At 31.3% G+C, this 72,089-nt stretch overlaps 2 protein-coding genes across 2 annotated transcripts; one reads left to right on the forward strand and one right to left on the reverse strand.

Moving 5' to 3' along the window:
* The first annotated feature begins 8,652 nt into the window (after positions 1-8,652).
* On the forward strand, positions 8,653-27,698 carry Osi6 (DUF1676 domain-containing protein Osi6). Its single transcript, XM_075375665.1, has 4 exons — positions 8,653-9,137; positions 17,821-18,029; positions 19,795-19,971; positions 26,400-27,698. Exons 1-3 carry the CDS (start codon positions 8,696-8,698, stop codon positions 19,948-19,950), a joined length of 807 nt encoding a protein of 268 aa, XP_075231780.1. The 5' UTR covers positions 8,653-8,695; the 3' UTR covers positions 19,951-19,971; positions 26,400-27,698.
* Positions 27,699-33,452: 5,754 nt separating this feature from the next.
* LOC142317804 (uncharacterized) lies at positions 33,453-34,127 on the reverse strand. Its single transcript, XM_075354353.1, has one exon. It carries the CDS (start codon positions 34,125-34,127, stop codon positions 33,453-33,455), a length of 675 nt encoding a protein of 224 aa, XP_075210468.1.
* Positions 34,128-72,089: the final 37,962 nt, after the last annotated feature.

The raw sequence follows: 72,089 nt of genomic DNA on the forward strand, positions 1-72,089 counted from the left end.
TAAAGAAGAAGAAATACTTTGTTACAAAAAAAATAAGTAAGAAAACTTCAATTCTGAATTTAGAAAATATTATAACTGAATAAATTCAGTTAACATGATCTTAGGTACATTTAACTTTTTCACAGCGGTAGTCTCGCTGAAGCAATGATAAGTTACATCTTCAGTGATCCAGGGAATTCTTCTTACCATTTTACTGTTACGATTACAGAAGCATGATGGAATCTTAAAATATAATTTATTCAAAGTTTTAATTTTTTATCGTCATTAGTAAGTAAAAGGATTTTCCAAAGAAAATTATTTGCGACATTTAGATCGGTAACATCTAAACATAGTTAATACTCTTGAAATCATTATAATATCGGTTTTAGCCTAGGTTTGGGTTGATTTAATAAGCTAAAACTTTGAGCCAGGACTGAAACGCTAAAATAATTTTCTTAATTCGCGAAGGGAGGAAGGAATCTAACAATTAATATGACAGAATAAAATCCTACTTTTAAGAAATATGGATAGGTATTATCTGAATTTATAAAATATATAAATTTATTTATTTATTTGTACAATTAATAAAATGTTTCTTATGAGTTGAAATTTAATTGTTAAATGAGTTTATTTAAAATTTTTCTTCATTATAAACATGTTGTTAGTCGAGGTGTTAGAGATGTTATAAGATGCTTTTGGTTTTCAGTTTGTACAGATGACTAAGAAAGTCTTTATTTTACGATAAGAGTAACAAAACTAAAATAGAAACTATTTTTCCGACACACAAAGGAATCGACCCCACCCAAGGTCACACCGAAGGTTAATTTTGCTATCATTTAATTTTTTCATCCTCCTAATGAAAATATTGTGCAGTATATACGAGGTTATAGTAATAAAACAAAAAAGATTAAATTAGGGAACGAATTACTACGGTTTATTTATTTAAGTTCATGATATAAAACAAGATATTTGTAGATATTAGATATTTAAGATATTTTGAGTAAGTAATTTATATTAAATAGTGTGTATGAAAGCGTAGTAAGTAGTCGAATTTATTTTTTCTGAAAAAAATTTTATCAAATATGGTTTTCGTTTACATAGGTGAGGTTACAAACTTCGGCGTTTAAAGATTCTTACCGATACAAATTTGAGTGAGGAATACCAGGCGATCGGGTGACATGTGTGTCCTATACTACACAGGTTTCTCTTATGAAATTTTTACATAAATATTTTTCAGTACTGCGTAACTTTTATAAGCAATTTTTAAAATGTTTATTTAACTTTTAATATGATCAGTAAAGCGTTAAAACGTTAGTCCAGAATTATAAATGATATTTTTTTAGAAATGATTTACTATTTGAAATTGAAATAAATAAACTAATTGAAAACAAAAGTTAATTATAATTAATAGTTATTATCATTATTTATTAATTGCATTACTAAATAAAATAGCAAATTATTCTATCGCGAAAAGAGAAATATACTCTTACAGTAAAATTAGAAGTTCAATAAGCAAAATTTATAAGAATTTTTTATTACTGGAGTTACAACTGAATGGTGAAAATTATTGCAGTGTCTCCAAGTTCAACAATTCGAGTAAAGAAACAAACAATTTTGTGAGTACTGGTACAAAAAGGATTTGGCCAACTAGGTAAAAAATTAATCACGAATTAAAATGGCTCTTCATAATAAAATTAAAAATGGAAAAATTTCATAGAAAAAAAAATAAGCTTAGGTTCGTATATGGGCTAGTTTTATAAAAACAACATTTTCGTATTTTTTTTATTTATTTAGCAAATAAGTTAGTAAGGTAATCAAATTCGTCTTTCTAATTGTGCTTTTTATGAAAATATGGTATATAGTCTGTTATGTCTGTTAAGTCTGTATAGTATATATGGTATATAGTCTGTTAAATCTGATAATATTTTTTTTTCAATCATAAGAAACACTTGAAAATTTAGTAGAAAAAATCATAGAAGCCATTTCTCCTCAAAATGACTTGTCGCTCTCTGTTATTAGTATGAAAGATATGTAACGCATTCCTACTAAAATTTAAAGCTATAAAATTATATCAAAACAAAAAAAAAATTAATTTATCTCATTTCTAGTTAGTAAGAATGCCTTAAGTAAATCATTGTTTGATGAGAATAAACATTGTCTTTCCTATATAGTAGTCTTGCTCGATATTTTCTAATTCTAGTGGCAAAAATTTTTCATTGTCGACGATTGTAATTTAGCCATGTGAGAAAATTTTTCTGATTTGAGAACTTCTTTTCAGATAATAAATTCAATCTTTTACTACTTTTGATACACAGTATTTGTGAAGAAGTTGCTTACGTTCGAAAAATCCTTTGTGATGCAACACTTTTGTGTCGGTCTGAATATAAATCAGAACTCTGTGAAAGAAATCCCTCTCACTTCAATCGCATAAATAATAGCCTAGTAGTATGTTTCGTATTCTATCATCTCCCATGGTATGTTACATATGTGTCAAGAAATTTCACCGCTTTCTGATGGCTAGTTTAATTTTAATAAGGTGGTTTAATTTTGTTGAAAATAGAAAGAATTAAATTTTTTTTTTTTTGAAACTGGTAGATTTACGGAAAAATATTACTCAACAAAACGGATGAATAAGTATTTTCTATAAGTTCCGATTTTCAAGTGATTTTAAATAATTTAAAAAATTAACCATCTAAAAAAATTATAGCTCGTTTTTTTCCTTATGTGAAGTTCCTTCTTTCCTTTGACAAATGGTACGTATAATTTTCTACGTAATAATTATATGGAATATAGTAACACTATCTAGGCAATTAAAATAGTTACCAGCATAATTAGCTACACTGAAGTCTCCCTGACAATGCTGACTTGCTAACACTTACAGACATCTATACAAGCGATTGCACGCAAATTCTTACCGTGCGTGCTTAGCGGTTAACGACATGATTGCTATACTTATCATGGTTATTTTTTTCTATTTAGGTTTATTTTCAATAGAAATTAGAATTTTTGTGATTGTATTTTCAATCTCATTTACGCACCACTTATTATCACACTGAAAAAGAAAAGACCTAATTAAACGATAAACTAAAAATGATAACATAAAACATTAGCAGATACCAAGCAACAATCAGTAGATATCTCGTTAGTACTATTTAATTTAAATAAAATATTACTTAGGCGATAATCTAGGAGAAAAATACTGAGATTTTTTTATTTATTTTTTTTGTATTATGGAAACCATAATACAATATAAATTACATTAAAAATTAGTTCACTCGTATTCATTTTCACTCTTTTTATGCCTGAAACAAGAACACTTTTATTTAGAAAAAATGTTACAAATTCGTAATTTTTAATTTCTTTCTTGTTTCCTTTTGAACAATTTCCTGAACCCAGGATCTCCACGCTAGCTACGTTCCTGCATCAAGGGTACGTGTAGAACAGACGTAAATGTTCCTAATATTCTCTCGAAATAAATTACGACGTATTAATAAACTTGGTTTAAAATAAATGAGAAATCCGTAATCTCTTTACAGCGTCTTAAGGACATAAAGTCCTAACAGACAAATTTGAATATAATCTACTTATTACACCTTAGAATGAGCACAACAAACAAAAGCATGAGTATAACAACTTCGAACATAATCCTGTAATTGCAATTACACAGGTAACAAAGACTATAATGCCTTTGCCTTGCCTTGCATAAGTGTGCGTACATAATTACTGTTACGCTAACTACAAGCACGTACAGGCACATACACACACACACACACACACGCACACACACACACACACACACACACACACACATATATATATATATTGTGTCTGTGTATGTTTGTTCATACGTACAAGATATAATATTTATCCTAAACAAAAACATGTGTTATCGGCGTGAATCATTTAATTATAATATTTAAATTAGTGGGTAATTTTCTTCAGTGCACAAAAACATAGAGCATTTCACAGTACAACAGAACAAATTCATGCAATAAAAGGCCTAGTGGTTTACTTCCATTAAATTAACAAATTTCTGGCCACTTAGATTGTTTAAAGTAATATTAACATCTAGTTACATAATTAACAACTACATCAAAATTTCTTCGTTAATTTTAAGGTGGCTAAACAGTCACATCCAACAACTAAATATATATCCCAAATAACAATTTATATATATATAAATACATTTAAGCGACCCAAGCAAATTAAGGTAATTTTTTAACTGCAACATAGCGTTTCCGAAAAGAATTCATCTGGCCCTCGACAGGTAAATTTAATTTAAAAAAATTCTATACCGTGAGCTCACCTGTTCAGAAGCAAGTTGTAGTCCTCTAAGTAAACTAATCTAAAATCCATCTGAGTAATAAAAATTCCAGCAATACATCGGAGTCATAATTCCACAGTTTTTCCTACAATCTCCCAAAATTTCAACGTGTCTAGCCAATGACAGACATCAATAACTGTGACCAATGCAGATGAAATTGGTTTTACGTACATACGGTCCACACAAAGTTTTTAACTGCCATTTTTAGGAAATTATAGATTTGAATGAAAGTTTGTTTCCCAAGAAAACTTTAAATCGAAGATAAACATCAGTACAATAATCTTTCCTAAGAAGGCGATAATATTTTTAAAAACGTTCAAACCATATAATCGATACTTTGAAATCGTTTTCAGAGACACTACTATATCGACAATATTACTTAGTCAGCTTACACCGGTATTATTTAAATTATCTATCTCACTTAATAAACTCTCCTATACTTTGTTAAAGTAGTGTTTTCAAAAAGAGTTCTTCAGTAACGTTTTCTTGACATTTTATTAAGTCAGCATCTTCGTTAAACACCAATGGAATTCTGTTGATGAAGTCAAAAATCGTTTCAATCGACTTCTTTCGCTCTCCACGTAAAAAAGATTTTTATCTACAGACGTATATGTCATTTTTCAGATCTGTTATAATGATGTTATATCCCTTTCAAACCCAATTAATGTCGTACCGATTTCTCCTTTGGTAGCAAATATTCCATCAACTCCCTCTCCGTACAGCCAATCAGAAATGAGAAAAAGTTGTTAATTATGCACATTTACTTATCAACTGAGATACACTTTCACCAAAGTATCAAATAGATGCGCATGGATCAGTATAGAACCCGAATCCTACATGTTCATGCTGGCCAATATATAAACATAAAGTACATGATTTTGGGGCTTTTGAGCTTATTTTGTCGTCTTTTATTGGCCTATGCTAATCGTATTTATTAAAATTATCAAAATATTTATTTACCTACCGTTCCTTTACGGTCAGGAAAGCCGTGTAGGGGTTGTGTAAGGTCTATTGTCCAGGGCCTTTATTCGGAATAGAATTAAGAAATGATTATGTTACAACTTTTTTTGAAGTCTATTTAAAAAGATTCTTTAGAGAAAATTTTAATAATCCCATCTTAATTTTAGTTATCTTTTCCCCGTAGGTTTCAAATAGGTCACATACACATTTATTTTTAATCAAATCATGCACTCATATTACTTAATTACAGTCGGTTAATTGAATTATCATTTTACTATTTGCTCTTTTAAAACAAAAATGATACCACTCATTGCGACATTTTCTGAATTGGAATGAGCCGTGTTATAGTAATTACAAATACGTAAAGAGAAATAGTATGAGGATTAAAACAATAGATATTGTTTTCCCGTTGCGTTGTATTGCAAGATTATATTTAATAGACAAATAATAATATAAACTTTGACTATATTTTTCTCCCATACTTCACTTTACTATTATGAGAAAATAAAGTACATCAAATGTTAATTTAATATTACTTGTTCAATAGTAGGAAACTATTAAACAAGGTTAATATCAAGATAAAAATCTGATCTCCGTGGTAGAGTGGCAGCGTTTCGGCCTTTTATTCGAGAATCCTGGGTCCAAATCCCAGTCAGACATGGAAATTGTCATACGCTACAAAATTCCGTTTACAAAATGGAATTTTGGAAATAAAGAACAGAAAAAAATAAACTATAGAAGTTGTCTTTTCTGTAAGAAAATAAGTTTAAATCGTACCATGACGGTTTTTTTCCAAACGTAATAAAATTTGTTCAGTATACTACTTTCTTATGTTGATACGGAATTATAGCTAACTCTAATGCTTTGTAACGCATATGTGTGTTTTAGTTTTTGTATTTTTTTTTCTCGTCTTAGAATCCTTTTCTTATTATGTTTTAAATTTAATAAGATTTTTTGTTGTTTTTGTAACATAATAAAATGTTTTTTACTTTGAAGCTTTACTTTTCAAAAAAACGGGCACATTTCAATTTTTCAGCGTTATTCTGCAAAAATTTGTTCGATAGTACTATTGTACAATTTTTTTACTTAAGCTGTAGAATTTTTAACAAAATAAAGCAATATCTAGTAAGAAGATGGTATTTTCCTTTTTTTGTCATAATCAATGTTTAATATTGGGACAATTATAGCATAATCATATTCAGCCTGTTGTTATTCTTAAGTTCAACGTATTTTCAAGCGAAAATTTAAACAAGATTTGTTTGAGATTTATTACATATACCTCTTTATTCAAAAGAGGTTTAGTCCTCGTTCATCTATTGTCTCATTACGTCTTGTCTCTGCATTTTTTCTCCTTTTTTAGCAAAGACATTGTTCGTCACCTTTAGGTTTCTTAAGAACGGAATTTTTTTTATCGGGCTGCTTTTTGCAGGAGCAAAAGATAATATAAAAAAAAAAAAAAAATGTTAAAAGTAGAAGTAAATCGACTTTAACAATGCACTAAGAAATGAATAATTAATACCGTGTCCGAAAAAGATTGTAACCTTTCCTTTATATTTTTTATTAGCTGCTCACTGTGTGAAGAGAGAAGTTATACTGATTGCTATTTATTTCGGTCCGATGGTTGAAATAACTTGACAGCACTTCTAGTTCATTTCGTGTACACTTACGCTTCTGCATCTGAAGCAGAGCAGAGGACCACCATAAGTTGTGAATGCTCCGGATATATCCAGAAAAATCCCTAATACATATTTACATGGAGTAGCGAAAACTAGTCCAGTGGTGAAACATTGATTGCTGTTGGATACTTCAAGATTTGATTGTAATACTCGCTGTTCTCATGAGTACAAATATCTAAAGATGGCACCCACCAAACAACAGAAGGAATTTTGTGTTGTGGAATACGCAAAGACAATGTCTGTTATCACAGTTCAACGCAACTTTCGATCTACCAGACAAGAACTCCAATAAGTGTTGGCATACAAAACTCATGGACACAGGTTACCTATGCAAAGGCAAAGCACTGGCCGTCCTTTCCATTCAGAGGAGACAGTGGATAGAGTTCGGCAATCCTTTCAATGCAGCCCCATCAAGTCAGCTCGGAAAGCTAATCCTGAGTTGGCATTGCCCCGCTCAACAGTCTCGGATGTTCTTTGTAAGCGTTTGAAATTCACGGCTTACAAGCTGAAAACGTTTGCAGGGACTCACTGAAGATGACAGACAACTTCGCACTGTCTTCAGTGTAAACATGTTGGGATTCCTAAAAAATGATGATTTTGGGGACAAGATAATCTTCAGTGATGAGGTGACCTTCCATATCAACGGCAAAGGCCAACAGACATATTGTTCGACTCTGGGGTTCAAAACATCCTGGACGAATCATTGAGCATATCAGAAATTCTCCAAAGTCTTTGCTGCCATAACCAGAATGAAGCTTTAAGGGCCATTTTTACAGTTGTAAAGGTACACTCGTAACTTGACATGCTCCAGATTTGGTGGATGCCACAACTTGAAGAAGACTCCCAAGATTTCATTTTCTAACAGGATGGAGCTCCACCCTGCTTTCATAATGATGCGAGAGGGTATCTAAATGAACATCTCCCATAGCGTTGGATAGGTCGCACTGGTGCTGATGATGAAGCGTTCTTGTGATGGCCCCCAAGGTCTCCAGATATGACACCATGCGGTTTCTTTTTGTGAAGCTTTGTCAAAGACAGAGTCTTTGTCCCACTATTCCCTGGAGCTTTAATTCTTCTTCATTAGAACAGAGCAAACATTAATTCATGAAAACAATCAATAAGGGTACAGAAATATCAATTTAGAAAAAAAAAAGATATATTTTATTATTAATCCGTTCTTACTGGCTTTTAACTAATATTCCGTTCTTCATTAGTGATAAGTTTTTTTAGATTAATGCATTCAAATTTAAAACTAAGATACTAAATTAAATATATCACAATCTGTTGTAGTAGAATTTAATCAATATTTTTCACGATATATTTTTTAAAAGATATTTAATGTTCTTTCTTTAAAAAAAGAATTATTATTAAATGTATAAGATAATTTTGGAATAAGAAATTTGTATAAATTATTGATTTTATAGAAAAAAAAATGATCTAAATAATCATTTTTTTGCGATTTCTTCTCTTTTTTAATAAATATTGATTATCGAAGAAATTTTAGTTGAATTTAATTATAGTAATTTTGTAAGAATGCAATAGCATTAGGTTAAAAATAATATTGCTAGTATATCACAAATACCATTAAGAGAATCCCATTCTTGCAGGGATCTATTGGGTGTGAGATGGGATAGAGGAGAGAGGAGTAACAGGTTTCAAATGGAGCAGGCAGGAGTGGAGGCGAAGCTTTAAATGAGCTAGTACTCGTCGAGCGGCAGTCACTTATTCTTTACTTATTAAAGTGAAACTTCACATCATGAAGAACGTATTTTTATTTCTGTTACTTCTTGCCACTGGCTTTGGAGAAGATAAATTTAAATCATGTTTCGAGAAAGATTCTATTTCATGCGTTCAAATAGAAATGTTTCGAAGTATGAAATATTTTTTCGATCAAGAAAACTTACCGATTTTTGGAGGCTTATCACTAGTTAAAAATCAATTAAGTCCTGAAGCATCAACAAGGTCATTATCAATGGATACGATGTCAGAAAATAAAATTATCTCTGCAGCAGATGTTGAAAAAAGAGAAGAAATTTTAGAATCTTTCACTATAGATAAAATTTTTAATTTCTTTCAAGAAAGAAGCCTATCGTGGAATCTCTCCCCTTTGATGCAAGAAGTCGGTGCAACTGCAAGAGGATTGATGGAAAATATTCCAGATGATGTAAAGCAAAAGATATCCGAACTTGTGACAGAAGGTAGGTGCACTCGTTTTTTTTTTGTTTTTTTTTAATAATTCATAAATATATTCCAAAATTTTTTTTTCGAGTTAAGTGTAACTCAGAATGTACTAAATTTAAATTTAAGTCATTATAAATTCTAACTAATTACAATAGATAGTATTTATTATTATTTTCCTTTTTTAAAAGAGAGCACAAAAATAAATAGAACAAAACCAGAAAATGTAACAAGTCTTATTCCTAAAAATAAATCCTACTTTAAAACCTTATTAAAATATTAATAAATTCTCAATATATAAATGTTTTTTTTTGGTTGTTATATTTTGATAAAAATATAAATAAAATACTGGAACTCGAACATTTACTCAGTAAATTGTAAATTAAGTGTATACAATTTTTACTATATTTATGAACAACAATTTAGGGCAGTTTTGTATTATTTTTTCAAAGTTCAATTTTTTTTTTAATTTTATAAAAAATTTAGTTACAAAAAACAACAATTTAGTTATTAAAAAAGATCTATTCACATTTATGTATAACCACTTTTTCACTAAATCTACATTAATCGATATTATCAGGCATTCTTATGCTAATATTGTGACTTCAAATCTAAGAAAAAAAAAGAGCGGCTGTTACACGATTAATTTATTCTTATTAAATGGTATTGTAACTTATGTTACATCTAAATTCCATTCTAAGTTTATTATTTTACGTCCGCAGAAATTATCTTTGTAATTTCTATTTAGTAGTACATAAACTGTGAACATTACGGAAAACATATTTTCCAACGATTTATTAGCTCGTAATTGAAATTCTTCTTACGGTTAGTCCTTAATAAATAGAGCAAAGTACATAATTTTTCTTGTAAGAAAGGGTATCAGAATACTTGTCTGTACCCTAAAACACGGATAGCATTAGAGTTTCTCTGTTTAAGATGAATGATATTTACCATTTTTCTCTTCCTGCGATGAATACCCATCCCCCTATTTGCATATCCCTCATTTTTAAGGCTGAATATCAATATCACCTGACGATTAATAACCTTCACAAGACGCTGTGCAACATTAATATGTTTGGCTCACTGAGGAAGACGACGAACGAGAAACTACAATTTCTAATTTTTCTTAGTAATCCTGACAAGTCACACTTTTTATTCTTGGATAATTATGTTATTTTTAAAACTGACTGTTGTCGTATATCAGATCTCCTGAAACATTTTAGGATATAGCAGCCGACATCATTATTAAGTCTATCGAACATTTCAGCTCAAAATATATTTAAAAATTTGCTTTTCAGTTACTGAAATTTAGTTGCAAAATGAGAAAAATATTTTTAAATCGGTTATTTTTCTGAATTTGGCAGATGTAATAGACTAATTTTTATTTTACCTACATTATCATTTGTTTGTATTTCATTTTTGACACTTTCATTAGTCCTCTGCTCGTAATTAAATAAAGCTAATAAGTAACCTTAAAGAAAACTATTATTTTTTTCATTCTTCTTTTTTTTAAGATAAAGATAAATATCTAATATATGAAAAGTTATTTATCTGATTTTGAATTAAAAGAGGAATAATGACTATGTTGAAAATCATGAGAATAGACAATAACTATAACAAAAACAAAAGTCTATTATTTCCGTTCGGATTATTTTATGCTGAAATTTTATTTTATTTTATAAAATCCATATTTATGAGATAATTATTTCTTTATAATCATGGTTTGTCTTTTAAATATTAGTTACAGTTTAACCAGTAGTATATTTAGTACGACATTGCTATCCAAAAATTATTTTTCCGGTAAAATTTCTTTTCTAAATTTAAAAAAATCTTTACTTCAATAATTCTAGAATAATAACACTAAAAATCATTATTATTATTATTACTATTACTACTACTACTACTACTACTACTACTACTACTACTACTACTACTACTACTACTACTACTACTACTACTATTACTACTACTACCACGTTTTTAATTAATTTATATAATTTTTCATCCACTTTCTGATACAATGTTCCGCCTCAGTTAATACGGTTACACAGACGCTTAAGGGTATTTATTGACATACTTTTTATAAAAAGTGCTATCAAGCACTTTAAAAAAGCTATCAACTGTAGTAAACAACAAATTCAGCTACAATAATACTCTTAATATTTATCTTATAAATATAATATCTAGACTACTGCCGGCTCTAGCTAAAAAAACTGAATTATTTATTATCCAAATAAACAAACTCTAGAACAATTTCTCTCATTGAATTTTATGTATAAGAAAGTGTTCGAAGCAATTAAGTGAAAATAATATTTTATAATAATTTAATAGGATTTTAACGTATAAATAAATATTATCGAAGTAACAAATTTCTAAATTTCGCTTCATTCACTTAGTAAAACATTTAATTCTATAAATTTTAGTGAAAAACTTTTACATCAGAATCCTCCTGACAGAAATAATTAATTAATAAAAATATCTGTCTCTTGCGAAGCTAATTTTTTCTTACTTTGATAAAACAACCTCACATCGAGTATGTATAAAATTATGAATAAAAGCTGTATAAAATTAAAATTATAATTTCATATCACTTTTTTTTGTGTTTAAATTTTTCCCTTACTGTACAAAAATGGAATTCAAAACTTTATTTTCATAATTTTAAATCATCATTTATCTGAGTTACTCATTTATTTGGGTTACTTAGTATTAAATATTGTGGCAGGATCAATTATAAAATTACAGACGTATTTCGAACAGAATAGAGTTACAGTATTTCTTTTACTTTTATCTACTCAAGAAATTGATTCTAGAATAATCGCGGTTGGGTTATTAAATGTAGCGGATGAAAAAAACTAAAAACATTGTTTGATGCAAAGTTTATTACAATATTTACAATATAGAACTAATTAAGAATTATTAAATTCAAAAAGAATTAACAAAGATTTTATAATGACCTATGTAAATTTTAGTAAACCTATTAAATTTAGTAAACCTATGTAAATTTATTAAACCTATGTAAATTTATAACTAAATTTACATAGGTTTGTTTAATTTACTGTATTTATTTTACCATTAAGTAAAATATTTTTTTATACTTCATTTTTTTGTGAGTAGTTTCAAAAACTTTATATCTTACTACAGTTTTAATGTACTCCTCAACCCTAATCATTTACTCTAAAAGTCGATTATTCCGGTTTTATAACAGTCGTTTTTCCTTCTTTTCTCTCTCTTCCTCTTCCTCTTAGCTCAAACTGCGTAAAAATAATGAAATTATCGAGAGAGTGATCTTATAACATATAACTCAGAACCTCTCGCAGCAGTAGTACGTGCGTGACCAAAAATGATTATTAACTATAAGAGACTGAGATCATAGGTTGTCTTCTTTTTTTTACAAAACATTGCACAGCAAGATGCATGTGAGTGAATATTACGAAAAATATGTAGCTGTAGTTGTGAATATTATGTTACCTATAAACCTTAACGTTACTCTTTAGTCGAAGTTTCGTATCTGTCTGCATATTAAAAACTTGTCTTGTATTTTATAATTATTTATCGTCATTATATGCTTTGTCTCTCTTTAGAAAGAGATATATTAATCAGTTTTTTGGCATCACCTGTCCCGTTGTTTATTACAGCTGTGATACAAGTAAAGCGGCTTAGGTTCAAGATGTGCCTGTATGAGTCGCTTTATCTGAGACGTTTGTGATATTTGCTACACAACCATCACAACGGTGAACAGAGTGAATCACTCGCGTATAAAAGTGTCACCTGTATTTCGATGGATTTAGTGTCGATGTCAAACAATGTATTCGGTTTTCTGAAGAAGGCAACGGAAAGCTACATCGTTCCTCTAAGTCATCGGATGTTCAAAGTTCTTGGGGAGATTATGATATTTTCAGGAATAACTTTTTCCTATGTGATGTCACCTCCAACTAATCATTTATTGGACTTTGTATACTACGAGCATATATACTAATTGTTTAATAACATGTAACTTCTTTCAATATAGTTTTTCTCAGTCTATTCTGGTTTCAATTATTTATTTCGATTTCTTCATATTAACTTAAAGATGATCTCTGGCTTCTAATAAGTCTTGGAAAATAATGATATTTATTGCTGATATAAATTGTTTCATCCAAACATGAGTTTCAAAAAAAAAATTATGAGGAAGTGCCTAACTTCATAAAATTTGAATACTAAACTAGATTTATCATAATTTTTTTAATTTTACAGCGAGGCTACGCCATTCTCCCTGTCACTGTCACGTGGCAAACAATCTTTTTTTTCTGTTATCTAAAGAATACTTTTTTAAATTATTTTTTTTTTATCAGCAAATATTTATACACAGATTATACAAAAACGTTTAAAACAATTTTTACCCAAGGCACGATGACAAATGTTGAAAGAATGTTCACATCAAAGTAAGTTTAAAGCAACAAAAGTAAAGCTAATCGGTGCTTTAATTCAGCTTAAAACGAAATGTAATCAGTTTTGCTGAAAACACTTTTAAAATATATTACTCTTTCTTTTGGCGAGAAATGTTTTGGCATTCAGTGTTGAAATTTATTCCCAAAAGATGTGTATGCACAACAAAAGTATTTAAAAGGGTAGTTATTATTAACTTTGACATAAAACGATTGTTTAAAATTAAGTTATGAAATAAAAATATTTGAAAATTAGATATAACACGAAGAATTCCAGATACAAATTATTTTACATATTGATAATACCTTAAACTTTAGGATTAATGTTTTTTGGGGTAGATCTAATAGGGATAGTTACGAATATGAGCATTTATATGAGATGTAGTTTACGGTAGATATTAATTTTATTGTTATATATATTTTTAACTATGAATTTGCATCATAGGATTCTGGGATCGCCAAAAATTAGCAACTTCTTTGTAATTTATTAACAGTTGTTTCAGATTACCCAGAACCTCTTTCGGTTACACCATGAAAAGGGCGTATATGTCAGTGCGTGTGAACTGAATTTACTGTTTTTTAATATCTTATTAAATTACGTTAACACATTTATTTACATTAATTTTCAGAAAATTAAATATTTTCAGATGTTAATGATATATACTGAACGGTAATATTCTCTTGATATATTCTCATAATTTTTATGAAAAATTTAAATATCATTTTTTAACTTTTCAGTAATAAATTAAGAAAAACCCGTTTTATTTACCTAAAAAAAGCCAACGCCCAATATTATTGACTTATGAATTTTGTAGCTATGAAAAATGCGAACCCAACCGGATTCCAACAAGGAACCTCGGATAAGACAAGAATAACGGTAAAAGACGTGTTCCTGTAATAGTGGGATTGAATAAAAATTACTTTTTTGCAAAATAATCATATTTTCAACAAAAAAGTTATTTAAATAAATATTTATAATTAATATATTTGTGTATGTATTTATAAATATATATGTAAAATTGAAAATACTAAAACAGTAGATGTACCTCTAAATTAAGCAACTACCATATTCTAAAGTGATAGTAGTAATGCGTTTTTGCTTCGCCTTAGGTAAATTGTAAAAGTAAGTTGTTTACTTTATTTTTAGTGGTTAGACTGTATTTTTTTCACTCTACATTAGCTTTAATGCAACCTAATTTACTGATATCTTGCTACTTAATATTAAGAACTAAAAACCACTATTTTTCTTCGTTATAAACTATTACTCACATAACGGCTATTGACTTATTTATCGTCAGGTTCAAATAAATATTTACATTCTTGACGCCTCCTTATGATAAAAAGACAATTTATTCACTAGCCACTGGAACAACCGGCCTACTTGCCAAATAAATAAGTAGTCTTAAACCGGATATAAGCATGTTTAAGACCTCCGCCTTTTTAAAACACATACTAGTATAGTATTTCATTCCTTCAGTTTTCACTTCCATGACTTCTCAGACCGGTTCTTATAATTTATTTACAAGTTAGATGCATGTCTTATAATAAATTAGTTTTATTCTCATATAAAATATCTACTATTTTGTTTTATATATATATAAATATAAAAAGGAAAATTAGTTCATCGAAAGACACTTTTTCGAGTTAATAATTGATATTTTATAAATATATTGCAATAACAAAACGTAATTTCTTTTTATTCTATGTGCGTGTTAGTTCAGTATAGTTTTTTCTTCATCTGTTAAAAATAATCGCAATTAAATCATAGCAAATATAACAGATACAACATGTTTCACTTGTATAATAAATCTACACAATTAAAATTTGTTTAATTATTTGCTTCCTTTAGGATCTGACCAACGAAAATACTAATAACGATATTTATTAATTTTAAACTGGTAGCTATTTTTATCACTATTTTATGGGATACTGACCTTCGATATGGAGTTGCTAGCTTAATATTACACGCGTTAGACTTAACTTCATTCTGACACGTACCACTTTAACTTTCATACTAGTGTTGAATATAATCTCTTTAATTATTTTGTCGAGTGTAGGAGAAAATGGTTAACAGTTAACTGTGTACTGATTTTGTACAAATGTGTACCACACTTTGTTACAATACCTATTCTGGAAATATCCATTACTTTTTATTTTCTATTTTATCCTTATTTAAATCCTATAAACCAAGTAATAATATTATATATATATATATATTAAATAATATATCCTTACTGACTGATTCATCATCGCGTAGAAAGATTACTGAAGATAATTGATGAGTATTTGTATATATGTCCTTCGTATGGTGTAAGTACACATTAAGAATGCATTTTTTGGAATTCTGAATTTAAGGGGTTAAAATGAAATAACAACGAAATTTACTTTTTTTTAAATTTCTCTGTAAAAAATGAACATAGCTGTTAACTTCATTTTTGGTGTGTTTAATTCTGATGTAAATATCTAAAAGCTAATTTCTAGATTTCTCAAAATTCAACCTTCAGATGTAAAAAATTTGAACAGTACTTGCTAATTTTTTCCATTATCGCCTATACTAAACGACATATTCACTAGATTGGGGGCTTGCAATGACTCTTCAGCTAAATATCTACAACCATTATCGGTTTTTTCAAATTTTGAAAAATTTATGTCGTAAATTGAAATTTGTAATAGTTTTTCGGTGTTATGTGATAAATATATATTATTTAAAATGTAAAATTCAGTTAAACGGTACGGGGATTGAGTTTCAACAGAATAATTAGTATGCGACCACTCTTAAGAAATCTCTCCCCAACAAAAATCTTCCTGAATTCGACGAATCAATATTCATTAAAAAAAAGTTATATGTAGAAGTTAAATGTAGCGACTTGGGTGAAAGAAAAGATTATATATATATATACACGCGCGCGTGTGTGTGTATGGTGCGCGCGCGAAAAATTGCAAAAATGGAACATTTAAGGAATGTTTACTTGTTATTCAACCACTTCTGCACGGCTACTACGAGTTAATTATCTTAACAAGCTCCGGCAGATGTTAGTGGTTATATTTCATGATTATATACTACAATACAGAATGCAATTAGTAGATTATTATATAAAATTGTAGTCTTGTATAATGACTATCTGACTTCAGGGTGACTGACTACAGAGTGATTATGATCAACTTCGAAAGACGATTCGGGTTACATCAGAGTGCTATCATTTTCCTTCCAGTTCTTATAGTCGATTTTTAAAAGTACTGAATCAAATGGAGCAATAATAAGGTCTAATATTAAAAAAAATATCTATTTTGTATACATAGTGATCAATAACAAACAAATTAAAAAAAAAAACAAAATAACGTAGCATTAAATAACAATCATAGAAAGTAATCTTTTTTCAAACTGAACTATTTTTTGCGCTTTTCAGAATGATTTTTTTATATAGAGATATTAAAAAAACATTGTTTAGTTGATGTTTAGCGATTTACTGAAAGATATTCGTATGTAGTTTGCAAAGGTGCCACCTGAAATAAACAATTTTAAAAACTTTTTACTTTATTTTATTCTCCTAACGTGTACGTCGCAATATGTTCAGTGAATAAGTAACTAGTGAACAATACGCAATTTCCCTCCGCCCAGTGAGATGAGGATGAAAAAATAAAGTCTAGTCTTCTTCAAACTCAGGCCAACCATTCCTGAGACGTGAACCCCAATCACCAAATTATACTGATAACCACAATCTAGTATTAAAATAGTATAAAAGCAACTATTTTTTACTAGGATTTTAACTTCAGAATTCAGCTGTTAAACACTGATTTGTTACAACGAGTTAACCACTAGACCAGCCCGGTGGGCTAATTTAGAAACTTGGAAAGAAAAGATAAATACATGCATGCATATCTGTATGAATTTTGAGTTACTCGTATTTAATAATAAAACTTTAGGGTAAAATTATATTCCTCTAAATATTGTAAAAATGCCGGTCTCCGTGGCGCGAGCGGTAGCGTCTTGGCCTTTCATCCGGAGGTCCCGGGTTCAAATCCCGGTCAGGCATGGCATTTTTACAACGCTACAAATCATTCATCTCATTCTCTGAAGCAATACCTAACCGTGGTGTCGGAGATTAAAAGAAAAATGTTGTAAAATCTTGAACATATAGAATAAAATTTTTCTAAATATTGCATATTTCTTACTAGGATGAAAAGTTCGTATAAGAACTTAAACATAGCATTTTAACTTCATTTGTATTGTTTGTAAGTAATAATTCAATATTTAAATGAATATGTTACGTGTTTAAAGGTCGTGGGAAAAAGAAGAAGTTGATGAAATTGTTACTTCCGCTGCTGATCGGTTTGAAATTAAAAATGGCCGTGATTCTAGTCATCGGTTACTTTATAATAGCATTAATAGCAAAAAAAGCTATTTTGGCATCCATCATTTCTCTCGCTATCTCAGGTTTTATTGCTATCCGAAAACTACTCTCCAATCAGCATCAACATCATCCACAGGTACGAATATTTTATTTAATTATTTTTGCTACTTTTAACTCCATATTTTAATTATAAGTTTCTTGTTTATTCCTAATATTTTTTTTTTTTTTAATATTGCGATTTTTTTCGTATGAAATAAAGGCACTAAAAATATTTGGATTATCTTGTTCAAATTTGTTTAAATTATCAACTATTTGAACAGACTGAATAGAAATCTAAACTTAGATACCGTCACAGATACTTCCTCAATTCACTTGATTCATCAGACAATTAGTGTTGATTTAAGCTGGCTTCCTTCCAGCTTAAATCAAATTATGTATGGGCTATACTTTGTAAATAAGTATAAGTTATTTAGTTGTGTTTTATTCTTGTTATTCTTTTTTTTTGTTTGTTTAAACTAAAAGAGGTATTTAAAATTATATTCATTATTTCTTTAGAGTAATTTCTAAAGTTAATTCAAAAGATCGTAATGCAACAACTGAAATAACTTTCACTGAAATTTACTATTTCAACGTAATTTTAAATGTTAAATGTTGTTTTTAATTTTAAATTTAAAGCGATTTATAGAAATTAATATTCCTTCAAACTGAAGTTTGTTTTTTTTTTTAATTGAATCAAGAGCACCTATCGTAAAAATCATTACTGTCATTATACCACTGATGGTGTGGTAAATTTAACATTACGGGGGTAGTTTGTTTATGATATTGATGTAATTATAAGTCGAGTAGTCTGTTTTGTTGTAACAAAGGAATGTTAGATTACGTTTTAAGTTTGTAAGATTAGTGAATATTAGTAGAAGAGAATATTTGATTATCTATCCTTCTACCTATTAGGTATAAATAAAGATAATTCTTAAATACATAATAATTTTTAATGTCTGTAAAAGTGAAATTATATCTTTTATAATAAAATATCTTTATAATAAAAAAAAATTACTATTACATTTCGTTTTTGTTACATTTTTTAGAAAATATTTCATCCGCAGTAGTTCTGCACAACACCGCCGAACGATGCGTTACTCAAATTCATCATCAACATATTTAATAGCTATTTTATAATTACAAAATAGCTTCCAACATATCAGAACGAAAAATTCATACAGTCAGACCAAAAATATTTTTTGACGTTCGGTTTAGAAATTAGTTTTGTTTTCTTTAGCTTCTTATATTAGGATATGTAAATTGAAATAGCTAATTCAACAACAAAACTTTACGTTTTCAATGAGCAATAATTTCAATCGTTAAATTTTATTAATACAATTACTCGTTTGTGTTTATTAATATTATTATTCATAATAACAACCAAATTAAATACGAATTATTTAATAGAATACAAATGTTCAATTATGAGGAATAATCTTTAAATTCATTTTCCTGTTTGAATTTGTTTTTTAGACGAATTACGTCTACTGGATTAATTAAAAACGAATTATGTTACGCACATGCAGTGTAAAAGAAGTAATATTACGATGTTTATGTGACTTGTTTTTTTATTTAACTTACTTTCTTTTATGCAAAAACATTTTTTTTTCTCTGTTTTAAATTTATAATTAATATTTATTTCAATTCACTTGTATATTAGCAAATACCAATCTTATATATGTTGATTTACTTTCTTGTGTTTAGAAATAAATATATTAAAACATTCTATTTTAAGTCTACATACTGAAATTCAACAGAATTGTATTTGTAAAATATCGTTCAATTAATCAGCCATAAAAGACACGATAATCTTTGATCAAAGAATATTATTAGTACCAATATATTCAACAATTGTGTTGCAGGTGTCTGTACATCCAGTAGAATACAGTAGTCATGGAGGAGGATGGAGTTCTGGTGGTTCAAGCGGTTGGGATTCTGGTCATGGAGACTCACACGGTTCATATTCAAATAATGTGGCTCACTCACTGGCCTACAGCGCCCAGAAACCCGTTCGTTGAGATGATTAAGCCAGTTATCTGGTAAATAAGATTTTTATTTTACAATCCTCTTTTGATAATTTATTTTTCAGTTTAACATTAAAATGCAGACAAGAAAGATTAACTTCGAATAATTAATGAACTTCCATTATACAAAGTAAACCGGTCGTCTTAAAGCACTTTTTGTGTAGCTATTAGATTAAGGATTATTGTTTGCTCTCGGTTTATAAATGAGTTTGCTGGAATTAAAAGCCAGTGATAATTATTTATGAATGAATACAAGAAACAAATATAAGTAAATGTACTTCAAATTTAAATTTACGTAAATTTAGAGTTATTTTATGAGGATCATTTATCAATATTAAAAACTACACTTTAATATTTTGTTTATTAAATAATTAACTTTAGTAATTTATCAGAACAACTCTCTTTAAAATTATGTTTTAATTGGGGAATAAAGACGTTCCTCAATAACTTATTACGGTAGCAGATAATAATTGTCTTTTGCTTGGCATCAAAATCTTCTTTTTTTGGTTTTGAAACGATAATAACCCTTGAAGTTATTCATTCAAATAAAAATCTATGAACTGAATTTTTTATTTTCATGGCTTTGGAAATGCTTCTTCTGGAAAGTTTCTTTGAGGGGATCAAAAATGAAAATCATTAGGTAAAGAATTGGAGCTAAGCGCTAACAGGCTTGTAATTATAGAAGTACTTCTGAACGGATTTCCTTCGTGTTTATTGCGTCAATTGAATAGTATACGAGTGGTTGTTGCAGAATCTCACTCCATATTCTGCTGTCCCTGACACTTTTAAATCATCGCGGGCTTAAACATGGATAACAGTAAGGTAGAATGGTATTAGCAATCGAATATTCTTTGATCCTTCTACGAGTAGATCTCACAAACAATAATATTTTTTATCCCAAAACACAGTGATACCCTCCGATGGCAACGAATGTAGTGTTTTCTTACCTGACACTGGGTACGCCAATCAGTTTTTTTCTTGTTGATTACAATCAAAACGATGTGTTTAAATATTTCGCAGATAAAAACTCATCACTTATACTTGGTAATGAAAACTTTAAAAGATCTGGGATTTCTCATGTTTGTCATTTAATGTCATCATCTCAAAAATTCGATCGCAAAAATTGTTCGGCGATTAAAATATTTAACAATGTACAACATTTATGTATTGAAGATCTACCTCTCTATTGTGCTTTAACATTTTTCAATATGCTGTTGTAAAAATTCATTAGAGACTTCAACCATTCTTTCAAATCGATGCTAATCTTCAACAAAGAAACGATCATTTCATATTTTTTTATATTTGTACGCATATATATTTTTGCATATCTGGTAGTGAAACCCTTCTGCAAAAACTAACTAATAACATAAAATTATTCGTCCACAGAATATATAATTCCAACAGAGCAACCACTATTAATCACACCATAGAAGAGAATATTTCTGTACAATCACCCTGCAAAATATTTTAATTGTTGTTACCAACTTAAATGTGAAAATTATGTTATACATTTTCCAAGGTCAGTTTGTGTTTAATTAATTATGAATAGCCCTTGAAGTAACTTTTGCTATCTCCATTTAAAGAAAGGAACTTTATTAATACTAAACATTTTCTAGATCATATTTTTGGAAATTTATTAATAAATTTTAACCACAGAAACATTTCTAAAAAGTTATAATTAATTTATCTTTTATTGTGTATTACGTATTACTGCAAATGGTTAAAATGTGCCATGTACTGTATACATATTCTTCTTAATTCACAGTAGATACATTTATGTAAATGGAACTGTAAAGAGGTACGCTGAATTTGTTGTAATCGTAGTTCACAGTTTTTTAGCCCAAATAAAGAAATGAACAGCAATATAAAATCATCGGTTCTATCTTTGTTATCCTTGCACGCAATCAAGGAATGAAAATAGTTACTTAAATGCTACTACTTTTACTACTTCATTCAATAAATAAACAAAATCATTACACTGCTACAATATTAAAGCATTAATCTAATTTGCTTACTCATCTTTTTACTGTAACTAAGTTAGATTATAGTACAGCAGTAAGGATTAGCAATGAGGGAACTCTCTGCTATAATATTTTTTAAACAAAAGAAAAGAAACAATGGATTAAGTTAACTAAAACAACTGAAATTGTTAATATCTTCGATAAGTTTTTTGCTCCTCGATTTTAGGTTTTTGTATATTTTTCTAATTTCCTTTTATTTTGATTGTATGTTTTGGATCTTATTTTTTATAAAGTTAGGGTATTTTATTTTGCTTCATGGCTGATGAGAAGTGGAGAAATTCTTTTCTCTATTTGTCCTACAGTCAAACACATCTTTTTCTTATAAACTGAATGCAACAATATACTACACCACATAACCATGACTGAAAAAGAAAATCCATGTGTGTAAGTTAAGGTTCAGTGAAGTTGCTAGATCCTAATAAAATATATTGAAAATATTTGAATTGGCACACACAACAATTGCAGACAATGATCTTTAGAGCATGTGTTTTTTTCTTCAGTCATTTGACCGGTTTGATGCAGCTCCCCAAGATTCCCTATCTAATGCTAATCATTTCATTTCGGTGTAAATCACTTCTTCCTCTCTCCTCTAAATTCTTCTGTACAATATTCTAGTAAAGATTTTTGATATATGACTAGTTTAACTAATTGTTCTGTATTCTTCTCATTTATCTGCTCTTGCTTTCTTTGGTATCATGACTATAACACCCTTTTTGAAGTCTGACGGAACTTCCCCTTTTCCATAAATATTACATGTCAGTTTGTATAACCTATCCATTGTTTCCTCACATGCACTGTGCAGTAATTCTGCAGGTATTCCATCTATTCCAGGAGCCTTTCTGCCATTCAAATCTTTTAATGCTCTCTTAAATTCAGATCTCAGTATTGCTTCTCCCATTTCATCCTCCTTGACTTCTTATTCTTCCTCTATAACACCAATTTCTAATTCATTTCCTCAGTATACCTCTTCAGTATATTCCACCCAACAATTGACCTTTCCTTTCGTATCATAAATCGATGTACCACTTTGTTTAACACATTATTAGAATCTAATTTATGTACCACAAAATTTTCCTCAACTTTCCTGTATGCTCCATCTATTCTACCAATGTTCATTTATCTTTCCACTTCTGAACACTTTTCTTTAATCCACGCTTCTTTCCCTATTTTTCAATTCCTGTTTATAGTATTTCTTAATTGTCAATAGTTCCTTTTAATTTCTTCATCACCAGCATTCTTATGCTTTCTACATTCATCCATCAGCTGCACTGTACCCTTTGATATCCAAGGTTTTCTACCAAGGTATCATCTTTGCTGCGCCTAAGTTCGCTTCTGCTGATTTAAGAATTTCCTTTTTAAGATTCTCCCATTCTTCTTCTACATTTTCTACCTTATCTTTTTTACTCAGACCTCTTGTGATGTCCTCCTTAAAAATCTTCTTTACCTCTTCTTCCTCAAGCTTCTCTAAATTCCACAATTCAGACACATTTTCTTCAGGTTTTTAAACCCCAATTTACATTTCATTATCACCAAATTATGGTCGCTATCAATGTCTGCTCCAGGGTAAGTTTTGCAGTCAACGAGTTGATTTCTAAATCTTTGCTTAACCATGATATAATCTATCTGATACCTTGCAGTATCATCTGGTTTTTTCCATGTGTATATTCTTCTATTATGATTTTTAAACTGGGTGTTGGCAATTATTAAATGATACTTTGTGCAAAACTCTATAAGTCGGTCTCCTCTTTCATTCCTTTTGCCCAGCCCATATTCACCTACAACATTTCCTTCCTTGCTTTTTTCAATGCTTGCATTCCAATCTCCAGCTATTATTAAATGTTTGTCTCCTTTTATGTGTTTAATTGCTTCGTCAATTTCTTCCTATACACACTCTACTTCATCATCATCAAGGGCGCTTGTAGGCATATAGGCATTAGTAATTGTTGTCTGCTTAGGTTTTGATTTAATTTTTATTACAATGATTCTGTCACTATTCATTTTGAAATACTCTACTCTCTTCCCTATCTTCTTGTTCATTATGAAACTTACTCCTGCCTGCCCTTTATTTGAAGCTATGTTAATTATTCTAAAATCACCTGACCAAAAGTTGTTTTCCTAATTCCTACTACATCTACATTTAATCTATCCATTTCCCTCTTTACATTTTCTAACTTACCAACCTTTTTTAGATTTCTAACATTCCACGCTCCGACGGGTAGAATGTTAATTTTTTAATTTTCTCGTGACCCCTTCCTTTGTAGTCCCCATCTGGAGATCTGAACAGGGGACTAGTTTACCTCTCAAATATTTTACAAAGGAAGGCGCCTCCATCTTTATTATATGAAAATGCAGAGCATTTCATTTTCTTGGAAAAAAGCAGCTGTAATTTTTCATTGCTTTCACCTGCACAGTACTCAGAATATTGAGTGATGTTGTTATGACCATTTAAGTCTTACTGAACTACGCCCTTAACAATTACTGAAAGCGCTGCTGCCATCTTTCAGGAATCATTCCTTAGTCTGGCTCTCAACAGATACCTCTCCAATATGGTTGCACCTTCAATCCAGCTATTCTGTATCACTGAGAACTCAAGCCCCTTCACTATCAGCAAGATCTCATGATTCATGGCAGGAGAGCATTTGTAGACTCAATCAAATCACTCTCTTTAGTTCTCAGTGCTGTTCTACTGATAAAATTTAATATTGATTGGTCCAACTAAATTATTGTTCGAAGCTAAAGTTATAATATTTGCATAGCATCAGTCTTTCAGTTCTAAAAATTATGAGTGTTTGTTTACAGTATAGTAATTCAGTTTATTGGCAAAATATCTTTTATGACTTCTCATAATTACTTCCCTACTGGACGAAAGCTAATATCAGACCTTGTTTTATTCTCTTCATTTATTAATTTATTGAATTCTATAAATGATTTTTTTTGCCCGAGTAAGAGAATTTTCTAACACTTTAAGCATCAAAAACTAATCTCCCTTACACGGGCTTAAAATGTCTACAAGGGATCAATAATGTGTACCCATATGGAGGAGAAATAGTATGTAATATGTGCATACACTTTTTTCAAATATATGGTTTGCACTGTGAGAGCAATTCATACATTTGAAAAATTTCTTATTTATACCACACTTTGCTCTTAATTTGAATATTCTAGAATTAATTAATTTTTCTTAAGTCATTTACAATAACACGCAAAATAAAACTGATCCATTAACCACTCAAAAAGGAATGACAAAATTAATTTTATTAAATATTAAACCAAATATAATAAAAAGTGACTTATTTTCTCGGCAAAAGTAGAATGCCTGTGTATCATGAGAAAATTAACAGCTGTAAAAACAAATGTTAAAGGATTATTTTAATGAAAAATTCAAACAGATTTAAGACATAATCAAAGTAATTTATATAATAATAATAATAATTCTTTATTCCATAATATATATACAAAAAAAGAATGTTTACAATATACAATAACATAACTATAACTGAAAAATATAAAATTAACATTTAATAAAGTAATTTACAAAATTTCTCTTAAGTTAATTAAAATCACAATATCATTAATTTTGTTTTTAATATTTTACAACATTATGTTGTATATATTACAACAAAAGTAGGCAAAAGTAGGCAAAAGTAGGCAAAAGGCAAAAGTAGAATGCCTGTGTATCATGAGAAAATTAACAGCTGTAAAAACAAATGTTAAAGGATTATTTTAATGAAAAATTCAAACAGATTTAAGACATAATCAAAGTAATTTATATAATAATAATAATAATTCTTTATTCCATAATATATATACAAAAAAAGAATGTTTACAATATACAATAACATAACTATAACTGAAAAATATAAAATTAACATTTAATAAAGTAATTTACAAAATTTCTCTTAAGTTAATTAAAATCACAATATCATTAATTTTGTTTTTAATATTTTACAACATTATGTTGTATATATTACAACATTATCAATTTTATACTCTTCTTTTTAGTGACGAAAGCTTTTTTGTTTGCTGCCTAACAGTTTCAACTGAACTAATTTATAATAGTTGTCAGGAATAGATGCCAAGGGTGTTTATACTGTAGAATGTGCATAAAGTAAAAACAATATATCAAAACACATTTTCCATTTGTCCTTCAAATCCTGAAGATTTTTTAATCATACAGTGGATCATAACATAAAAGCTATGTTCTATTAATTGTTATGAAATAATTAGCTAAGATATTCATTCATTCTGCTCATTTGTTATTCATTTTTTTTAAATCTCCTAAATCTCTTCCTTAAATTTCTGCAGATCGTCCTCTAAACACTTCCTGCTTTTGCAAGCATAATAACATTAAATTACTAATTATTCACTTTAGAAGTAAAGCTCACCTAAATGATAAATATTCTACTTAGCTTTTTTTTCCAGATGGGGAACTCTTCTTTGTACCTGTAAATATATTTAAATGATCTGACTGTGCTTGATGGCCACTTCAACTATTGGAGTTAAAGCTGAGTATTGAACTGAGACTGAATTGCATAGTTAGTATATGTGGGAGTTCAAGCAACTGTACTACAATACATACAATATACTGTAAATTAATTTCATTAATACATGTTTTTGTACAATATTTCAAGAAGTATGTAAAAATTTTCTCCTTTTTGGAGAAAAATTAGTGCTGGTTACTAATTATTCATTTATTCATTTTTATTAATTATAGATTATTTAAAAAATAACTCCGTTATTCTTTCTTATGGAATTATTTTTTTATAAATTTAATAAAGACTTGAAAGTATATGGGTACAATACCTTGTTATTATTATATTATTTTACTAAATGTATCATTCATGTCTATAATAATATTCTTGAAAAATATTTTTAATTTAATTTACTAATCTAAAATTGTTTACAGTAAAATTGGTAATTATTATTGTTAACTTTAATGCAATTAAAAATACATATTTCTTTTGAAAAAAATATTAAACATTTTTATTAATTTTAACAGAAATATTTTAATGAAAGCCACACACAAATTCTTCATTATGTTTTATAGGTAAGGTACCATGTACTAGTCAGTCTAATTTTGTAATTACTATGTAATATTTGTTAATTTATTCTTATGGAGTATCTTATACATCCATTTTATTTATTTACACGTATTTATAATTTACATAAATCGTTACATAATTATATATTTATGTTTACTTACTTCATACTTATATAAATGGTTCATCTTTATGTAAAGGAAAATTTTTAATAAAAGATTTATAGGAAATAAGTAATCGCAATATTATAGTTTAAAATGTTCACTTTTTGATTGAAAAATCTTGTAATCATGGTCTTGTGAGATAATCACGATATATCTAATACCTAAATTATTTTTCTATGATTTCTGCACAAATTATTTTGTTTTTAAATATTCTGCAATATGAGTAACTTAAATAATTTTTTGTAAAATATTATTTAATATTTTGAAATTACCTTATTCCTAGTATTATTTTTATTAAGTTACGTATAGTTAAAAAAAATATTAAAACACAAAATAATAAAATTATTTATGCAATTATATAAATTTTAATATATTTCAAAGAGTAGCATAAGTATGACAAAACTGAGCAGAAATATAATCAAAATATATTTTTTTAATTACTATTTATATGTGCTCATATAACCAAAGAGTCATTTTCATGTTTATATATAAGTGATTATAAACAATAAATTATTTTATGTAAATTTGTTTCCTTCATTAAATCTATTTTACCTTCAGATATCTTAAAAAAGAAAATATTTCACTGATCTGGAAAAACAGCTCTGTCACATCTAGTAATCAATCATCTGATACTGTTGAAATGTATGCACCAGCACTTCATCTAGTTAATACAAGTGGGCATGGAAATTTCAAAAGATTATATTATGTTTTGGACTTATACAAAGAGTAATCATGGAAATTGTGAATTCAATTTTTTTTTTTTAATTGAACCAAAAATCACAGATGATTCACATGACAAAGTGTTCTGAGAATAATTTCACCAAAATTTAGTACTTTCCTTTAACCAGAGATTATAACACATTGGTCTATGGCCAGTTATTAAAAATATATTTATATATATATTTGGTTCTATATCAAAAGTACTTTTAATACAAAAAAAGTTTTTTTATTTTTACTTATTGTTAAAAATGAATAAAAGCAAAAATGCTCTGTATGGTAAATTCTCAACAATCTATTCACTGGGAATGAAATTTATAAAAAAATATTGATATTGCAGTATTTTTCATGTTTTGTTAATTTCAGGTAACATTTTGTCAGGAATGTCCCAATGAAAACTTTAGTGTTAGATTAGCACAAACCTTGATATTGAATGAAGTAAATATCCCAATTTATTAATTTTTCTTATTGTGTATGTTAAAATATAATAAAAACCAAACAGAATAGATAAAAATTATTATATAGACAGCTATTTTGTTAAACAATCATTAGCAGGTGTAAAACATTTAATTTGAAATGAACTATTATAAGTGAAAACATAAAAGCAAGTAAATAACCAAAAACGAAACAATTATCAAGACCAAAAAATAATAATCTTCTATTTGTATTTATAAAAAGTACTGAAAAATAAAAACTATAATAAGTCTGCTATGAACAAAGCATGAGTAAGTTGAAGGCAAAAATTTTGCCTTCAACTTACTCATGCTTTGTTATAACTTACTCAATGGGCAAAATTTTGTCACTGGCCTTTTAAACACTCCTAAGGAGTTTCGATCTGTTACCACACGAACTAGATTGTCTGGACCAGGATGAACGTTCTCAATTATTCTCAGCTTCCATTGAAGAGGAGGAATGTTGTCTTCCTTTATTAGCACCAAATTTCCAGGTTTTAAAGATGGTGATTGGGATTTCCATTTAGAGCGTTGCTGAAGCTGAGATAAGTAATCAGTGGACCATCGATGCCAGACATGTTGAACACATCGCTGAACTAACTGCCACCTGTTAAGCCTGTTTATAGGGATGTCAGTTAAGTTATGATCTGGCAAGGAAGTAAGTGGTAAGACCTCGTCGGGTGACTCGGATGTGGAACTAAAAAACCTGAGTTCCAGACTATCCACGAGAAGACCGACAAAGGGTAAAAAGAAAACAGAAGCAAACAACACTGAATTAAAGAAAAAATCAGGGAAGGTGACACGCAGAGAAGAGAAATACACGGTGTTGCAAGCATCATCGTCAGAGGAGGATCAACTCGATGTGCCGACAGATGGGACGCTGACATGGAGTGTACGGCAACTAGCTCCAAAACAAACCTGAAGAGATAGAAGAAATCATCTTCGCCGACAGTACTGTCCCCCACTGTAAAACGGATACATATCTCTGAACAGACACAGGGAGACAAAACGGGAAAAGAGTGTGAAGAGAAAATGGAAAACAGACAGGAACTGACATCAGAGGACTTTATGAAGATGCTAAGGGAGCTCTGTTCAGAGGTTGAAAACCTTGACTCCCTTCTACAACCTCATAAAATCATTAATGAGGGTGTAAGGCAGGCATCTGCGGGTTTACTGACTACAGCCAACTGAGTAAAAGACATTATATCGACCGAGAGAGTCGATCAAATCATATCGAAGATGAGAAGGGAGAATAATAAGGACATGGCAACGCAGGCATCAGGCAAAGATAGTGACAGCTACAGTGATATAATGCAGAGGTCTCTTAATGATGAAGAGTTACTCGAGGCCGTTAGCTCACATTGGTCAAATCATGTTATGGCACAGATTGAGCAAGTCAGCGAGCCAGTGACAGGGAGTGGAGACATATGCCGCTTTGTTGATATGTCTAAGAAGAGGATGCAAGGGGATAAGCACAACACATACCCGGAGGTTACTGCAGGCGATGTAGTGGAGTGCAGTGCCAAATTACTCGGGAAATCAAACTGCCCGACGAGCAGTAGGCAACTCTCCATATACTACGATACTACACAAGGTGAAATGGAAACCTTGCGTATGATGCTGGCAGCGTTAATGAAGATTAAGGGAGAATCAATGCACCCAGTATTCATATGACCAGGTGAAAGGCTAGGACAGTGTGTGGAACGGATGACAATGTACGTCTTTGGAAGACAAGGAAAACGTGTCAAAACGGTGAGGCTGATGACTGACAAGTTACGAGGGAGGAACCCACCGAACACAGACCACTCCACTCCTGCAATAGTGGGAAGTGGAACGGTAGTAGTCAAAGCTACAGGGAAGTCGTATGCTGACCTACTAAGGGCAGTTAAAAAATCCGTAAGCAAAGAGGAAGTCGGAGAAGTTCTCTCCCTTCGCAAAGGGGCCGGAGAAGAATTACAAATACGGGTGCAAGGCAACGACAAAGCAGCCACACTTCGAACAGTCCTCAAGAAAAAGATATCAGAGGCTCAAGTGGATGTCCGGACGAGAGGAAGATGAACTATCGTACACCTGCAGGACATCGAAGGCAACGCTGAAATGGTGCACATAGAAACAGCTGTATGAGGAGTACTAGGGGAAACGGCAAGCTTTCAAGTGACTTCCCTACGACCAGCGTATGGAGCGACACAGAACGCAACCGTGGTGACAAACTATGCGGCTGCCAAAAAACTAGTGGCAGCTAGAATCAAGATAGGTTGGATGCATTGCCGCGCCAGGATGCGAGTGCCGGAAAAATGGTGTTACCGCTGCTGGGGACGTGGACACACTTCCTCAGCTTGCAACGGGACAGACAGGATGGCTTTGTGCTTTAACTGTGAGAAAACAGGACACAAGAAAGCACAGTGTGTGAATCAACAGCATTGCTCAATATGTGGCAAGGAGGACCACCAGACCAGAGAATGCTTAATCCGGAAATGAAATTTTTACAAATTAACACGTGCAGGAGCAGAAGAGCTCTGGACAGCTGCTGGGAGGTAGCGCTCAATAGGCACTCAGACGTGATTATCATGTCAGAACCGCCTGCAGCGATCTTGTCCAGCACTACATGGCACGTAGATCACAACAGAGACGTGGCGATAGGCTTCCCCAGGGCCGGAATCCCACTCGTTGCAAGTGGTTCGGGAAACGGATTTGTGTGGGTGAATACTGGCCTAGTGACAGTATTCTCCTGTTTGTTTGTCAAGCAGGTAGACGACCGCTCCCAGCAATCCCAGTGAAGATAGACGGCACACTAGTCTCACAGGTGAAAACAGCCGAATACCTAGGCATTTGGCTAGACCACAGGAGGTCCTTCGCAGTTCATGTTAAGAAGACCGCAGAAAAATCTGGAGAGATGGTACGAGCACTCAGCAGGCTGCTGGGAAACGTAACTGGCCCTAGAACCTGTAATAAGAGGTTATAAGGGCACGTTATAAACTCTATACTTTTGTATGGAGTTTCAGTGTGGGGGAATGCCCTGGAATTTGGAAGCCATCGCCGCAGAATGGAAGGGATGCAACGGAGGATAGCGCTGCGTATAATTTCTGCTTACTCGTCGGTTTCTACCGAAGCAGCCCTAGTGTTAGCAGGCATTCCCCCTCTCACCATTATTGCTCGCATGAGGAAAACAGTGGAGGAAGGGGAAGACTGGATAGTGGCGCGTAGACGGCTGTTCCAGGAGTGGCAGGAACGGTGGGACCAATCGACAACTGGAAGATGGACCCACCAATTAATAAGAGAGGTCGAACCATGGGTCAACCGCAAGTTCGGGGACTTGAACTACTGGTTGACCCAACTACTGACGGGCCATGGCTTGTTCCGAACCTACCTCCATGGTAGGAGAAGAGCAGATGACGAACTATGTCGATACTGCGGAGAGACCGATACCCCAGAACACGTCATGTTCGAATGTAGGCACTGGGAAGGTGAACGGCGCAGATGCATCAACGTCACCGGACCTATAACAACTGATGCGATAATACAGGGGATGTTAAGCAGCAGAGATAAATTTAACACTGTGGTGAGATACATAACACATGTATTCACAACCAAAAGCAGAGAGGACGGAATGACAAGAGATGAGGGATAACCTCCACAAAACAGCGTCAATGTGTAACATACTCTACTGGTGGTTAGGAAGACTACAAGACGTAAACTAAACAGAGAGCGAATGGGTGAAGGACAGCCCTCTGCAGAGCCATCACTCGTCTGCATCTGTGCGGATGGGTGCTGGTGATGAGGCACGGGGACTCTTGACCCCCTGAGCCCAAAAGACACCCCCGAGGTTGTGCTATGCTTGACTGTTGATCCGGCCTCGGGTGGGGAGATACGGTGAAATAGGAGTTTTAGTCGATAGGGTACGGGCACACATAGGTTCTGATAACAACATCTAACCGAACCTGTACGAATCCGATACTCCCCCACATAAAGGTCGAGAATTAAGACAAGCTTCAATCTGAGTCAGAACAGTATTAAGCTCTTCAAACGTAAAGACTACATTTCCTAGCACACGTCGGAGGTGAAATTTTACTGACTTTACAGCTGCCTCCCAAAGGTCCCCAAAGTGAGGGGAATTGGGAGGTATAAAGTGCCACTGGATGCCATTTTCAGATGCAGAGTTTACTATTTTTTTTCTCACGTGGTCAGTATTTAAAAATGAGTACATCAAGCGAAGCAAATTATTTGCGCCCACTAAGTTCGTTCCGTTATCGCTATAAATGTTTCAACATAGACCTCTTCTTGAAGTAAATCTTCTCAGTGCTGCTAAGAACGCATGAGTTGATAAATTGCTGACTATTTCCAAATGTATCGCCTTTGTAGAAAGACAAATAAATAGAGCGACATAACATTTCGTTTTTATCTTTGAATTCCGCCCACCATGCCGAATTGTCCGAGGTCAGAGGTAATCTATACCAGAGTTCATAAATGGTTTGTATGTTACCTGTATGCGATGACTTGGCAATTGACCCATTAACTGTTGTGACTGTTTTGCCTTAAACCAGAAGCATACTAGGCACTTGTGCAAAATTGATCTGATGACATTTTTACCATTTATTATCCAGTACCTCTCACGTAATTGGGAATGAACCAATTCAGGTCCTGCATGTAACATTCTCAAATGCTCGTTTATGACTATTAATTTAGTTAGATTGGATTTGGGTGGAAGAATAATCAGATGCTTGCCATCAAAATTTAATTGAGATAGTTGCAATCTTCCTCCTACTCTTAAGTTGTCCGTTCTGTCTTGATTTGAGATGCTTGAATTGGTGGTCAATTTCTTGATTTCAGTTTGAAAATTAATGTTTTGGGTATGTATGATACAACGTAACAAAGTAGATTCCTTTTCCTTAACTGATAAGACATCTCTTGATACTATTATCTTTAGTTTTCAAAATTTAAAAAAAATTTTATACAATAAGAAAGCGTATTTATAATTTTTTGTAAAGACGAAAATGAGTCTGATAAATCTGACAAATTTGTGGTTACCGCAAATGAAGTTAACATTGATGAAATGTGAAGTAACATTATGGTTTTCATTGCGAAGTTCACTTGAACAATCAGCTTCTAAGTTAGTTTTATCAAAAGGTTTATGATCCAGTCTTCTGACGGCCTTTTAAGCCAAGAAGGCGCATACCACCATAATTGATTGATCTGTAATTCAAATGCGTTGTTTCCACGAGAAAGTACATCAGCTGGATTTTCATCTGTAGAAACGTGTCCCCAAACACAGCCTTCGGTTAAGTCTTGGATTTCTGAAACGTGATTTGCTACGAAGGTCTTCCATTTTGTTGGTAATGCTGATATCCAAGAAAGTACAACTGTAGAATCAGTCCATAAATAAGTTTTATTTATAGTTAAACAAAGTGCAGGGTTTACAAATTTAAGCAACCTTGCTATCAAGAGCGCTCCACATAATTCCAATCTTGGAATAGATATTTGTTTTACTGGAGCCACCCATGATTTAGAGCAAAGGAGTTTAACTGATATATTTCCAAAGGTATTAACTGAACGTAAGTATATACAAGCTCCATAACCATTCCTTGAAGCGTCAGAAAATCCATGTAATTGTATATCAAATATTTTTCCAGTACACTTGACTAATCTAGGAATCTTAATTTCCTTGATGAGTGGAAGTTTTTTACAAATGTCAGACCATTTATTAAAAAGGTTTTCTGGAAGTTTATCGTCCCATTCTAGATTTTGGAGCCATAATTGTTGCATGAATACTTTACACAGCATAATAATTGGACCTAACAGACCAAGGGGGTCGAATATTGAAGATATTGTGGCCAATACTGATCTTTTGGTAAATGAGTTGTCTGTTTTTACATTAGTTGAAAAACATAACGTATCTTGAATGTGGTTACAAATTAAACCTAATGTGTTGATTCCCTCGCTAGAAAAGTTAAATGTATGGTTTGAATCATCGGTTTCGGATACGGATTCCAGGAGAGTTGAGCTGTTAGAACACCATTTACGTAGGTCAAATCCCGCTTGCTTTAGAATCGCTGTTATATTTCACCTTGCAGTTGCATTGCCTCAGTTAAATCATCAGCACCAGTTTGTAAGTCATCTACGTAGAAGTCACGACGTATCACTTCAGAAGCCTTAGGGAATTGTTTTGAGTTTTCGTTGGCCAGTTGTATAATGCATTTTGTGGTGAGAAATGGCGCGGATGCTGTTCCATATGTTATTGTTTTTAGTTGGCAATGGTCAATGTAGCAATGATTAAACAACTTATAGCTTGATGGTTTATACATAAACACAATTGTTTTTGTTAAATCCACAAAAAAAGAGCTTATTTTTGGTTAATTTATTTGAAATTATATTTTTGTGGAAAAACTATTTCTGACATTGTAATTAACAAATCTGAATATCTGCTCTTTTGTCAGTGATGTTCATTGGTAATAATTTTATGCTATTATCAATGTTTGTAACTAGGATTTTATGCCAAATTTTATAGCAAAATGCTTCAAACTGACTTCAGTTATCTTAATCAGTAAAGGTTCCTAATTAAAACAAGTTTATTATAAAACTTGGTTTAGTTTGTCATATTAAAGTTAATTTTTTTTTTAATTTGAATATTCTTAAGAAATTAGATATAGTTTATAAAGATATAAACATGAGGGGCGGTTTATATGAACACTCTTATAAACTTAAATTTAATTTAAAATAGGGTTTGAATTTAAATTTCACTAGAGCTTCATCAGTAGCAAATTATGTATCTATATAAGCATTATCGTACTGTGCATGGTTATCGGATCAGTCTATGTTGTTGCATGATGAAACACTTTAAATAACATAATGCATCATTTTTAATTTGCAAACTGAAAGAAATATTCAAATGAAACAAAGTAGTCAAAGAAGGGAAAATTGCAGGGCTCTAAACTTCAATGGGTATGTGCAGGGTGTGGAATGGGTTTGAATTTAAATTTTACTAGAGCTTCATCAGTAGCGCACGACATGTCTACATGAATAATATCATATTGCACGATTTTCGGTTCAATCTGTGTTGTTGCATTATGAAACACTTTAAATAACATTATGCGTCCTTTTGAATAAAATCGTCTATACCATGTTCAGCGTAAGCGTTATTCTTACTGTTGTTTGTAGTAGTGAGACTTTACTGCAGTGCATGTGATTGTTTAATGCAGTAATGTAATGTGACTCAGTTTGTTTATTAGTTCTTCGGTATTTATGTAATACTTCATCATTTTTTTTTCACTTTTTTTTTCATTTTCTATTTTCAATTGCAGAATATGTTCTTTAATTCTTTCCACTTTCCTTGAAACACATGTTTAACAGACAGAGAGTATAACAAAAGAAAGTGTACCTGACTTCATTTTTTGAATTTAAATTTTAAAATGAACAAAAAATGTTGTATAAGAAATGGTGATTTTCCTTTTATTTTCCTTCTACCCACAATTTTGTTTCTGAAAGAAATGTTTTTACCTCAAGTTCAGATTGAAGAATCATTGTAATGTTTGATATACATGTTTACTCCAACTTTCTCAAATAAATATAACCATGTACATAAATTTCAAAATGATGGTCATAACTTGTTCACATAACACAACCCTTCTTGTATTGTTCTCTGGATTTTCCTAGTATTCCAATTACACTGTTCCACTACACATTCTTCCAACTTCAGTGTTCTTGTGCTTTGCAATCTTCTTTGATCATCAGCTCTAGGAGAAAATTTTCCAGTTTCTACAAACCTTTCATGCAGAAATACAAAGCAGTTTCAACAGAAGAAGAAATTTTAATGAAGAAATCCAAAAAATCAACGATTAGGAATAACATTCTGCATACATGTTCCTTCAACTTCATTCTAATCTGCCAGTCCACACACGATGCACTCTACCATTTTAATATCAGAATAAAATCAAATGGTCAAACAAAAGTAAAAAAAGTGATAACAAAACAATTTAACTAAATTTATTTTCAAAAATATAAAAAATACAATAGCAACAGAAATATGAATAAAACAAATTGGTAGAATAAAAATAACCTATTACTGCTTAATAGTACTAGACAAAGCCATACTCAGTACAATCTTATAAATATATAGCTGTATTACTATTATGCTAAATTTAATCTATTTTATTATTTATTCAATAACTAACAGCTTTTAACTAAATTTATTAATAAATTTAATAGTAACGTTAATAACTAATACTTATAATTGAAATAACTTTATTTTATAATTTGATATTAGTAATTATGAAATCTCACAGAAAATTTTGTCATTAGTTTTCTGCAATAACTCTGTTGTTGACCAAATTAAAAAAATAGTTAATGTTCAAAGATTTAGATAACAAGGAAAGCCATAAACATTTAGCTAGCCAAATGTTTTTTGTTTTTTTTATAGGAGAAACAATTACCCAATATTATAATCAACTGATGTGGTTATTTAAAAATTTCTGCATCTTTACATAATAATCTTTTATTACAGAAAGTTGTACTTACATTTCCATTAACAGTTCAGTGATCCCATTTCCCAGTTGGCTTCGATGGTATAGGTAACTTCAGTAAAATTTGGAGAGAAAACTATAGTGAATAAAAATTTATATTAATTCATTTAATTTTAATATACCTGTTGTATTAGAATAATAAAGGTATTACCAAACTTTTTTTAGAAATGTGTAATAATAAAAAAATGAATTTCCTACAAAGAATGTCATATTTACAAACATTAAATTAATTTAATTTTTTTATTTAAGGTACGTTATGCCCAGCAAACAAGTAAAAATGAGCTATCTTTCTCACTTTACTCATTTTTAATATTTTTGAACGAATCTTCTTTTTTTAATAGTACAGGCAATTTCTCATCAAAATAGGCTGTATTTGAAAATCATTACCTACCAGTTGATCTTTTGTCCATACGTTAGGGGTGATGAGGGAAGCTTAACTCCAGATTTTTAACATCCCCTCCCATAGATTTTTGAAAAACTCAAAATACTCCAAAGGTTTTTGAAATGCGTTTGTTTTATTTACAATTGAATACATAAGTTTATGAATACATAAGTTGTTTTCTTCTTAATGGTGTAATCATGAACTCAAGCTAGCAACACATACTGTAACAGATAGTAACAACTACATACTAGAAATATGTATTGAAGCTGCTCAAGGTCCTACTGTTAATGGGCAGGGAAATTATAACAGAAGAAAGTGATGAAACTCCAGTTGTAAATACCATTCTGAACAAGCTACTCCTAACAGTTGTGTTTCAAGGTGTTAGTCATGAGACAAAACAGTGCCAAAATATTTCATAGATCCAGATATGGGTGTAAACACCCAGATCTGGGTGTTTTGGAACCTGCTACACTGTTTTGCAGAATTCATGTAATGGTGGCCAATAAAAGACATAAGCCTGTTTCATAATATTCCAAAATATTGATCACCTACTATTAATATGCAACTAAATTTGGTAAGTAAAACTATACATTTGTTAGTTTGTAAGTAGAAAAAAGAGTGTGGTTACCACTCTGCTTATAACCCAAATTTTTTGTTTTATGAAGAAAAAAGGAGTTTTTTTTTTATTTCCAAAAAAAAAAATATATTTCTGCCGCTGTATGAATACACAGTAAAAAAAAAGACATGACAGCAAAAAAAAAAAAATCATGAATTAACTTTTTTCGGCTACGCTGGTCAACTACGCAATTCATCTTCTTGCTTGAAAGAAGATGAAATAAAAAATTTTCTTTTTCATTTTGGGGATTCCCATACTCAAACGGAAGCATTGGGATAAAATTAGATTTTAAGAAAATAATCCATAAGTGATAAAAAATTTTAAAAAAGGAACTTTTAAGTGTTAAGAAAATACAAAGGTACAACCATAATTCTAAGTAACCAAGTTGTAATTTTCTAGGAAGAAGGTGAACATTTTTGGCTTTTTTTTTGTTTCATGAAATTAGACTAAAGAGTAAGGGCTATTAAAAAATTAAGCATTTCATATTTTAAATGTATAGGTAAATTGCGAGATGGATTTAAATTTAAAATTAATTTTTAAAAAATTTAGTTAAAAATTTACAGAGGAGGATGAATATCAAATGAAATTTTTGGCAATTTATGATCTTGATAAAAAAACTTCTAAGAAAAACCTTTTGCTAGAGTTCCTAGTAAAGAATTGAAATTTTATTTTGGCCAAAACACCCTCACCCTTTTTCCAATTTTTGCAAAGTTGTACTACATTCCTTTCCCCCCGAAGTTAGTACCTGACTACAAGATATATTGTTTTATTTTTGTTCATTATTTTAAGGTTTTCTATTTTTTTTTAGCACATTTTTAGGTGCTTTTGGTGGTTGTTCATATGTATATATACCAAACATCCGTCTGACAAATGTTTTGGGCTTGGGAGCATGGCATAAAAACTTTTCTCAGATTATTTATAATTTATTTAGTTTGTTATATCCTTGAGGCACAAAACTTAAAAAAGAACAATTTATTTTTACACCAATTATTATATTCTGTAATTTCCTGCTATAGCTGGGAAAGTAAAAATTAAAAATATAAATAAATTTTATTAAAACGTGAAAGTCAGCTGCTTTAGCCTGTTAAATTTTTTTTGTGAAGTCTTCGGTGAAATTATCTGGTTTAAAAATAAATTGTATTTCATGTATACATAAAGGTATTTTTTTGTTTCTTTTTTTTAACCTCCGGGACCACTGTTAGGTATTGCTTCAGAGGATGAGATAAATGACAATTTTTGTAGAGTGTGAAAATGCCAGCCTGTCCAGGATTTGAGCCTGGGACCTCCGGATGAAAGGCCAAGATGCTACCACTCGCTCCACAGAGGCCAACATATGCATACAGTTAATTAATCTTACCTGTACTATTAATCTTATCTATACGTTCTTCATAGGACTAAATAAAAAATCATATTTTATTTTTTGGAAGAAGTGAAAATTAGAAAATGTTATTTTAAAGATGATGTAGTTTAAACAGTTACTTACATGTCTATTAATAAAATTATAAAAAAATAAATCATTTGTAACAATGTTATTATTCAAATTCATTCCATTAGGTAAAAAATATTAACATTTTATCCTAATAATTAAATATGAAGTTAATCTTTGATTATCAGATTAGATTTTTAATTATTTTACAATCATTTTTTTACAATAAAAAATTCTAATCTCTTCATTTGGTTTCTTGTCATAATAGATTTTAATTTCATTTTCTATCCATTGATGGATAAAATGATCCAATGGCAGATAGAATTTCCATGAGTATGGAAAACATTATTAAATAACTCGTAAACTGTAAAACAAAGAAACATTAAATTTAGCAAATTTGTATAAATACCTTTTTGATCACCTTTTTTCAGTAAAATAAACCACGCACCCTGGGAAACCCCATGGGGGTGCAATTAAAATTGTTTAATGCAGTAAGTCATTGCCAAGTGAAACTATTAAGAACCAATTATTGCATATATTTTACCCACTTCCTAATATTAAAGATATCAGTCTGTCAGTAAATGATGATTTCCCTTTGAAAACATCTATTTTATTTATTACACTTTGGCATGGTGTTTGTGGCATATTTCACAGACACTGGAAAAATGAAAAACACTCCCCCCCACACCGCAATCTTAATGTAGCAAGCATTTCATCAATAACTACGTTTTCAGATATGCTGTAATATGTTTTACAATTGTAATCAAACTTATAAGATATTTAGTAGTAGTAATTTATGTAATATTTTTCATTGGTTCCTAGGAATAATATAAAATCTTAACGATTTCAATTAGCTAAAGCTTAAATCACCTATTTTTTATTATAAGGTGAAATTAACTAAAGCTATTTCCGTCATTTATCCAGACTTCTAAAAGATTGATATGCAAAATATTCAAAATCTCATCAAGAAAAAGAAACTCTAAACATGACTTCAGTTCAGCATGGTTAATCTCAGCTGCATCTCTTAATAATTTTGTTCATATTTACCTACCTCTTATTACTAAAATATAGCTGAGAATTGCACATGGAGTGTACATTGTGGATTAAACATTGGTTCAAAGGTTCTCTGCATTAAGGTTATTATATTATCTCTGCATTATTATTGTTATAACATGATTGTATAACAGAAATTTTAAGCTGCTGTTCTCACCCTAGTGTGAGTTGATGTTACTGTTTGTGGTTTCTTTTAATATAGCAAGTATATATTTAGGATATCTAAATTCTGAAACTTAAATGGATAAATTGAATATTCTATAAGAAGTTGTCTTTTGTGGGTGTGGAATTCAATCATGTCCACCAACTATTCGGTAAATTTATGATTTGAACCATAAATGAGTAGGTTAATTTTAATTTAATTATAAATAAAATATTTCTTGGAAGCCTAAATTCCTAACAAAAATAGCATTTCTTATAAAACTCCAATCATAACCTCCCCTTATAATTATCTTGATCTGGATGTGGTCCATCTTTCTGTTTGATTGTCCCTTTACTCTACCCAACCTTTTCCTTGTAGTTGTTTCCTTCTTCGTTGGGCCAAGTATGTCAATTCTCCGATTCCATATGTGGTGTTCCAAGCTTGTGCCCTTGGAACTATCAAAATATCTCTTATCTAGGGGTTGCACAAAAAACTATTAAATATAGCATGAATCCTACTTCTAATGAAGTCTCATTAACTGCATAGTTTAACAGTGTACTATAAAAATAGGTAACAAAAAATAATAAACAGATTGTTTTATCGTACTACAGGAAGATGTGAAATCTCAGTGAAAAAATTAGAACAATGCAAATAATAAATGCAAAATAGTAACCGATTAAAAATAAAAATTAAGTTTATACATTTCCATAATAGCAATACTTTGTTGTCTTAATATTCTTTGAGTAACTTTTTAATAAATAAATATTACTGCCTGAATAAGGTAGTAGAGAGAAAAAAACACAAATAATTATGAAAGGTGCAGTTACGTTTTTAACAATTGCGACAATAATTATCGGGGTGACAGTGTGGGTGTGCAGGTACATAAACTAATAATAAATAATTTGAAATTTTAGAATTGTATGTTAATGAATATTTCATGTTATTTAGAATTTATCTATAAAAATTTTAATACGATGACAAATCTCTGTGAAAGAGATAATAAAATCATTCCATTAGAATGACTGTTAAAATTATGTTATGAAATAATTTGTTTAATGATTAGTATATTGTCTTGTATTGCAGAGGGCTATTAAAGCTTACCTGAAACGGCTTGGTTTTTCAGTAAAATGATGTGTAAATGACCATAAAGTTTTGGAGATGTTTTCCATATTGAAAAACAGTTAATTTTTTAATTAGTATCTTTTTACCTGTAACTTAGATTACTGCTTAAGATTATAAATATTAAATCAAATATTCAATTGCTTAACTGATTTCTACTGTTGTAGACTACCAGATCCACCAGCACCACCAACACCATATCGACCACCACGTGTGCCAGAAGGGCCCTAGGGCTTCATGGTAAGCTAACATTTAAATGTTATATTATTATCAGAAAAAAGTAATATAATAAACAGTTATAGAATTTTAATAAATGCAGTTGTAAGTTTGTTTTTCTGAGAATCTGTTCACAACAGATGCTTCTTGCATAATCAGTTGATCACCTTTTTTATGTAAAGGGAATAATACAGATTATTAAAAGATTTTAGTATTATTAAAAGATTAGAGAAAGCTCTGCTCAGCATAAAAAGTTTTATTAAAGATTGTTAATAGCCTGGAGAAAAACTTTATGTACTTTTTTGTAAAGTTCAATTATGACCTGTAAAACTGAAAAAATTTAAACAAATTTTTCAAATTTACTTGTGTAAAAATGGTGGTTTATTACATTTCTGGCTCACTAAGCAACTAATAATTAGCTTCTAATTGTTATTCAATGACATTTGCTTATCCAGAACTAAATTTTCAAACTATGATATCACATAAGCATTAGGATGATTTGCCCACATTTTATTCAATAATTTCTTAAAATAGTTCAAACTATTCCTTTTCTTTAATATCCCCACACATTTTAAACAACTTAAAATTATTTACTAAACCCTAGAATTCTTTTAAATCTTTTACTTATTTAAATTTATACCTCATTCCCAACAAGTTTACTTTTTTCTGCTTACATATTTATTGCTTTTAAGAAGCGATAGAAAGATATTAGTCTACTTCTTTCTGAATTACTTTTCCTTAAAAATAATTTGGAAATTCTATTTTCCATCTCTTAACAATCCCCATCAAACTCACACTGTTCCTACTGTCACTTTTCTTTGTTACCACCTTTTCATCAGTTACTAATTTCATCATAAATACACTTTAATAAACTTACAGCTTCATTTGTACCCTCTGGTGTACAAGGTAACAACATACAACTCAGGTGCAACTTAGAACTTTTATCATCATTCTTAGATCAATGTCATTTTGGTAAATGAAATAACTAACTTTGAAATTATGTGCTCTGTAAAGATTTCTTTAATAGTAAATTCTTTGCATACATTCCTTCTGACACACATTAACCTTCTCTCACTAGTGCATTCAAATTCATCTTTGTTGACTTCTTGTATTCTTTCATTAAAATTATTAGATTGAAATTGTTACAGAATTCTAAAAATTTGCCTCTCTTTTTGTTATCTGCCAACCAATTTGAGCATCTTTTCTGAATCCTTCAAAACTGATCTTGTTCAATATAATTTGATTACAAGCAGTTTGATCATTTATATCCTCGATTATAATCATATTTTTATTTTCCCTAAAGTTTTACACACTCACAAGTTTTGAAAATCCACCTCTCACTTTTTTCACTTAAGAATACTAAGATATAATAATGTGTATTCCACTAACAGAGAATTGCACCAAATTCTTTCCCCTAAATTGACAACTATTACTATTTCCCATTTAAGACCTGGCATTATTCCACTCTGAGTTCTGACATGTGCAGGTTTTCTTGGTTGGTTTTCACCTTACAATAGTTGTAGAAACCTAACATTCATTTAGCTGAAATGTTTCTCTAGAAATGTTTCGTTAAGTAAGAGAATATCATATTCATTAAAAAGATTAAAAACAAGTGCTTCATAATTAAAAAAAGAAGCGATAGCTCCTTCAGTCCTGTTCTTTAAATCGGGTAGATAAGTAGTTAGTGGAGGCACATGCATTAGATCCTTTATAAAATCCAAAAGGAAAATATCACATAGGATTAGAACAGGTGACCTTGAAGGCCACCACATAAAAGCTCTGTAATCAGATCCAAGCTTGAAGAAAACATCATTCAACCAACCCAGTACAGAGTGGAGCTAGTGAGGAGGGGCATCATCTTGTTGTCAAATAAAATTCTCTAGTTTCATCTAGCAGTTAAATAAAGAACCAGGTAAGCAGAGTATACAAAAAAGTAACTCTTGTTGCGCTTACTTCAACAAAAAAAAATGACCTGTAAACTTGTCATCAAAATAGCTCACAGAAAACATTTAACTCTCCCTTTCTCATTGTAAGAGTTTTTTGGGAATTTCCCCAGATTTGAACATTATGTGTCTTATCTTTTTCGCTTGACAGATCACTGAACACAATACTATTAAGAAAGTCGCCTTCTCCATGCTGCAACATTTCAACTGAGAAGCATCATGTACAGCATAGTTGGACGGTTTCAAAGTCTGTAACAGTGGTAAATGGTTCTTGACCCTTAAGTAAGCGTTTCTTTAAAACATTCCACACTATCATCAATGGCATCACCAGTTGGGCCATTGCTGATCTTCCTAATAGATATTTTAGAACTATGTAGGAAAGACTCCTTGGTATGTTTTTGGTTGCCTTGTACTCTTTCCTTTACACAGATATCCAGTTGTTTCAAACTACGAGTAGTTATGCCATACACAAATGTTACTGTCATTCAAAGGATTGTAATTAAACTTACTATGGGAAAGACGTTAAACTGTTCACATGCAACAATTCTGCAAAACACATCAGACTTTCTAGTCAGAAGTTTTCATCATTGTTAGTGAAGCTATCTAGCAAAAAATATAGGGAATTAATCTATGGCCATGTGTGCAACTAAAACTGCACTTTTGAATTTTGATTTTAGGCCTTAAATTAAGACTGTTTACTTCATCCAAGAGATGAGGTAACAGGTAAAACCCTGATATTCTTTTTTTGTAATCTGGAATAATATAATTATACATTATACTACATTATAACAGGAATTATTTGTTTATTTTACCTTTAATCCTTACCTACCTGGTAGATGCAAATATTACTTCTTTTTCTGATTAAGCTCACTGTTTACTAGTTTCTCATTTCTATCCCAATTATTTCCAATAATTTTATTTCATATCTTCTCCTTTAAAAAATAAGCTCATATAATCTCCAATACTGAAGTAGTGTCCATCTATAAGTATTTGTCTGTTGCTGTTCTTATTGTTTCCTTTTCGTCACTTTCATTATTTATTTTCTTAGAGGATTCAGGATTTCTCCTGTTCCTTCTTACAGCAGAAATATCTTTGTGCAAACTGTATTATTTATACATAAAAGTGAAGTTTATAACTTTTACAAATTCAGGTTTTACATTTCTGTTCAGTGTGAATATTACTTTGTATTTTCTATTATCATGGATATCTTTTTTGACGTAAAAGATTTTACATATATAATTTTTTCATATTTGTACAAACTCGGTAATGTTATTAAATCTAATAATACAAAGATTTGTTTATATGACTGTTTTAAATTTAACAGAAATCTTATGTTATTTTTCTAAATTAAACATTTTTTAGATTATATTGTGTGAGGATCCCACATACAATTTTGTTTGTAACATGTGATGTAATGAAGAATTTAATTTTTTATCATTCACTGTAGCAATTTTTCTTTAAGTACACAATTACACCATACAAAACTTTGTTGCATAAATCAATAACATAGTTATCCTGTAATAAATATTTGTTTATTCTGGCTATCAACAACTAACATCTTGATTAAGAACATTGTTAACGATTTTTATGTTTAGTTTCTGTTATTTTTTGATTATTTACTCTTAAAATCGCAAAAACTTGATGTTAGTTTATTTAATATTAATTCATTTCTATTTGTGGGTTGAGTGTAAATAAATCTGGTGACTTGAAAGCAAGAATGTGAACTTTCTTCTGATTAGATAGATATATTGTCTGCTTATGTGACAGGAGTAACCTCTACTGAACTACTCTCCAATTGATGCAGTTTAAAAATGAATAAGATTGAATAAGTTCAGCTAAGTATGTTTGAACTTAGTTCCACTTGAGGAAATTCTTAAATATATGTTCTGATTTTTATCTTTAATTTCAGTACATTGTTGCTCAATATTTACAGTAACTGCTTTTCTTTCATAACATCAAAAATTATAATGTCATAAATGTTTCTTCTTCATTGTCTAAATCTTAAATATTTTTTTTACAAAAGAGAGCAATATTTTTTTCTTTATTGTAGATTTTCCTATTCTATAACCATACTGTTCATTATCTAGACTATTATGTTTATTTTCATGACATAATAATTTCTCAAGAATAATATTTTCACAAATTTATTAGTCTATACTGACTAACTTCAAACTTTGTGTCCTTCAAATGGATTGATTTTACATTTGATAATTGTGGTTCATTAGAAATTTACCTTTACTATAGGAAATATTTGTCAAATAAGAGAGATGTTTCACTTAGATTCTTTTACTCTTTTATTTACTGATGTGAAGATACTCTGAATTTCTTATTTTTTTTATAAATGACTGTACTAATTCTTTATCACGTAGAGATGAAGGGTGCAATTTAATCTTTTCAACATCTACAATAGTTTAAACATGAATAACATTGTTATTAATATATTTATTGTTTTTCCTAAAAGTTCTTATTAATACAGATTTTCTACTCACAGTTAAGACAGTTACTATCATATGTTATTCCTGTTTAAGCAAGCTGCAAAACTGTGCCTCTTATATTTATTTCTTCTATTATAAGTTTACATTGATTTTGTTTTATTATTTATGCTATTCAAAACTGCACTATTTAAGTGATTTGATTTGATTTGTTTTAGGTCTGCAATCATGTTCTTACTTTTATTCAACACTGGTATCTAATTTATACCTCTTTTTAAAATCTTTGTATTCTTTTACATCTTTATTCCTCAGGGAATTTTTGTTATGCATTTACCTTACTTCCAAATTTTTGAATTGGAAACAGTAATTTTTTATTAATCCAGTCATCACTGTTCTGTGTTTATGTTTTACAAGCTTGATCTTCTCAGGAGTGGGTCAAAGTAGTTTTTGACTACGTTTATTAGTAATGTTGGATCATTTGAATCTGTTTATGGTGATTTGTATGCAACAAATCAATTTGTGCAAGGAGCAAATTAAAATTTTTTATGTTAGCCATAAATTTTCGCTTTAATATATAAAAGTATATTTCTTTTGACTGTGCTGAATGGATTACTAATGGCAAATTTAAATATTTAATAAGTATGATCTGATTACTCTGGTTTAGCTTCCATAAATTCATTTTCAAATATGCTAGTATAATATTGTAATTTGTAAATTCAGTATAATATTTAATGTTTTTAAAGATTAAGCAAACTAATTTTTGCTTTAAATTTTTAGTTAAAAGTTTTAATTTCATTTTTAAAAAATAGAGATAATTTTCTGGGCTGATTTATATTAGTATTAAAGTAATCCACAAGAAAAACATTTATTTTTTTAGTCATTCATTTATTATATGTATTCCTCACATCATTTGTGACAAGTATGATGAAAGTGAATTTTTTAATAAGGGTAAAAATACAAAGTTTGAGAAGGATTCAAACCCAGAATTTTAAAGATGATAGCATCATCTGCTACATTGATGAATAGGAATGTGCAAACATTTTAACAATTCTCACGATAAGTGTTGTATAAATTAATTGCCTGCTAACACCTCTACTTTACAATATATTGTTTGAATGTACATTAAACAATGTAAGAAATAACCTAATCATGCAGTAATAATCATGATCAGGTAATAAATAATAATTTTCTAGTGTTATCCCTTATTTGCAAGATTTTCAAATCTCTAAGTGTTATTATTCTACTGTACTTAGTCACACAATCATAAAACCAAGTTCACTAGTCATACATAAAATCCAAGAAATTCACTTTAAACTAATTTTGGCACGTATTAGGAAGACCTTGAATAGTTTTCAAAATTTATTTTTATGAAAATAATAATAATGTATTTCCTTGCAGGAAGAAGTATCTAAAAATGCTGATTTCTGATGAAAATTTAAAGTTTTGGTCTATTGTGGTTACATTCCAAGATGGGGCCGATGTGGAAGATTCCGGAATTCTGGAAGATTCAAATATCTGGGCTGTGACATCTTTCGATCATGAACAAGATATAAATATAAAATTGGCTAAATTTAGTGCGGCTTGTAGATCGATACGTCGTACTCTAAAAAGTCAGACCAGGAAGGATACCAAAATTAAAGTTTATAAAACAACGGCTATTCCTATACTTACATATGGTTGTGAGGTGCGGATTAAGAGAAAATGTGATGATTCCCGTATACAAGCGGCAGAGATGACGTTCTTGCGGAGCGTGAAAGGTTGTACGAGAAAATATTATATTAGGAATGTGGTCCTTCACCAAGAGAAAAGATAAAATATATTTATAATATTGTAAGATAAAATATGAAATAGAAAATATTTAAGGAAAAAAATTTGTCCTGCCTATTCACCATAAATGAGAGCAAACAGCGATGATGATTGCGGACATTCTAGGTAGTATACTAAGAACCTACAAAATTACATCATCATTATATCATATCGCGATACATACTTAGAAGAGCTTCATTAGAAATAAAGTAATAGTTAATCCGACCTGTTCTGGAAAAGAAGACCAAATTCTATCGACAACTTTCTTGAGTTGTTCTTGATCTGGTCCGAGGTCCTACTAACTGGTCTGATGGATATTTACTTCCCTCCAGACACGGAGAAGTAGTCCTCCGGATTTCGTTTAGTTCCTTGTTATAACCTGTTCATCATAACTAATCATAATGATTTTTGTTTATTATATTTTGTTTTATTTTGTAAATGTACATTCATTCCCTTAATAGAAAGGAAATTAATACTACTTTTGTTCAGTCAGGACCTGCTCTTCTGCAAACAATAAAAATAAAATTAAACTGATATTTTTTGACATAAAGAGTTTTATTCGATCAATTCTCTATAGAATATTTTTTTTTATTATTTTATAATAATATTAATACTAATATTTTTAGTGAAATAAGAACGGTAAAATCAATTATTTATTAAAAATAATATTTACAATATTAAACAAAATGTTTTTCGATCACCTCAAAAAAATATTGGATTACACAACTTCAGAATTGTTCTACACTCAAATAAAGAAGTAAATAATTTAGGGGTAAAACAAAACAAAAAACATTAAATGATTCATCCAAAATATTTTAGTTTAAAGTTGGTATATGTATGTATCCATGTATCCTATATATATATATATATATATAGGAGAGAGGAAAACACGAAGAGAGGAACTGAATTTTGTAGCTTTTATAATCTGCAACTATCTTCTCTCTCAATTGTTAAAGAAAATATTTTTACTCTTATTTTTTGTTCGACAACATTTGTCAATAATTACTGGTTATTCGTTTTTTACTTTTGAAGTAACAGGGGAATTTTTTTACCAATACTATCATTAGTATTTGAAATGACATCAAAACGTTATAGTGCGAGAAACTTTACGGCCTAAAGTAATTTCCGTACAGAATGTGGATAAAATTTTAAAAACAGATTGACTTAATTATTTTATAAAGAAAATTTCAAATAATTCTTAAACGGTGAAGATCCAAACTTCGTAAATGAAAATTTCACATCAATTAAACGAGGTAATACTATGTTATATGGATTACGGGTAAATTTGTTTTTGACGACAACTATATTAAAATTATGTGTCCAAGATCAGAGTTACGCTGTTTCAAAACTGATAGTACCGTACTTACAGAACAACGTTTCACTTCACAATAAAAAGAGTAGAACAATATATTAAACAGTAGAGGATAACTAAATAAAGATTACTGAAAAATTCATCCCGTTGTTGAACGATTTTCTAATTACATTTGTAAAGCAGATACGTGAACTACGTAGTTCATGTATATTGATAAAAATCTAAAACTGGTTTTATTAAGAATAAAAATTAATTTCATCTAACAAAATATTATTGTTGCCGTTATTTTTGGAAGTTTAGGCATCGGTTGGCATTTCATATTTTTAATTACCTTTATTTACCTACTTCTTAATCTCAAATATAGCTAGCTAGCTTTATGTTTGAGTTCTCTATGACGCTGTCAAAATTGGGGAAAATAATATAAGTATGGATATAAATGAAACCGTTGTGAGACTGAAAAATGTATAAGTGTTTTAATCAAGACTCATGAAAATATAATTAAATAACAAAAAATAATTACAAAGAAGATGAATATGCGTAAGTAATAGTAAAAAAACCAAGTCTAAAGAATATAAACTATTAAAAAACATTCAAATTTTTATTGAAGCGTTTTATTATAAAAATTATTTTACATAAAGTAATTTCATCAAAAAATCTAACTTCTTCATTAGATCTCTAGTTATTTATTTTATTATGAATTTCCTTAAAATCAATTTTTATGGCAACACGTTGTTCACGACTGCGAAAGTAAAGGAATGATATCCCAGAAATGACGGTTATCTTTTTTTACAAATTATTTAGAAGGGAATTTTATTTTCTTACTTCTGGTAATAATTTTATTTATTTTTTGGTTTTGCTTATAGTGTCTTCACAGTGTATCATATTGGTTGGTCAGAACATATTCTGAGTAATAATTCTCAATGACATAGTCGTCGTTCGAGAGAAAAAAATTGACTGTAATTCCTGCACATATATATTGGAAGTTAAAAAGATACATTCAATCCAACTCTGTTAACAATATAGCAAATCTAACACTAATGAAAACATTTTAAGCAGTGATATATGAAATAGGCTATAAGTTAATTAAAAGTAAATATTGATGGATTAAAATATCATAAATTATATTGCGATGGTTTTTATCATCGAATTCATGCTGCAAGCGACTTTTTTCTAATGAATTTTTAGAAGATTACAAAGAAGTATATTTAGATAAAAACAAGTGTAATTTAAATACGTTTGTCAAACATCAAATTCATCAAAATTTATGTGTGTAATATGTGTCTTATTCCTTATAAATATCAGTGTAAACCTAATGAGGTAGAATGACATAAATATTGTATTCATGCGATTGCTAATGATAGAGATTGTTAATCGATAAGAAATTTAATTAAAAATTCTCGAAATTAATTATTTAATTTTTCACACAACTAATTACTCATAAAATATGTTGAGTTCTTTTATTTAAAATTTTGAAAAAAATATGAATTATAATAATCGAAGGGAACTGGATGAATATAACAGAAAAGTAAATTTCTACAACTTCAAAATGTCGATGTGGCTGGTCAGTTTGTGATTTTAGAACATCCATTTAAATGTAATTTAATAACATATTATTAAGAAAAACGACTCAGATTTGTATAATAAAATTTATTGCTTTTGATCGAAGTTAAAAATTCAGTATTAGATTTGCTCAGATTTATTATAAATAGTGAAGGTCCAATAAAATTTTAGATTTGCTCAGATTAATTATCGATAGTGAAGGTCCAATAAAATCGAAGTTAAAAATTCAGTATTAGATTTGCTCAGATTTGTTATCGATAGTGAAGGTCCAATAAAATTTTAGATTTAGTCAGATTTATTATCGATAGTGAAGGTCCAATAAAATTATAAAATGCCGAATTTGGAACAATACAGAAATACTGCTTTCAAATCGAGAAATAATTCGCTTTTTAATATTTTTGAGATAGAGAATTCTTTCCAGAACTTGATCGACATGATTTTAAATGATAAAGCACACTATGAAGATAAAGACAGCGAGTGGTAGATTCTTATTTACTATAGACAGAATTTTATTAAGGATAAATAAATACCGTCCACTATGAGGAGGAAGTTTATTTATTAATCTCCCTACAGTTATAAAAAACAAACATGCTATAATCAAGCCGAAAAATAGAGCTGAGTGCTTCAAGTTGGCAATAGTTTCTAAATATATAAAGTACCCCGCATATATAAAGTACCCCCGCAAAGTTGCTAAGAAAAACCAAGAAAAACTAAGAGTTACGTATAGATTTTATTAGCATTACTTTCCCACGCGTTTATCCGAAATAAATCGTTTTGAGAGTATTAATAATCTTTCAGTTAATACCCTTATTATCATTTCAAAGGAAGGCTTTGTAAATCCACTGAAAGTGTGTAAAAATGAAAAAAAGAATCATTTTAATCTATTGCTTTTAAGTAAAGAGGAAAATCAACATTATTGTCATACAAAAACGTTTGAAAAATTAATTTGTTCGCAAAAAACGAATCATCACGGTAAAATTTTAATTTATAAAAGATGTTTTACTCGTTTCATATTTGACAGTAGTAATTCGAATGAAAAATATAACGAAAAAGTTATTCATTTTTCAACTAATAAATTCTCACGTGTAATCCTTCCCTCAGGTAGAAATTCAGTTTTAAAATTCAAAAAGTACATCGCATCTAGTTTCGGTTTCCATTATCGCATAGACTGATTTCGAGTGCCCGCTATCGCCTACAAATAAAATATACCAACATCATTGTTTCAAAAAGAGTTCTTTATTAAAATAAAAGAAATCATGTACCTATTAACTTTTTCGTGTATTTTGTGGAGGTAATGATGTACTAATATTTTACGTAATGTAGTTCCTTCACATCTGATACTGAGGAGAAAATGCCGCATATAATTTTATGAAAACTGAATATAACTAGAAAAATCAGCAAAGTTAACAGATTAAAAATTGCAATTATTATGAACGATCATGATAAAATATCATTTGACAAAACTGATAGGTGTGAAATATGCAAAAAAATATTTGATTTATTCTTAAGAAAGGTTAGGGATCACTGTCATTTGACAGGAAGAAATCATTCAGCCCTTTGTTAAAATTGTAACTTAATTAGACAGAAACAACATTTTCTCCCAATATTTATTCAAAATTCTATGGGTGGTGGAAAAAGCACATAAGTCCAAAATGTCCAATTTTGAGATAATTTTATTGTGTGTACATAAATCATTACCCCACATGATGGAATAAGCACATAAGTCAAAAGCTTATTCTGGGTCAATAATAAAAGGAGTATACAAAAGCGCTTGGTTAAAAAGAACATGGGTTGACTTGCTCAGCGAGGTGCGGCATGTGTGAACCCCTGTCGAATGCTAGATGTGGAAATGTGAGTACCCTGAGCGAGACTATGGAGATTGAAGCACTAACGTTTATTAATTGAACTAAATGATCTATGACCCATGTTTGAATGACTCAAATCAATTGTATGGTTAATAAAATCTGTAGGTTTTTCGTGAGGACTGCAACAATACTACTCCCTGTTGCTATAAGGAGCGCTAGTATCCTAGACCATATTTTTGAAATTCCCTTTTCCCTCTTTTTTCCTAGTCCGCAATCTTGTAATTTCCCCTTTTCCCATATGGGACTTTTCCTTTTCCCTTGGGAATTTCTCTTTTTCCTGTGTGAATTTTCCTTTTTCTTCGTGGGAATTTCCCTATTCACTCGTACTATCTCTACCTCACTCTAAAATCTCCCTACCCTTCTTCCATGCAGTAGTGTGTAAATGTTGGTACTGCACCACTTCTGGTCGGCCATCTTCAGACACCACTTCCGGTGGCGGTGGCGTGTGTGAAACTTGTTAATTTATTTTTAATTTAAACATTGATTTTTTTTAATTCAATTTTTTTGGATACAAATTAAAATCTGAAAGAAAATTTCGGAATTGCGGAAAAAAATGTGTTCTTGTAGCCTTTCAGTCCAAACAGATCAAAACTTACTTCACCCGATCTTAAAACTTTTTCTCTAAATTCACTGAATTCGTAAAACACATATCTTTGAAAAAGTATATTTCATAGTATATGTATAAATATCACATACTTTTTCACACAAAAGTATATCTTCATCCGTTTTTATAATATAACACCGTATCAATCTTAATCAGTACACCAGGGAATAAACTGAAGATCAGACCATGCCGTTTAGCGCCGAAATAATATTCACCAATCTCAAAAAAATAATTACTATCATTAATACTTTTTCCTTTGTAATTGCTAAAAAGTGCACTGATATCTTTGGAAGAAGGAATTCTAAAATGTGATAAAGGTTTTAGATAACCTTGTAAAATTTGCAGTGTGTTTATGTCAAGTGAAAGTACCGGTTCCCATGATCACTTCAAAGTGTGTCTTTGATAAACAATTATTATTTCTTTAAAATTCAAAGATATGTTAATCAATCCATTGTCACTAATGGATAATCATAGTTCTTCATTTCATCATCTTCTCTATCAATACTAAATATCCACACATAACTTTTAAGCATTATATAAAGTCTTTGAATTATTATGATTTATTATCAATGCGTTTATAGTCGAACAAATCTTTTTCTACATTATTCTTTGTAGATGGCGGTTCTTTTGGGAAGTATGATTTTACCTCCGTTTTCGGCGCCGTCGTCATCGGTGGCATAACAAAGGTTGTCCACTGTGGTAGTCCGTATACAGTTTGAGTAACTGTAATATAATCAGGAACCAAGTCGGTCAATCCAGTGTAACTAGGAAACATAACTGCATTTCTATCTCTAGAGTGCTCTAAAGATACAATAAGACGGATTTCATGAATTAACGTAGAATAAAGCACCAACACATTCGGATTAATACTTTCTTCAGTATTATAACTCCAGTTTTCAGAACCATCAATATGAATCTCGATCAAAGAATTGTTTCTTGTAGGAAAGTATGCGTGCAAAAGAATATTTGCTTTCTCCTCGAAACGATCGAAATATATTTTTATTAATTTGAAATATGCGTAAGTCTTTTTAATGATATGACAATATCAGGGTTGTTAACATTATGATAAAATGATAAGCCAGAGTATTTAGCCCACACATCGAATCCTTTTCTAGTTATTTCTTGAATGTTATAACTCGCCAGTGAGAAATGCCATGATATGTTGCGTTTATTCCAAAAATACTGTCCTAGTTTATAAGGTGATATGATATCACGGCCCAAATCTTCGTTTTTGAATTAACTGAACGGTCTCTTTATTCAATTCGCAGTCTATTGGCAGCTGAAAATATTCTTGAAATATTTTTATCGCTGAACTCAAAGTACGTGAATCTATTTATGGATTATTTTCATCGTAAAGATAATCAAATTTGGATAGATATTTCTCCACCGAAAAACTGAACACTGTGGTTGTAGTAAATAACAAGTAAATGTCGTCTACATTATCATCTTCTTCAGATGAGGATCTAATTCAAACTGTTTATGTTACATATATAAAACTTTTTTGTGGAAGGGGTATAAGGTTTTTTTTAAATAAAAAAGATTATTTTAAAAATAAGACATTTTATTTGTTAAAGAACAACTTTAATATCATACATTAAACCATATTTTTAGTAACATACAAAGTTTATAATCTTTAATTTTCGGATTTGGTCCGTCGCAGTCACCGAAAAAATTTTCTTCTTCTTCTTCAGCACGTCACTGGAGACGCTCGTCACATCTTCTCTCCTTTATAATTTCTTCTCCTTAAATACGAATTGCTTTGCGAAAATATTATACCCATGAAAATCAACGATCATGTTCATGATGTTTTCACCTCAAGTAATTAAGTTCGATTGACTAGAAGAGAATACAATATCCTTTTTCGTTTTGTTTACACAACTGACTTAACTATACCAGACAGCGGAGTATATTGCTTCATACAGTCAGTTACAAAACTGTAAGCGCCAGTTTTGTCAGGGATATTCGATGAAGATTCAAATTCTATTCGCACGTCTACCGTGCACGTTTTTAAAATATCATTTTGCTTCAAACAATCGAATAAAAAATAAAGGTGCGACTTTAAAAAATGCTTACATCGATTAAATTTTTCACCGATTGTTTGTAATAAAATGATTTATAAAAACGAATGAACATATTATAAAATAAATTATAATCTCCCTGCATGTTCTCATGTGGATAGTATACAGAATTTAAATATATCCTTATATTTTTGATGATGCATGTGTCAAAATTCGGACTGGTCTTTTTCGCTTGTTTTTTTTGTCCGTTTGAAATCCAATTAAGACGTATCGCGGCTTTTCCGCTTGAGAAGCAGACTTCAGTGTCCACAAGTTTTACTGTTTTCTAGGAACGGACGGGTACTCGTATAGAGTCCACAATCGGGAAAGCCATTGTTATAGGCGTAATTTTTTCCCATTCTTAGGAGCGGTAAACCCTTGTTCGTCTGCGACTTGAACGTAAAGGATCTTCCACATGACTTTAGAGAGTGTCAAATTATTATCAGTCTTATCGATAATAAACAAAACTGTTGTCAGAAGAAGACCTCTGAAGGATCCGTTCTTGTTTTACATTAAAAATTATTCTCTTGCAGTCTTCCGCAAATCCGAATAACATCTTCAAGGGGATATGAACTGTAAATTTTCCATCTACTGAGCTGTGTTTCATAGTGATAACGTCATCTGATGACTATCCGACAGACTAGATGCAATTGTTTTTGCTTTCTCTTAGAGTAAGCAATTTTCTCATCGTCGGAGTTATACCCGAAATTCTTATGCTCTCCATCCTAGTTCTTGATATTCCATGCCATATTTCATCGAACAGAAAAGGAATACAATTACTGACCGCTTCTAAACCGACATCCCGTGTTAGCTTTACCCAATAATGTACCCATCACCACCAAGTAACATTCCGCCGGGTGTGTGTATATGTCTTATCCCTGAAAGGGTATTCTGATTTCATCGTTGTTGTTTAGCTTTGTAGAGGATTGCGGCACATGAGTATGTTATTCGTAACTGATGATTGAACTATCCAATATGGCATTACTTGTGCCAACGTTAAGTATGTAACTCATTTTAAAATTGTAAATCCCGACGATTGTAGAAAACATCTGTTAATCGCTTTACAGTTACTTGTCGACTGCTAGTTGAGGTCGTTCTGACTTTCTTTTAATAATGTTCTCCTCCTCTTTTTTGTTCGAGAAAAACTAATCCTATTTTTTTTTTTATCTTCGTTTTCTCAGATGAAGAGCTATAGAAATTATCTCTCCTTTAAAAATGACTTTGCCTCCGTTCTGATCCGCAGCTTATATAATGATATGTATCCATTTTGTATTGACGGGAAGGTAAATTACATTATAAGGCGTTTCAATGTGTTTATAACCACGTTCGACATTACGAAAAAATTCGTGCAACACATGTTCTTCTTCACCATTCATATACGAACCTCTGACAATGTTACAGGTTACACGTATGGTGTTCATCGTGCTAATAGAAATCGGTTCGGTGGACGTATGCAATTTGATGGTTCTGAAATGACTGAATCAAAGCCTAAAATTAAACGGATTATGTTCGTTGGAGTAAAATCATTTTCTAATGAACAGTACAGCATAGATCCCGTAGTTTTCTTATACAAGATATGTAATGCGGGCGGTTCTGTACACATACCGACGATCTCGTGAAGAAATACAACCATCTGTTCTTTCTTCTTTAATTCCTGAATAAAATCTTCATTTGTGTTTCTCCTATCCTTATCGTAATTGTTTTTGACCATTTCGTGTTTCAAAGTCATTTCTATGTTTTCGACTTCGAACATTCTTGTCGATGTCGTAAAACAATAATTTTTTTTGTTTTGTTCTATATATTTTTCTTATAGGCTGTTGCATGCTTCTGCCAGTTATTGGAAAGGTTTTATATTTTCGTATTCGTGACAGGTTGAATTCCAGGAAGTTGTTGGTGGATGATGCTACTCTAATGTTATGAGAATTTTTTTTTGTTAATGAGTCAGAATATGTCTTAGGTATCTTCTTGGACAAATCAGGGGTTTATAATAATATGTAATGGCTCTCTAACCTCGTATAGCTGCAGAATCGTGATTGTAGGCAGAAAGTGTTATATAATTATTTCAGCAATCGAGACGACGACCCAGAAGTACCATAAACGGTATCTAAAGGTTGTCCGCAGGGTAGTGTTTTGCTCTGGGTTGTCGATTCTCTGATGCAGCTGAGGTTACTCAGAGGATACCCCGTCATCGCTTATACGAATGGTGGGCTTTTGCTGATTAAAGGACATTCGAATAATAGGACCGAATTCAGGGCAGTCCATGCTTGCATGATACTCTATTTGTTGAGTTTGCAACATAAGATAGTATTATCCCAGAAAAAAAATGATGTTGCACAAGGGTAGACATGTTTTTTCGACGACATCGTGTATCAATGGAGGTTATCCAATTAGTTATGTCCCGCTGCAAAAGTATCTAGGTGTTATCCTTTAAGACAATCTTCGATTCAAGGAAAACTTGTAATATGCTGTCAAAAAGACCTGACGTGCTTTCTTCTGTGTTCGGAGAGCAGTTCACCACGATTTGGAGCTTGATTTCAAAACCGTGCGAGTTCTATACAAAAGTGTTTGTACTATAATTCTGGATGCTGCACCTGTCTAGTTTCATCCAATGACGTAAAAATGTTACAGGAATATTTTGTTGAGAGCCCTGCGTCTCCTATTGTTACATGAGACTGGTGTCTATAGAACTGTCTCTGGAGAGACGGTCCTTGTTATTTTTGGTATGAAGCAAACTGATATCATTGGGACTGAGCACCAATTACGTTATGATGTCAGGGCGGTTGGCCAGTTTACCTCTGGGATCAGAAAAGAAATAGACGACAAGGTTTCCATTTATGTCCGATCAGATGGGCTGAATCATTACACGGATAGTATTTTTCTTGATGTAAGAAGAATGCTGGTTATTTTCCAATCAACATATTACACAGTCTTTTTGGAGATGATGCTTTCTGAGATAGGCTGGCCAAATTTGGTTTGATTAATTCAGTTTGGTGTCCAGAGTGTAGGTCTATAGACTGTGTGCTTCGTGTCTTATATATCTGACCCAGGTACGAAGCTGAATGTACCAAAGCAGATTCTGAGGTCAATCCTGGTTTAAATCGGCAAGTTAGTAGAAAAACCAAAAGGGAATGGAACATAATTACTGGCTTCCTTAGATTCTTAGCCATATCGAGGATGGCTGATGAGGTGTAATGCTGTTATTAATGTATTGATAGAATGGCAACCGGTTGATTAATTAGGGGCCCGCCTGCTTACTTCGTCATTGTAGGCGTTTTGGCATCAAGCTCCAGTTAGCTGAGATATTCGTTGTTAGCTGTTAGGATGAGAATTGATGTGTGGAGAACTCTGTGATGATGCTGCGGTGTGGAAGTGTGTAGACATTGACATAGCTTCTGATAGCGGACCGGGGAAGAAAAAGAGAGAAGAGAAAAGTTTTCATTAGTGGCTAATAAATATTTTATATTACAGGGTTATTGTTTTTCTTGATTTTTAAGTAAATCTATAGAACTTTGAGTAAATTGAATTGTAATACAAGATTATTGTGATCAACACTTGTTTTGTTGGTATGAGAATAGTATGTTTGGCGTTTGAAGACTCAGTCAAGTAATGATCTGAGTGCATAGTATAATTAAAGTTAGATATGGGAAGAGTTTTTTGTGAGCATTTGGTGTTTGAGAAAGGCGCGGAGATCGCACTTTTACGAATCGCTTAATTTCATAGTTGAGGGTTGTAAGTTATGGTGGTAGGTGGTCGTGGTTGAAAGAAACCATACGAAGGCAATAGTAAGTTGTGAAAATACACTGATAGAAATGTCTGCTGCGAAATTTGCAATGGTGACATTCTGACGACTATGATGTGTTATAAGGTTTAGAATATCTAAAGCAAGGAGCAAAACAGGAAGGTAAAAGCATGGGCCTCGTTGACCTCGTTGCTAAGTTGGACGCAAACCCGTGGGAAGAGGCTCTCCGTGGCCCTCCGTGCGGAGGGTAATGAACAGGTTTAGTAAACTTGCTACCCCTCTATCACGTGGTGGTGTCTTGGAACCCTATCCGGTCCCTGAATCGGAATGGCATGAGATGCACACTATACATACACAATGCTTTACGACTGGCACGCAAAGGCACCGAGTGTGCCTTTGCGTGTCATAAACGTATCCCTACAGAAGAAGAACATCAGTGAATACTTGCGTTGCCTAATTAATAATTACCTCCATGATAGACGGGTAACCAATACGGAAGATAGAGAGGTGTCGTTCGACATGTATGGCGGGGTTTCACAGGTTTGGTTCTGGGGCCACTCTTGAGGAATCTTACCTTTGACGGCGTGTTGCAGTAGGGCTTCCACCGTGACCTTGAATTGGTGGCCTATGCCGACAACCTGGCTCTCCTGATCGCCAGAAAAACTGACCCAGAAGTTGAAGGGGGCTGCAAATTTAGCGATTAGACAAATAGACGTGAGGTTAAAGGCAAGAGGTCTAAATCTAGCTCCAGCCAAAACATCTACCATAGCACTCGCCGGGGGAAGGCGATTCAGAGACATGTCGGTTAGAATTAGAGTCACCAACATACCCAGGCCGAGATCTGTAAAATATCTCGGCTTGTGGTTGGAGTCCAACCGCCTGTACAACGAGCAAATCAAAAATGATTCTGAGACTGTTGAGGAGACTACTGCTGAACAAGTCAGTTCAATAGTAACCACCGTGGGCCGCGTGCATCTAGAAGGAGGTTTATTCTGGCGGTGACCTTCTCTATTATATTTTATGTAGCCCCAGCCTGGTTTAAAGCTTTCCAGAAGAAGAACAATGTGGATAAGATATTGGCGATCCAAAGGCGTGTGGCGATTAGTGTGGCAGCCTCCTATAGGACTGTATCTATGAGTGCTGTTGAACTGATTATAGGTATTCTACCAGTGAAACTGAGGGCTCAGATGTTAACTCGCGTATGCCTAAAACGGCAATGTTAACAACGGCATGCCTAAAACGGAAGCTAAAAGTGTCTTGCTAGATGAATGGCAGGACGAGTAGAATGCCTCCGCAACTAGTGTGTGGATGAGGCGAATAATACCGCGATTGGGTGCAACGAGGCTTTGGGGAGGTGGACCTTTCCAGCTTTTGACTGGACATGGGAATTTTGAAGCCTGCCTTTATCGCTTTAGCAAGAGGGATTCCTCTGACTGTAGGTACTGTAGTAAGTTAGACACACCTGAACATACTATTTTTCGGTGTAATAGTGATATGTTTTTCGACAGGTGAGTGAAGTTAACTATGCGGATTCTTAAGACTAAATATCGGAATGCAAGGGACGGACGGCGTTTGATACGTAGGGATTTCGATGGTAACCTTACTCTGGAGAAGGCGGCTCGCTGAGGTGGCCGTCTTTGATGAGCGATCGAGGACCCCTCTTGGTGGGAAAAAAAAAATCGTAGTCCCGGCTGGAGCCCTCCCTCATAGGAGGAAACCTGTTAATGGCGAGGCAACATAAAAAGGACCGAGTTCCGGCCAGCGAGGGATCCTCTGTGGAGCACGTCATAGCCGGAACTCATGGAGTCCTCCTGGAGGGGTCCTCCTGGGGGTTCGAGGCCAAGGCACTCACTGTGGCTGCGCAATGCTTCGGCGCACGACCAGCCCAGTGGTAAGGAAAAAAGTTTAGAATGTCTAAAACACGACCTTCGATAAAGCCCATCAGGCGGATGGAGTGGTTGGTCACCGGGATCGTCACAAGGCGGGTGTCTTCCTCTACAGGAGTCAGGATGTATGTCTTGTACTTCAATGAAGCCGGGATTTTTTTACGAATCAGTCGGATTTTTTTTTTTATAAAGTCGCGCTGTAACATTTTGCAGTATTCAATGTGATAGAATGAATTAGAAAATGTAAACATCCAAGACAATCTAGATCCTCTCTTGTTTGAAATTCAGGTTCAACATCTTTCTAAATTATTTAAAATCCTTTTAAAATAGAATCCCATTTCGGTTGGAAATATTTTATCCGGAAACGTACCACTCAAAACCTGTTAGTGACAATAATTCATTTCACGAAACGTGAAAATAGTTACAATTTTCAAGACAGACGACAGCAGCGTATGAAGTCATATTCATATCATCGGAAGCTAAATTTTCAAGATTATTGAGTACCTCATTTGTTACTTGTATGGTGAAGTTTGTGGGTGGAAGTTTAGTTGCATTTATTTACTAGGGTTTTCGTACTCACTACCGCTAATACTTACCGGTAATACTCACTACCGCTTCCCTGGAAGACGAAGCCTATCGTTGTCTTCCTATAAAATGAACTCATTCTTATACGGTCAAGAATTTGAGAATTTAAGATTCATTTCGTGCCTGTCTGTGAGAGTTTTGCACTATCAAAACTTTATAATTTGTAGGTAACATTTTTACGTATTATGATTTTTCCTTTCTACATTTTGTTAGAAATACTAATCATATTCATTGCTGTTCTCGTTTATACATCTTTTGTCTAAAACAACATAATAAAGTTGTATATAATATTTGTTTAAGTTTTTGTTTCTTTTTTAAACGATTCTAATTATTCAATAGGACATTTCATAGTAAGTATTTTTAACTTAAAACGTCTTTGATTACATTTTTTTATTTGAATATGAAATTTATTTATACTACTTATATCCTTACTAATTAGTTTATTGCTTTTTGTATTTATTATTTTTCTTTCTATTATCGTATTAATACAAAAAAATGAAGTTTTCATACACATATAGAGTATTTCATATACATATTTAATTAATTATAAAAAAAAATTGTATTTTACTGTACTTCTTTCTACCAAATTAAGTTTAAAAGTTCCTGAAAAATCTAGATGTTCCATAATCCCACAATTTTAGGCTGATCTAAATTTTGATACCAATTGGTGAGAAGTTTGCTACTCATCGTTGGAAGAGATTTACACATTTTGCGTTACCTCCTTTGCTTTGCTCTGACAATAAAAATTAATCTCTTTACCACTTCGTTACCCCAATAGTGTATTGAGAGCGTCATCCTCTTTCAATGCATATATTTAGGGTTCGAAAACTGAGCGGGTTTCTATCTTGGTTTCATGTAATCACAATATAATACTTTATACCACCACCACCAGCTTCCTTTTTATGGACAAGTTCATGCGTAATCTTCTAAAAAAAGAGAAGAAAAAGATGAAATACTTGGCATTAAACAATAAATTTATTTACTGTAAAAGTGTTTATCATGAAATTACCTATTATTAACAATTATTTACAATAATTGTTATTATAGAATTATTATTAACAATTGTTTAAAAAAATAATAATAATTTTGAGTAATTAATAATAAAAACTTTTAATATTGCGTTTTGTTTGTAATTAATATTAACATTTGTTTAGTACTGTATCCACTTATTTTTTCCCCTACTCCCTCGGGCCGGACATGCAATGAAGTAAAGCTCAGCCCAGGTGAGTGTACTTCAAACTCAAACGAGCCTCCAGTTTGATTTGCCGGTTGGATCTTTTGTGATCAACGCCTGCCTCAAATTGTCAGGGAGGGGTTAACTAGGCGCGCCTTTGTGTTTCCTGGGCCCCCCCCCAAGGACCGGGAGTCAGTCTGTACATTTTCTCACCTGCCTCTAATTGTTAGGAAGGGTGAATCGGGCCCGATTATGTCGTTCACGAGCCCCACCCAGCAGCCGGGACTCGGTCTTTTGGTTCCCCAGCCTACAGACCCGAGGGTCTCTGGCTGATCATCGGAGCCGACACACCTCAGCATGCCGGCCCTCCTAGCCTGGGCTGTTAGCCCTGCCTTAAACTAAAATCCCCTTCGACGTCCTTAGTCATATTTTCCCTCACAATTGTCAAAGTTGTCCAGCCAGCATATAATCTACTAGTTCTTCTGGTGTTAGGTCAGCGACTCCCGCCCTGATCCGAGAGTTTTGCCATTTCTGACGATGAAACAGACTTTTACTTTTACTTTTTTAAACTTTATTCATAACAATTAGTTAGCATTAAATTCTCTAGAAGTTTTGTTTAAAACTTTTATTCATTTAACTTGTTATTTTACGTCAAACAAATAACAGCGTTTTAACATCTCAATATTTTGTTTTTACCCATATTTCTGATAAAAATAACTAATAACAAACAGTTGTTCTAGGTCATACTTTTTACTTCTTTTCAGGTCAGATTATTTAAAAACCCCTACATTTTCCTTTTGTCTTGAGACCCACGAATTATACAGTCTGGCTTAATCTTACCAAAGCTCAGAAATCAGGGGAAAATCATTCGCCAGCCGACGCCAGCTAACGAAGCCTTTTTCAAACCTATGTTATATGAACTTTCCTTATTTTCACCAGTAGAGCAGCATGTCCTGATAATTTGTAATATTCCCCGTTTTTCACCATGTATGTATATACTATGTACAGAAGGTATCACGAAGTTTTCGCGGACTTTCGTATTGTACTCTATTTGTAAAAATAATGGAAAAAGTTCATATAAACGTATGTCCTACAATGCTTCGTTTGGGAGTTACGGCTAGTGAAAGATTTCGCTCGGATTTCAGCTAAAGTAATTCTGTATTAGTGTTTAAATAAATCTGTACGGTACATTAAGTATATCGGGTACTGTGACCTGTGCTATCGTCAGTAAAGGTTTTATGTGAATTTTAGTTTGAACATGATCGGTTTGCCATTAATGCCAAGTAATGCCGTACTTATTTACAATAGAGGGATACACTGATATAGTTTTTATTTTGGGTATGTGTAATGGTAATTCTACACCTGCTGAAGTAGAATATGAAATAAGTTTTACGAATAGCAGGATTCAAAATCCCAAAACAATTAACGCGACTTTTCGCAATCTTCGCGAAACAGGTTCACTAACTAGTATTTGCACCAACTACGAAGATCTGTCCAATATGACGCTGTTATTTGTGAAATTATTATTGATTCAATTCAGCGAAGTCGAGGCGTCAGTACATGACGTCTTTCTTGGCAGATCGGAGTTTCATATTCGATGGTTTGGAGGACACTCCAAAAAACAAGTTTTATTCTTATCAAAACAGTCAGTTCAGCGTCTACACCCACGGGACGGTCCACTTTACTTGGAATTTTGCAACTGGTGGAATAAAGACCGACAAGTATATTATGTTTATTGATGAAGCAAATTTCACTCAAGATGGTGTCAAAAACTTACGCAATACGCAGACATGGGCAGAAGTAGATCATAATAAACGGTGGAAGACAGTTTTCAATACTTATTTAGCGTCAATGTATGTTGCGGCCTTCTTCACAATCAAATGTTTGGACCATTCATATTACCTAGCCGCTTAAACACTGAGGTCTACCTGCACTTTCTTCAAGAAGAATTACCGCAGCTGCTTGAAGATGTTCCTCTAGCGCTGAAACGCAAAGTATACTTCCGACACGATGGCGCACCTCCCCGCTTCTCTTTTATCATTTCCACTCACTTAGAACATCATTTCCCTGAGAAATCGATCGGTCGTAGAGGTCCACATTTCTGAGCACCAAGATCGCCTGATTTAACCCCTTTACATTTTTGTCGGGATGGTTAAAAATATTGTATACAAATCAAAAATACATTCTCGTAAGGAATTACTATTCGTATTATAAATGCAGCTGAACACCGTAAGGACAGCCCTAAAGAACTAAAAAGTGCAACATAATAAGTACAGAAGCATGTCTAGAAATCTGTTGAAAATGGCGAGTTCATTTTGAATATTTATTATAAACTGGTACTCTTTCTAAATAAAAATCGAATTTTTCGAACCTTTCTTTGGTTAATTCAACTTATCTTATACCATCTTATTTACAATTAAATTTTCTGTAAGTATTTTTAAGTTTTATGTGTTTATTACCCAATTAACAAGGTTACTGAACGTCACACATAAAAAACAGGGTTTTTACTCCAATTTTTTGCTCTTCACCACAGATTTCTCAAAATTACTGCAGATTCGGTTTTTGGAAGTACGTTATTCAATTTTTCAAGTCAAAAACCATAAGAAACCCCTAATTAACATCCTAAATAGTAAGATATCATTTCAAGTTAGCTGAAATCCGAGCGAAATCTTTCACTAGCCGTAAATCCCAAACGAAGCATTTTAAGACATTTATTAACATGAATTTTTTCCATTATTTGCACGAGTAGAATAGTGTATGAAACCCCCTCGGAAAACCTTGTGATACACACTGCACGTACAGAGTGATTCCTAATTGTAGAGTAGTTTTCAGCGAAACGATTCTATAGCTAAAAATAAATAAATAAATAAAAAGTTCAAATAAACATGGGTCAGAAAACGGTTCGTTAGCGAGTTTTGGCTCACGAAACATTTAGCCCTGCTTTCTGCTCTCTATATGAAATTAAACCGTACTAATATTCTTGGGTACAAATCCAGAGGTCAATTTGGTGGTTTCTTATGGGTTTTGGTATAAGAAATTGAATTGAATTAAAGTGTTCCCAGATTTCTATCTTAATTAGGTTTTAAGAAAAACGGGGTAAAACAGGAAAACGTTTTGTTGGAAAATACGCTCTTTTAGGTTATAAATAATGTTAATTTACGAATAAACCAATAAAAATTTCTAATTAATTTTTTAGACTGTACTTTCGGTGTGAATCGAAAGTTAATATTATCAGCAATCGAAAGAGCAAATCCAATTTATTTAACATGAAACCATGAGTTTTTCTAAAAAAAAAAACAGCTTTTGTCGATTAAAAGAGGGTGCTAGGTATTTTTGGACACCCACATATAAACATGCGATATGCAACAAAAAGTGAAATTATTTTATATTTAATAATAAAGTACTTTCTTTTATAAAAGTGGACCAGAATAAACTGAATTTTAAGGTGGAATAAAAGGGAAGTATTCTATATTTAATTTTGAAATAATTACAAATTATTCGAAAATGCGGGTAAAAAGGAAATAGGAAAACCTAATACTACTTTAGTTTACCATTTTTAGTTGATCTGGTTTTTGAATCGGTTGTGTTTCTATTAATTTGTTTGTGTGTTTTGACTGTGATTAATGTTGCAAGCGGAATTAGGTAAAAATGATATCTACGTGTAATTCCTGAGTAGCCAGCACTAAATTTATTGACAGAACCTTAACAATTACCTAAAATCAATTAGGTTGGTTCTAAGTAAAAAAATAATATCAAAATAAAAATTACTGAAAATATAAATATTTAAAAGAAAGGTAAAATCAGAGTGCTTTTGTGAACTTATTTTAATTGTTACGTGAGTGTTTGCTAGAATATTAATATCGAACATATGCAGACGAAAATTAAAATATAAATATGTGGACAAAAATAATAAAAGTAAAAGTGAGATGTATACCAAAAGTGTAAGAATTTAATGTTAATCTCATAGCGATTTCTAAATATTTTTAATTATCGAACCAATTTTGTATATTAAAAAAATCTTGTTAATGCCCATGCTGTTTGAATTCAGACTGTCGTTTCTAACAGGTTTATTAAAACTTTGCGCTTATCAGTAATTATGATACACATTTAGTAGCGATATATACATTTTTGATTTAATGATTCCTCTTATTTAGGACGACAGATCTTTTAGTTGTCCAAATGGAATGTGTGTCAGTATCACGTGTGGCGGCTAGAATAATTACTTTAAAGCAGGTTTAGCCGCTAGATGCATTTTAATCTCGGCAAAGAAACCTTGTTTTTTATCTACTTGTTTATTACACAGTATGTAGTGTCTATTGACAATTTTACTGCTTATGTGATTTTATTTTTATATAAAAAAAAGTTAATATTTTCAAAATATTTTTAACCTAGATAAGTAAAAGTAAAAGAATGAGGTTTTCAGTCAACCGACTGAATTTTTTTTTATGAATGTTCAAGCCTTTATAAAATGTTGTACCAATTTTGATTATTCTTTCTCTATTTTTAGTTGAAATTACTCAGATAGTTCCGTGTTAAAGTTATCCCTGTAAGGTCGGAGAAAACTAGCTTCCCGTCAGTGGCTCATGTTCTCCAAAGTAGGGGATATGTTATCAAGGATGTATATTGTTTTACTTTAATTTCAACAATGACTGCTGTTAAACAGCCATCAGAAAAGCTATGAAATTTTTCACTTGAAATATTACAGAGGTTCTTTTTCGAGCATTTTAACTTGTAGTTGGGTGTTAATACAATAAAAAATTTAATGCGTAATACTGGGGTTAGACAGAAGCTACAAAAACTTGACCGATTTTGACTAGTGAAACTTAACATCCAGGTTAATATATGCTGGTTAACATCCAGCTTAAGATGGATATTAGCCAGCATATGTATAGATTAAAAATAAACAAAGAGCATATATAAAGAAGTTACAAATCATGTAACTTCTGTATATACGCTGTTATACAGTAAAAAATTATACGTATCTCCAGTGATTAATACGGATAAGCGTCAATAGACAGTGTAATAAGATTAAATAAGTAGTAAATTAAAAATTTGACCTACTCGAATGATAGAATGGCGAAACTAGAGTATCCAACCTACTGTTTCGTTTATGTTAAGTAGACTGTAAATAAAACAAAAAGCTGATTCGAATTAACAGTGTTATATTTAACATGTTTATGATTTATTTTATTTTCTATTACATTGTTGAAAATATATATAATTTAATGTATGTACACGTTGACTGAACAATATGAATTATTCAAATGATCAATCGAGACTCGAGACTGAGGCTGGCAGATTCTAGTACTGGGCCGGCTTATGTAGTGTAGATGGAGCCAACTGAACCGCCAGGAGCTGTGTGAATCATACGGAGCCGAGTGAATCATCAGGAGCTTTGTCTCAACATACTGCCCGCCATAATTTAACACATGTGGACTTATTCTTATTTTAAGTACACCAAAGTGTACTTATACTCTTAGCCACGGTCTTATTGCAAAAGCGAATCTAGTCATGATTTACATTTATGTGCGCTATGTACAGATACGAAATCAATAGGACATTATACTGGTACAGCCACCTATGTTACTTTCAGCTCAGCCTAGCAAATAAAGAAAAAATATCCCTAATCTCAATTTTACTAATAAATTAACCAATTTTAATTCTAGACTTGAAAAATTAGAACATGGGAGAAGCGCTAGTTGAATATACTATTTGCCTGTTCAACACGTAATATAGTTTTTCAGTAGTTGATCATGTTTGATCCACCTATATTATACTTGGCTGCCTGTTTGAATAAAAACTGTTAACCAAATACCTAAATTTTACTTTAGTTTATTATTCTGTCAAGTTAACTTGTTCTGGAGCTGTATCTACTATGATGATCTTTATTAACTTAATGAAAAAATCTATGATTTAATTTTGTTATTATATATACTGGTACCATTATGTATATAATTTCTTTACTAGATGGTTCTAGTAAAGCAATCTCCTAGAGCTTGAGATAGTATTCTGCATTCACCATGAAAGAGTGAATATCATCTTTCATCGATTGATTTACATATCCCCACAATTTTGATAGTACTTTAAAAGATTTACATAGTGAGTTTATACCTGTGCCATTCAAAATTTAATCTGTAAAATATTACATAATCAGGTCATTCTGCATACCTTTTTCTGGACTTTAACATTTCTCTTATAATCTTTTATCCACATCTCTTTCTGTATCACTTTTTTTATTTTAAACTCAGTTATTTGGATTTTATGATTATGCTTTAGAATTATTTCTGTTACTACTTTTATTCCATATAAATCTAATCTTCTTATTTTAGATATTCTTTGCTATGTGTTGAAACGTTTTAATTTTATTTTGTTGAAAGTAAAATACTCTATACTTGTCTTGAACTTTGGAAATTTTCTGTAATTATTGATATGCTTTGTTTTTATAGCCAACTTCAATCAACTTCTTATTCAGAATTGTATGCCTATTCTGCATTATAACATCATTTATATTAGGAATGTAATAAAAACTACTGAAAATATACCTCTGCTTTCAGAAAGTTGTCATAACCTCATTGAAAATTAAAAATACACTAGAATAATTATGTATAAAAAAGCTTAGTTCTAACCTTATTTTTCAGGGAAAAAAATTTATTAGTGAATTTTTAGAATAACAGCTTTTAGTGTAATTCTGACCACTCACTGAATGTTAGTAAATTCTAACAGATGATTAAATAAAACAACCATATCTAAAGAATTGTAAAAAAGCAATTGCCTGTTTTTGTTTTACTTTATTGTAATATTGTTATCTTGGGACATGGTATACACGATGAGACAGATAAAACGATGGGTAAAAAAATTATGGTATAACACTACAATACTAGCTAGGGGATTAAGTGCTACCATGTAAAGCTTGAAGTGAGTAATGGAATTATTTTTATTTGTAATAATATATGATTATGATAATTTGCATTTTTCTTCTCATTGAAATTACCGCCTGTTGTACTTCAATGATTTGTTCTAGAGCCAGATGGAACTTGATCAGTGATGGAATGCATCTTTTTATAGTCTGGAAGTTTATAGCCTGCACATTTTATTCCATCTGGCATTAATCGTATATTGTAGACAATGATGATTGCACTCATTTCAGCTTTTTCTGTAATTCCATAAATTTCAAACTTTATTGTTTCTGGAATTCTATTCTAGAACCTCACACTCTGCTACAGATTATGCACTGGGAAAACAGAAGATTGAGGTGTATACCTTACTCTTGAGACTTGTGTTCTGCAGTCAGATTTTTCCAATTTTCTTTTATTTCTTGGTACTGGGTGGAGCAGAAACAATTAGATGATGTAAATGTTGTGCCACATCGACATCTGTGGTTCAAGGGGGAACACATATAACTGAGTAAAGCTGTTTAAAGCCTTCAGTCATGATGCAATTGGTCAAAGAGCATTACTCTTTTGCAGTAGAAGGATTCTGCAAACATAATGGTTCCATTACTGAAATGCAATAAGGATTTTGACAAGACATTGGAAGAAATGGAAAGGTTCCCATATGCCAAAAAATATTGAAATGGATGTGACAATTCAGATCTACCATCCATTGTCAACAAGAAGCCGCCTGGTTTCCCTAGAACTGCGGTAAACCCAGAGAATGTACAGAGTGACAGATGCATTTCACCATAAACTTCAGTGTTTTGCTCATCACCATTTAACCACCTTATACTTTACGCATAGAACTGCTGGATCCATTTTTATGAGTATTTAATGTTCCATCCCTGTAAAATTTAAGTTGTGCAACAACTCCATCTGCATAATTTGAATGATCAAAGTGACTTTTGCAGGCAATTGCTGCACAAATCGAAGAAATGCTGCAATCATTGGATCATCTGCAAATGTCCAATGAAGTATATTTTCATATAAATGGATAAGATAATAAGCAGAATTTCAGTTATTGGGTCTCAGAGAACCCATGCATGTTGCGTTAGAAGCCACTGTATTGTGAAAAAGTTAGAGTGTAGTGTGGTTTTAGTGCATTTGGAGTGATTCGCCGTACCTTTTTTAGAATGCTAATGTCCAATCTGTTACGTTCACTATGTAGTGCTGCTGTGAATGTTTCTCCATAATAAACTTTGTCTTTGTCGTGTTGACACCGCCTAGTTTGATTACAACAGGATCGAGCTACTGCCCACAAAGCATGAAATTCTATAGCAGTCACTGAGAAATGATACCCCAACATTTCATCTCTCATTTTGGAATGTTGCATGGTCTTCCCACTCACCTGATTTATCAATTTGTGATCTTTTCTTATAGTGCTATTTGAAAGAGAAGGTTTACTTAATATCTACTAACCTCACACCATGTAGGAGCTGAAAGAATTCATTGGAGCAAAAATTCATGTAATTGCATTGGATCGGCTGAGGAAAATCATGGTCGATATCAGATGACGTGCAGAGATGTGCCTTACTGCTAATGATAGGGCCAGTTATAGCTATAGTTGCATGATGTTATTTTCAAAACTTGAGTTGAAAACTAAATGCTTGTTCTTTTTCTTTACAATGATAAACCTAGTTAGTATTTCGTTTGCAATTAAAGTGTTTATTTTCAAGTTTAAAATAGTTTTTTTGTTTTTGTTCCACCTGTTTAGAATTGGGTAGCACCATAAACTACTACAATCAGTGTTAGTAAAAAAAAAAAACCTATATAAAAAAGCAACTACAAGGAAAATAGCCAAATAGCATCTGAATTTTATTATTTCTTTCCTCTGTGGGTGCATCCTCCTAATTCTTCTTACATCTTCTAACAGTCTTCCTAAAGTCAGTCTAGTAACTGTATCCTGTGTAGAAGTGCAGGCAAACTCAAACTAGTTCCTATAAAATAAAGCAACATTTAGTACATTTTTTAAAACCAAAATTTAAACCTTAAGACTGGAATTTTAATCTTGATTTTGTCTATGAAAACTTTCATGTTTTTATAGACAAGACTTTCTTGTTTTATTAAGATGTGAATTGCTGTTCACATTTTATTGTTAATGTTCATAAATTTTTTTTTTTAATTTCTGCACATTTTAAATTAGGATTTCTTGATCATTCTTAAACACGAGGAAAAAGAGTTTATGGTTATATATAGACAGAAGAATGAATTCTTATTAGAAGCAGTTACATTATCTTTTGGTTTTTAACAGTTAGCATTGAATAACTCATCACATTTTGCAATGCCCTTTATATCTTCCATTTTCCTCAGCAATATTCTATTGATTACAGATGCATAAATTGTAGTCAGAATTACATTAATTTTAATTTGAACATAGG

Source organism: Lycorma delicatula, chromosome 1, assembly GCF_047948215.1.
Source record: "Lycorma delicatula isolate Av1 chromosome 1, ASM4794821v1, whole genome shotgun sequence".
Taxonomy (NCBI): domain Eukaryota; kingdom Metazoa; phylum Arthropoda; class Insecta; order Hemiptera; family Fulgoridae; genus Lycorma; species Lycorma delicatula.

What these genes read in the sequence shown, in the direction of transcription:
- Osi6 (XM_075375665.1), top strand. Translation starts at nt 8,696, where the DNA reads ATGAAGAACGTATTTTTATTTCTGTTACTTCTTGCCACTGGCTTTGGA. An exon ending in ATCCGAACTTGTGACAGAAG is followed by an intron (nt 9,138 to 17,820) that starts GTAGGTGCACTC and finishes ACGTGTTTAAAG; the next exon opens with GTCGTGGGAAAAAGAAGAAG. An exon ending in AGCATCAACATCATCCACAG is followed by an intron (nt 18,030 to 19,794) that starts GTACGAATATTT and finishes ATTGTGTTGCAG; the next exon opens with GTGTCTGTACATCCAGTAGA.
- LOC142317804 (XM_075354353.1), bottom strand. Translation starts at nt 34,127, where the DNA reads ATGCTGTGTAAAGTATTCATGCAACAATTATGGCTCCAAAATCTAGAA.